This window comes from Strongylocentrotus purpuratus, unplaced genomic scaffold (genome assembly GCF_000002235.5).
Source record: "Strongylocentrotus purpuratus isolate Spur 01 unplaced genomic scaffold, Spur_5.0 spur5_scaffold_1, whole genome shotgun sequence".
Lineage (NCBI taxonomy): Eukaryota > Metazoa > Echinodermata > Echinoidea > Camarodonta > Strongylocentrotidae > Strongylocentrotus > Strongylocentrotus purpuratus.
Genome location: NW_022145594.1, coordinates 31067146 through 31128284, shown reverse-complemented (window position 1 = coordinate 31128284; position 61139 = coordinate 31067146). Strand labels below are relative to the sequence as shown.

Below are 61139 nucleotides of genomic sequence, written 5' to 3'. Positions count from 1 at the left end.
GGCTGTAAGAAGTCATCTAATCGTTTATGGGGGGGGGGGGGTGTTGTGTTGATGCGCATGCATTAATACAATTCAGTATAAACACATTTTTGTAAGGGCACTAGCGCATCGCCATGGTTTCGAACCCGGGTCACCGGATTACGAGACCACTGCTTTACCAAGGCTTTTTTTATTTTTGTTGTTGAAATAAATCTTTATTCAGATAAAATCACGGATAACATCGTAGTACATAAATATTCATAACAAAGCACCTAATCACATGTTTAAATGAGATCAAATCAAATAATATATCTCTATTTATAAATCAGTAATTGTCTTCTTCCACTTAGTAATATTTAAATCTGTTGTCTTAGTTTTATTTTCCTCTACTTCTATTTTGTATTTCAACATAAAAAACAAATATTTGCTTATTATTCTAGTTACTACATTTTTATTAAATTGATTTCCAACACTCGCTTTATAGATTGTAAATAAAGCATAATGAAGTATTAAATCAGTCAACATTTTCTTTTGCGTCATGAAAACCACCATTATACAACACAAATGGATGAGAATTTAAAAATTTTACAGAAGGAGTTACATAATAATATTTCAATAACGTTCCAAAATCGGTAAATATCTTGATGTTCGCATTCAAAAAATACATGTATTATAGGACCAGGTTTTCTACAGCAATAACACAAATTGTTTTCTTTGATTTTCCATTTGAATAAATTAACAGGTGTTGGTAAAATATTATACATAAATTTAAAGTTGAATTGTATCAAATAATTATCACTAGCATATTTCAATTTAAATAACCATAAAGAATCCCACTTAATAGAAAAATTTGTCTGTAAGATTTTGTTCCAGAAGTCTACCGCCCTAGATGGTTTTTGGATTAATTTTATGAGTTCCGTTTATATTATTTTCACAGTAATAGAGTGTATTGATAATTCAAAACTATTCAAGTTCAAATCAGAGTATATCACTGATTTACGTTTGTAATCGTTAAAATCATAATACTTGTTCACCATATTTTATGATTCGCCTCCATCTTTGTTGTATTGCGGTTCTTATTTTGGCATATTCACTCAACCATCTACCATCATAATAGATAAGTTTATCTTTCAATTCTTTGACTGTCAAAAATCTATTTCCTATCACTATATCCCCTAAAAATAATATACCCGATTTTATCCAATCATTGTATACAACAATGCTTTTCCTTTAAATTTGATATCACAATTTAACCAAATAATTTATTTTGTAACACTTCCATAGGTGTGGTGTATATCTTTTACATAATTAACTCGCTTTACATTAAACCATGTACAAAGTAATGTATTTTCCCTCTTTAAGAAGTCACATATTTTGGTAAACATTTACAATTCATAATGATATCAATCCCTCCCAATTTTTCAATCCAATACTAAAAAAAAATTATCCATCCCCTTTCTTTTCTTGGCATTCTTTAAAACTTAAGAAGCTAAACAACCATTTTATTCGTAACGACATAAATTGTGTACACATGTCAACCATATTCATGCCTCCATTTTGAAGAGTATTTATCATGTTTTCCTTTTTCACTTTTGCTCTATTACCCCATAAAAAATTATAAAACAACTTTGCATACGCTTTTATCCATTCCATATGGCACGATAAAACTTGAGCTGTATAAATCAATTTTGAAATAACAAGGCTTTTTAAGATAATTACTTTCCCTTAAAATATTGTTGTATTTTAATGAATCTTTCTTGAGACCAATTCATATTCATACTCAAAGATTTATTCTTACTGAAGTATATACCCAGAGATTTAACAAAAGTATCACACCAACTTATATTCTTTATTGTCTCTGAAGGAGAAGTTTTGCCCAACCATATAGCTTTAGTTTTATTCGTATTTAAATGTATTCCCGATACCCTTTCAAAATTTTCATTCACTTTTATTACCTTCCTTCCAGATTTAACGTCTTGTACAAAAATTGTCATATCATCAGCCAGTTGAGCTACCTTAATTTCTGTTTTGTGTCTTCCGATAGTAATACCTTTAATATTTACATTCTGTCTTATTCTGTTGCTTAAAACTTCGACACTCAGGATAAAAAGTAGGGCAGACAGGGGACAATCTTCATTAATAATATCTGCTAACACATTTCGTAATCTTTTGGTCAAAACCATCGCTAATATCTTGTAGTCTATATTTAAAAGAGTTATTGGTCTCCAATTTTCAAGTTCCTGTTTATCTCCATCACCTTTAAACAATAAAATAATAACGCCTTTCCTTTTGAATAACTTAAATGTCCTTTCTCAAAAGCCTCGTTCAAACTATAAAGAACCACATCATTTACTTCTGACCAAAATTCTTAATAAAATTCTACACTTAAACCGTCGAACCCTGGTACTTTATTAGGTTTCATACTTGTTATCGCTTCAGTAATCTCTTTCATTGTAACGAGCCCTTCGCATGCATCTGCTTCGTGTCTATTCAGACGTGGTATTTCTACTTCTGTCATGTACAGTATGAATCTTTTAATTCTTCATTACACTCATTTGACCTATAGAGTCTTGAGTAAAACTTCTCAATAAATTTTAAGATTTTGTCCTTGTCGTACTCCAACTTTCCACCAATCCTTAAACAAGAGTTGGATCGTTTTGCACCGTTTCTTGTTTCTAAACCTAAAAAATATTTGGAATTACTTTCCCCTTCTTCAAACAGAGTTACCCTTGCTCTAACTCTAGCACCATCACATAAATATTTGTAATATGCATTTAACTCCATTTTTACACTGGTCAACTCTTCTTCTTGTTCTTTTCTTCCGTTGCATACTTGATCGTGCAATCTTTCAACTAACTCAAATAAAACTTTCCTTTCATTTAATTTCGTTTTTTTTTTGCAAACATAATAGTATAATCACGAATCTTTGATTTACACATGTCCCACACAAACTGCGAATTGGTGTCAGACTCTGTCCTATGTTCAAATGTCACATTCCGGATAACATTTCTAACACCCATTTTATATTCCTCATTCTTTAACAAGGAGTTGTTTTCGAGGGGGGGGGGGGGGGGGGGGGGGGGGGGGGGGTGGGGGGGGGGGTTAAATTTGAAGATCACGCCGAAAATTTCGCAACCACTCAGCCAGCCGCTGAATAAGCGGCGGGGGGGGGGGGGGGGGGGGGGGGGTTAAGAGGACATTTTGTTTGTGTGTGTCTCAAAAATTGAAAATTTGGCCGATCGATATTTCGTTTCGTTTGGGGGGGGGGGGGGGGTAATGTCAATTTTTTGGGTCACTCATTACCACAATTTTTGTTATTTTTTGTTATTTGTTATTTTAAAAAAATTCCAAAGGGGGGGGGGGGGGGAATAAGTCCAAAATACACCCATTAAAAAAGTTAAAGGGGACACTTTTTTTTTTTTGGTCTCGAAATTTGAAAATTTGACATTTTGCTCCGTTGGGGGGGGGGGTGTAAGGTCATCTTTCTTAGGTCAGCCATGGGGGTAATTTTTTTTTTTTAATTTTTTTTTTAATAATAAAAAAAAAAAAAAAAAAATCCAAAGGGGGGGGGGGGGTTAGGGATTTTTTAGGGGGTTTACACACATAAAAATACCAAAGGGGGGTTTAACCCCCAAACCCCCCCCCCCCCCCTGCGTACGCGCCTGACCCCTGCTATGCTTCGTCCCAAACGAGTGAAAAGTTTTACCTCCCCATTCTTTATAAAAAAAAAAATTGTATTCTGTCAAAAATGTTTCCTGTAATAAAATTACATTTGACTTTTGTCTAACAAGAAATTGAAACAACATATTTCTTTTTTTGCTTATTTCTTAGCCCTCTCACATTCAGAGAAAAGAGATTTAAACAATTAACACCTTGAGTTTGATCATTGATATAATATCCCAAAGTTTTTATATATTGATTTGTAACCTTCGTTTCTTCGATTTTCTATCGTGTCTTTCTGTGTCTTTTCTTGTTGTAACTCTTGACTTTCGCTTTTCTTCTCATGAGTATTATAGTTACCTGAACTATTTTTTGTTTGAACCCTTTCTTCTCCTTTTTCTTTCTTGTCGATATTTTTGTTCCTTATCTTTGTCGCTCTCCGCATTTTCTAATCGGTGGTCCCCCTGGGAAAAAAACGTGTAAAAACACATTCATTTTACCTATTTTGGAGACCCCCCCCCCCCCTGGCGCTCAAGGGGGGGGGGTGCGATTTTTTAAATTTCGAGGACCAACAAAATAGTGCTAACTATGTGCTCACGAGTTTACAATTCGATTAGACTACCTTCTTGAGAAAGTACTTTTTGTGTAATGCGGATGATGTTCAACATCTTTTGGGTTAATAAAATAGTACTCCTTATGTTACTGTTGTTGATGTCGACGGTTGTTTGATATATTATGCTGTGTTTTTCTTTCTTCCTTTACTCCTTCTACTACAAGGATCCCGACGTGGAGGATTTGGGCATGCGCTATACTCTCTCTATATTATATACCTTACGCTCTACTGTATATCACAGAAATGGGAACATCCTAATTGTTTTTATTTTTCCTGTCTCAATCGAGAATATTCTAGTATATCGGAAGTGACGTGTTTACAATGAAAACAGCACACGGTTGGAAATCCGCTCAAACGAACAATGATATATCGGATGAATTCAATCATAGACCACTATACAACACACAGTCTCCTTTTACACATCAATTACTACATGTAGTCTAGCCAAGGGACAATGATATATGCCTATTCAGCTCGCTATATCAAATAAAATTATAAACGCTGTGAATTTTGTCAGTAATTTTCAGACGCAGAACACATTGGTCACACATGAGGTCTATACTTTTCTATATACGATTGACAGTACGTCGATGTGTTAGTTCATAACGTCATACACACGAAGGCCTGCAGACAAATAGATGACACACGTTTTGCAAATTTGAAAAATCGTCGCTTCCGACGCTTCGTCAAAGTTTACTTCAAGCTTCGACTATCAAACTGTTCAGAACAAACGATTCTGCAAATTATCATGAAGTAGAAATATATCGGGGTATTTAGCCCATACATCACTTCCAAATTGATTGCGGTAGGTAGCGCTTATTTTGGACATCCTCAAAGTTGATATTTTAGGAACCAGATAGCTCGAGATAAAATAAAATACAATGGCTTCAGGAAAATCACCAGTGATCGGGATTGATTTGGGGACAACATGTTCCTGTGTAGGAGTCTTCCAGAATGGGACGGTGGAGATCATTCCCAATGACTATGGAAACCGGACCACACCCAGTTGCGTTGCTTTCAATACAGACAGGGAGATACTGATTGGAGAGGAGGCCAAGAATCAGATGTCAAAGTAAGTGGTTTGAGATTTAGTGCACGTTTGATCCTTGATCCACCCATGAGGAGGGGGAGGGGGTAATATCCTCACTAACGAACTTACAGAAAATTCCATGAACATTTCGCTCATGCTTTGAAGTTAGGAATTCAGTTGATATAGGAAAAGGACCGAAGAGCAATTGTGACAGGAGCACGAGTCGTAAATCCGTGAGTCACTATCTATTTTGAGCACTTTCCATATTGATATTTCGCCCCTTCCCCTCAATCATCCTGGATCTGCCCCTGTAATACAGTAGTAAACCTAACCTCAAACAAACTGCTATCCAAGCCCTGCCTATAAATCTTGGGCAAAGCAGAGCCCAGATAATTGTTGCCAGAGCAAATGCCGTAGCACCCCTAAATTGCAAAAGAAGCACATTGTTTTCCAAACTACAAAAATTGTGATATGCCCAAAGTAATACCAGAACATGGTATGGTGGCCTAGCTGCCTATGTGATAGGTAATTCTATTTTCCTGTTTCTGTATCTGTTCAGGAATCCCAAGAATACAATCTTCGATGCCAAGCGTCTGATTGGGCGACAATTCAATGACGAGGTTGTACAGTCAGGCATGAAACACTGGCCCTTCACCGTCATCAACACTGACGGCAAGCCGATGCTGCAGGTAGAGCACATTGGTGTAACCAAGACACTGTCTCCAGAAGAGGTCAGCTCCATGGTTCTGACGAAGCTGAAGGAGACAGCAGAAGCCTACATTGGCGAGAAGGTCACCGATACCGTCATCACTGTTCCTACTTACTTCAACGATGCCCAGCGACAGGCGACCAAGGAGGCAGGGGTGATCGCTGGCCTTAACGTCCTCAGGATCATCAACGAGCCCACCGCTGCCGCCCTCGCCTACGGTCTCGATGAGAAGTCTGACGGCCGTGAACTGCATGTTCTTGTTTTCGATCTCGATAGAAGTGAATTCGACGTCTCACTCCTTGTCATTGAAGATGGGATATTCGAGGTACTGACGACGGCTGGAGACGCACATTTCGGCGGAGAGGACTTCGATAGCAGACTCGTCAACCATCTCGTTGAGGAATTCAAGAGCAGGAACAAGATAGACTTGATGACTAACTGCAAAGCACTACACCGCCTTCGTAAAGCAGTGGAACGTGCATCAAGCAGCACTCATTGCTGTATCGAAGTTGACTCTCTTTTCGAAGGCCTTGACTTCTACACTAGCATTAGCAGAACAAAATTCGATGAACTGTGTTCAGATCTCTTTGAAAAGTGTTTGCAGCCGGTCCAAAGAGTAATGCTGAATGCCAAGATCGATAAGAAGAGGATAGATACAGTAATCCTTGTTGGCGGATCGACACGGATCCCGAAGATCCAGAAGCTTCTTCAAGAATTCCTGGACGGAAAGGAATTCAACATGTCCATAAACCCTGAAGAAGTTGTAGCCCACGGAGCCGCATTGCACGCAGTTACTGTGTCCGAGATACAAGTTTTTGCCTGTTTCCATGTTGCTCCTCTGTCTCTTGGTATCGAGACAGCGGCTGGCTCGATGACAAGTATCATTGATAGGAACACCATGGTGCCAACCAGAGTATCCCAGAGATTCACTACCTACTCGGACAACCAACTAGGCGTCTCTATACAGGTGTTTGAAGGAGAGCGGGCTATGGTCAAGGACAACAATCGCCTCGGCCAGTTTGAGTTGTCCGGGATACCACCTGCTCCTCATGGCGTCCCCAAGATCGAAGTCACTTTCGACATTAACGCCAATGACATATTGACCGTCACTGCTAAGGATTTGATCACGGGCTGCAGCAATGGAATCACCATCTCCAATGATAAGAGACTGTCCAAAGACGACATCGAACGCATGATGAAGGATGCTGAACGATTCCAAGCCGAGGATGATGCCCAGCGCGAAGGCATCGCCGCCAAGAATTTTCTAGAGGTTGACACCCTCAACCTCAATACCGCCGTCAGTGACTCCTCTACAGAGAAATGGCTGGGCTCTGATACATTGTGTGAAAGCCCCTCTTAATACAGATTAGGATAAAGGAAAATCACGATTTATACTAAGTATTTAACTTGTAAATAGAAACTGACTCTTATCGTTTATTGTTCGTAAATATCCCTGTTACAGTGACTATAATTATCTTTGCTATAATTATTCATATTTAGTAACAAGGTAAAAAGAAATCGGTATCAATAATTGGTATAATAGGCATAAAGATGACAAGAACATCTTCATCGTGTATGTTACACTGATATTTAACAAAAACGACAAGAAACAAAGCAATTTACCTCCCAAAACTACCTACTAGCGTGTATGTTTCCTTGATCCTCTATTTATAATCTTTTTTACTATTGTATAATGGAAATGAATATTCTCACTTAAGTCGTAAAAGACCACTCCAGTGGCGCCCCCCCCCCCTATTGGCGGCGCAAAAAAAGGGAGGAAAAGAGGAAGAAAAGAAGAGAAAAAAGGAAAGGAGAAGAGAAGAAAAAAAGGAGAAGAGAAAAGAAAGGAGAAGAGAAGAGAAAGGAGAAGAGAAAAGAAAAGAGAAGAGAAAAGAAAGAAGAGAAAAGAAACAGAGAGAAAGAGAAAAAGGAGAAAAGAAAATGAAGAAAGCCTTTTTTAAACTTAAAAAACAGCCCCTGTGTTACAAAGGTCATCACTCTATAGTCTTTAGTGAGAAATTTGAAAAGGGCACAATATTTTGGATAATACTCAAAGGTCAAATTTTAAATTAACGATAGGGCCGCTTCACAACTCTTATTTTGCCCTTCATTTGGATTCAGCTCATACCAACTCGCTTGGGCTTGTATTTGAACTCATGTTGGTAGTAATCATGGACTGGGGCAGCAATCCTTGGCCCGATAGGGAGACATGTCCCCATGGGTGTCGATCCTTACGTAATACCTATTGTTCAGGGGGGATGAATGAATAGATCACCCCCCCCCCCTGAACAATAGGTATCAATGACAGATCGACACCCATGCATGTCCCCCAGGAAATTAAGAAATATAAATAAAGCGGAAAGAACGTACATATTGTCCTTATAGGGATTTTCTAGAATGCATAATTTCAACATTGCAAAATCTCGCTTGGTCGCTACGCCCCGGCCCTCGCCCGATAACACAAAACTATGATATGACGCTATCACAATGATTGTTTAATTTCCCCTTAAAGCAGGCGCGTAGACAGGGGCGGTAGGGGCAGTAAGAGGACAGGACGAAAAAGGAGCAGACAAAGAAACATTTTTGAAAATTCTGACAAGTCGAGAACGGTACAACGAATCGTCTTCTTTCTCTAATAATTTAATGAAATGTCAAGCGCGGGAGGTGGAGGATTGAATTCACACAAGGATTAAGAGTCGTGAATGGTACCGTACAACGAATCGTCTTCTCTCTCGAATAATTTAATGAAACGTTAAGCTTCCACGCAAAGCGCTGGAGGGGGCAACTGAATTCAGACAAGGATTTAGAGTCGAGAATGGAACAACGAATCATCTTCTTTCTATAATAATTTTTATTAAACTATGAACTATTAAGAGTCGAGAATGAAACAACGAATCATCTTCTTTCTCTAAGAATTTCATTAAACTATGAATGGGTCAAAGCTTCCGCGCTTCGCGCGGGAGGGGGAAACTGAATTCAGACAAGAAATAAGAGTCGAGAATGGTACAACGAATCGTCTTCTCTCTCGAATAATTTAATGAAACGTTAAGCTTCCACGCAAAGCCCGGGAGGGGGGCAACTGAATTCAGACAAGGATTTCGAGTCGAGAATGGAACAACGAATCATCTTCTTTCTATAATAATTGTATTAAACTATGAACGGTCAAAGCTTCCGTGCTTCGCGTGAGGGGGGGGGGGGGGGGCTGAATTCATTCAAGTAATAAGAGTCGAAAATGGTACAACCAATCGTCTTCTTTCTCTAATAATTAATGAAAGGTCAAAGCTTCCTCGCTTTGCGCGGGGGGAGGAAATTGAATTCAGACAAGGATTAAGAGTCGAGAAAAGGTACGACGAATCCTTTTCTTTCTCTAATAATTTAATAAAACATCGAAGCTTCCAATCTCCGCGCGGGAGGGGGGAAAATGCATTCAAACAAGGATTAAGAGTCGAGAAAGGTACAACGAATCCTTTTCTTTCTCTAATAATTTAATTAAACTATGAAAGGTCAAAGCTTCCGCGCTTAACGCGGGAGGGGGAACTGAATTCAGAGAAGGATTAAGACTCGAGAATGAAACAACGAATCATCTTCTTTCTCTAGGAATTTCATTAAACTATGAATGGGTCAAAGCTTCCGCGCTTCACGCGGGAGGGGGGAAACTGAATTCAGACAAGAAATAAGAGTCGAGAATGGTACAACAAATCGTCTTCTTTCTCTAATAATTCGTCCCTATTTTCACAAAGTGACGGTAGTGAGGAAAATCGTAACGCAAAGTGAATGCAATTTTTTTTTTACTACCGTCACTTCGTGAAAACAGCGACGAATTAATGAAAGGTCAAAGCTTCCGCGTTTCGCGCGGGAGGGGGACGAACTGAATTCAGACAAGGATTAAGAGTCGAAAATGGTACATCGAATCCTCTTCTTTCTCTTATAATTTCATGAAACATCAAGGCTTCTGCGCTTCGCGCGTAATGGGGGGGGGGGGGGCAGCAAGCTGTCCGAATATGAATTTTTGATATCTTTTCTCGTTTATTTTGGTGATAAATAACACTTTCACAAAATACATATTATGCTCAAATTTTTGCTCGCTCGCTTCGCTCACTAGCCGAATTGTGAAACCAGAAAATTACTTTTTCGGGCAAGAGGCTATAGGCCCCCCCCCCCCCCCCCCCCCCGACGAAAATGTCAAAAATTGTACCGGTATAATAATAATAATAGTGGCTACTTGTATAGCGCTTCTAATATGTCCTTGTCAGTATTGGTATGTTGAGTTGAAAAAAATTGTCTGCGCAGTTTTCAAATTTCCGCCACCCCCCCCCCCCCCCCCCCCCTTATTGGAAAATCCTGGATCCGCGCCTGCCACTCCGTGACAAATTTCGGTTCTTTAGTTGAGGGAATTCTACTTTTTCCCCAATTAAGTGTCAAGCTCTTTACTTATAGCCAGTTATAGGCTCTGAAAATTGATGGTTAGAGCAATAATTATAGTGATGATAATGATAATAATAGTACTAGTAATATTAACTTTCCGGATTGATGAAGTAACAGCCATAAGTCAAGTCAAGTTTGGATCTTGCAAATACAAGAGGCCTATAATTATGTGGGTATTAAGCAAACAGTTCTGCCGATATGGCTTTTTTTTTTACTGTAAATATAATATAGTTGGGAAAGTAGGGTTGCGCTGCCTACCAGTGTATTCTTTTTTCATCCTCACTATTTATGAAAGGCATAAAAGATGCTACAAGTAAGTATCACCAGAATGCATGTTAAAACATTGTTAAACATGCCTTTAAGGAAATATTTTGCTCGTCACATCAACCAGCAGAAAAGAAGACGTACTGAATTGTATTCCTGCTAAAAGTATAGACTTAGGAACAATTTTATTAACCATTTTAAGATTCATTTTCATCTCTTCCATTTTCAAGATAACATAACAAGATATAATAACAAGATATAATAACATGACAAAGTAGCACAACATTACATAACAATCACAATCATAAATAGGAGTTGATAGATTTTTAAGAAATAAAAAGAAAGGGGAAAAACATCTTCCCTGCTACCCACGTCCCCCCCCCCCCCCCTGCCCTCTTGCCGCTATAAATGAACATGTACTGTGAGAACCAGTGACGTAGCGCGGGCTCAGTCTTGGGGGGGGGGGGGTAACAGTCTACTAGATCAGTGTTTTTTAAACAATTTGTTTGTCACGGCACCCTTTTAAAAATTAAAAATAGCCATTCGCCACCCCAATCCCAAACCCATCACAAAACGCTCCTTTTACATTTCTCTGGCACTCGTCATTTGCCATATGCACACAAACGGGCATATATGATTCTAAATTTTGGGAGCGAGCGAGCAAAAAGAAAAGATAATTTTAAAAATGGCAAATATTTAATTTGTAATCAACAAATTAGATAATAGACATATGATAATGTATGCGTGCACCTCGCCGATGAATGTACACAAACTCATATATTCGGTCCCCTCGATACATGAATATTAGGATATTCGGCCATCTCATTGCCCATAATTATGCTGGTATAATGTCGGCAAGCGAGTAAAGCGAATGAGCGTGGGAAACATATTAAAAATATAAGATATATTTGGGTACCTTGCTGTCAAATAGAAGGACGTTCGAGCCCCTCGGTGCCCACATGTCGTCCTGTTTCTAAACTTTGCGAGCGAGCGAAGGGAGTCAGGAAGAAAGACTCTTTATAATCTTCAAAATGCTACTTCCAAGTGAATTACAAACTGTAGATGTTTCTAATATTCGGGTTTCATGAAATCGACGTTATTCCATCAACATTTATCAAAAAATATATAACAACATTTATCTAGGGCACCCCTAGATGTCTTGCGGCACCCTGGTTAAAACATGCTGTACTTGATTGTTAACATTTGAGGGGGCAGATTGACCAGTCCGGGAGGGAATATATTCCTTGCCCCTTTAGAGCGGAAAAATGTTGCATTTTGAGGTGAAACGGAAGTTCATACTTTCTTTGTCTCTTTTCCTGTGTGTCTTCTATCTTTCACACCAATCTCCATCAATGACACAGATCTGAATATTCAAAAGCATTTTCGATAATTTGACCAAAAATTGGTAATACCAGCGAGATGTAAATTTTTACAGATAAAACCTACCTTTAAAAAAAAAAATCATTATATATATATATATATATATATATATATCATTCACCAATGCCAGCACTATAACACAAAAGAAATGAACTCATGCAAAGAGTTCAATGAGAACCCCTATAGGGGTAGCCTACTCTAAATGAATAATAGAGATATCCTCCAAAAAAGGAGGGAAACATTTTGTCATTGACTGAAGAAGCAGGGAACGGGGACATTTCCACCACATAATTCCTATGCAATTAACAACGTAATTATACCATTCCAATTTACAACATGATGAAAAATATAATAACAAGTAAAGATTGCACATAAAAACTGGCAGACCAGATGAGAAAAAAATGATTAAGATTGTGACCAATGACCATAACTTGCAGCAACAACAAATATGTCTTTGATCTCATTCAGCTATTCAACCCCTTTTAATAGCTATAACCGCATATTGGCATGGCGAATTCAGCCATATGTCACAAAAACAGAAAATATCCAAGGTTTTAATAGAAAGGAGAAAGTAATAATACATCAGTTGAAACTAGGGAAGTGCAAATTAAATTATTATCAGCACATTATTAATCAACATGAAGATGGATTGTGTATCCATTGTAAGGTTTCAGAAACTATAGAGCGTTTTTTTTTTACTACAATGCAAGAAATATAAACTTTAACTTAAGTGTATTTTACTTTCTTTCTTGAATTACTTGATGGTCGTATATACAATTTCCACACCACTGCGCCAGGAGTGTCATCTTTTTGACAGACATGGCGCATTATAAATGTTCACTAATATTATTTGTTATTATAAAAGAGAAAGAAGGATAATGCAAAGACGATTGAAATGTAATACGATAGATTTAGTAAAATTATTAGGGAATTTATCGGATTTTAGAGTCATCTTAGATTATATTAAAGCTAAAAACAGATTTGGAATTTTTGTATAGATCTAGATCTAGTGCGTTTTCATCTGTGAGTATATTGTGATTATGATTGAAATGTTTGAATATCATCGAGGATGACATCCTTATGATTAAAATCACGACTAATGGTGAAGGGGTGAAGGGAAATTAAATATAATTAAAAGTTGCACAGTAGCAATTCGCTGAGAGAGGTGAGCCAACTACTAACTCGAAAACAGAAGTCTGGAAAGAGAGACCCCCCATCAGAAAAAATGAGCCATGAGATCAAGTTCGACAAGATGAACATGCACCAAATTCAAAGAAGGAACGCCGTGGCGCAGATAATCTGTCAAGATTGAAGAGCGCCATCTAAACGCCAATAACAACAACAACCATACATTTTTAGGGGATTCCCAATGAGGTAATTATAAGAGCGCGCGCGCCCGCCCGCACGATATAAGGCGCGGTCGTGGACATCATAGACAAATACAGTAGTGGCATGCATAACGTGCGCGACGATCCCGATGTCACAGTCTTATTTTCAGCTAATTTCTCGCTATTGACGTAGAATCTTGATTTCCATCATCCATGCAAGCTGCCCAGGCTGTAGACAGAAATGACACTTGCGTGAATAGGAAACCACCATTCGCTCGGATCCGATCCGCACAGTAAAATTTCTTTCTTGAATTCTTCCCATCGGCCACCAGGCCATGCCACTCCACAGGTCAGAGGTTAGCCTGTAGGCCTAATCAGTAGTAGCGCTTAACTGTAAACAAGCTTGTGCATGCGGATATCGGATGAACGAGTGGTTTCCAAAACCACGATATAGTCATAGAAAATAACCATCTGGTGAGTATGGGGTTATTTTTCTTATAACTAACATTTGTCAACCTTCTATAGTATAAGGCAATTTGCTCTTTATTGTTGACCCATTCTCGCACAGTGTCACTCGTAATTTGCTGTTTGTGTAGGGTCTATTTTATTTTACGTTTACCGAGAGTCTGCAAGAATGCTGTTGATCTCCCACAATGACACATATCTGCATTACTATCCTGGCTGTGTATTAAAAGCTGTTTTATTGATTCTCAACATTTCAAACACCACTGTACAAAACTCAACTGAGTGATTTCACTCAAAATCGGTACTTTAGTGACAATTGATATGACACCTAAATATGAGTAAAATACCATTTTTTCATCTTACCATCTTACAAAGAATGCACCATCTCCTCCCATCCGAAGAGCCCTTATAGTGAGAGCCCAATTACTCACATCCACCTACTTGACACAATGCCGTCTCTTCACGCTTAAGAAATCACCTATCTCTACATGCCCCCTTTGTAAAACCAATGATGAGACAGTGGAGCACTTTGTTGGAGTCTGCTCATACCTGGCCCATCTTCGTCAGGATTTCATCAGCAAAGTCAAGGAATGCCTCATGGATTATCCCATCTGTTTAAACCTATATAAGGATAATGACCCACAGCAATTTACCCCTACTACTCTGTTACCCCTGCATCCATGCCTGCCTTCCGAAAATCATAATAACCTACTTCTACTATCGCTCTTTTTCCTACACAAAATTGAAGCTTCTCGTTCTAAGACTCTCCAAAGCTTCTAACTGGTCGGATTTTAAACATTTACTTTATTTGGACTCCAGGAATCTCCAAAACAGTGGAGGGATCAACTAAGAAGAAGAAGAAGATGTTAAAAAAAATACCCGGTAGTTTAAAAATTCAAGTTGAAAGTCTAGGGTCAAATTTGCCGATCAGCCACACCGGTTTTACATTGGTATCCAATAGAGTGTGGTGTGTGTATTGTGTGTTATACCTGCCTCTCAGCAAGTATGCAGTGCTAGAGGTCAATACGCATTACATGTAGCATTGACTCTGTGCTTTGCTGTAGTGGTTGAGCTGAGTGTATAGTCGAGCTTGGAGTTCAGACTTTTGTATTTATCCTTCTATCTTTTTACAGGCATTGTTGTCGTTTTTGGTTTCATCAGAGTTTTACAACATAATGAAGAATAAAATAACTAGGAAAAAAAACCTGGGGCTAGGGTACATTACGAAGGGTGCGAAAGCTTTTGTCTGTGAAGCCTTACATATGTTTAAACCTAACTTGTTTACGGTAAACCACTACGAAAGAGTCTCAGCTACCGGTATACTGTAGAATCTCGCTTTAGAAACCACCAGATGAAATAATTGAAATATCAAATTGAAGAATAAGAGTTGTTCTAATTAGCTCGTAAATATTGCCGTTGTTAAATTCTTGTTACCCTGTTTTAAAGCCCCACTGCACTACTTTTAGCTACTTGCGCCCTCTTTACAGCCAGCAATGTCTAAGCAGTACCCTTTGATCCCCCATAATGCCCTTTTGCTCATGTTAATTGAGAGCTGATTTGATTAGATAACCACCTACAAGTGACCTTGCAGGGAGGTCTAATCCCTCCATGCCAAACTAGTGCAGAGGGGCTTTAATATGTGAAAACTGAGCGAAATGAAGTGCCATGTTTTAGAACTGAAAATATATCGCAGTAGGCAGGCCTCTCGCCAAGAAATTAAAAACGCGTGGTACGACCCCCCCCCCCCCCCCATTTTTTTTTTTTTTTTAAAGAACTTCTCCTTCTTCCTTTTGAGTACAGACCTTTTACAGAGTATTATCGTACTATACTGGGGGTGTGCAGGTGGACAAGTATTACAAGTCATTTGATGAATTTTTATCATGGTATTATATTCCGGGTCATTGTCATATTCACCCTGGCACTAAATAATCTAAATTATCAATGTTATTCTATCTGTCTAATACCCCATTCACAGTGGTTTTGAAATTTGTAGCGGCGTTGTAGCGGAGCGGCGACACCGCCATAATACCGCCATAACACCGCTACAAATGCATTCACAGTAGAAAAGTTATCCCGCTGCAGCAGCGGGATAAATATCATGTACCCATTCACGCTGCAGCGGGTGATTTTTATTACCTCCGTAACAAACACGTGTATGCATGGCTCATGACCCGCGAGTGACCCCGATATGACCGGAAATACTTCAGCGCGGGGTTTTCGATTGCTTGAAATTGCGCGCGCTAGCTGTACTTTTTGTATCCTCGATCATATTACTTTTTAAAAAACTAGCATTTTTATTGCTTCCAGTCAGAATATTTTAATTTTTTGAAGTGTGAAATATTTTTATTTGGATAATTATAATATCTGCATAATAATAAAATCAATTTGAATCCACTGGTTACTTTATTTCTATTTCACTTTATGTTCCCCATTGCTGGAGAAAAGAGGTCAGTGATAGGTAAGTAAACAAATCACACGTGTTTGTCGCGGTGTTATAGCGGAGAGCCTTCACACTGAGTAAACACCGCGACAGCAGCGGGACTGTCCCTAGCGATAGTTTGTCGCGGCGTTATCGCGAGGCGGTGTTATCCCGCGATAGTTTATAACGGGTCCGAGCCTTCACACTGAAGACAACACCGCGACAGCAGCGGGACAGTCCCGCTGCTGTCGCGATGTTTGAGGCCACTGTGAATGGGGTATATGTTGGACATTGTGAAATTTGTTATCCAATGTTACGAAGAAAACAAAATGAGAATGATCCTAGTTGTTTGGATTTTTTAAAGCTGTAATTTTCTTATTTTCACAAAATTTGCAGTACGGTACTCAAATTTCTGCAAGTCTTTTACTTTATATTTGAGTAAAATAAATTCTCTGTCTCAAAATGAAATTATACACCTGTCAATGAAAGTTTGATTCGAGGTCAACACACACACGGACTAGGCCGCTGCGCTAAGCTATGTGCACACAATACCATACCTGCCAACCCTTACGAATAATTCAGAATATTCTGTTTTTGGAGATTTCTAGGACCTGAAAATCCAGAATACCGTATTTGCCGGCATAAAGGCCGCAGTATTTTTGGAAGAGAAAATATCAAAAGTCGGGGTGCGGCCTTTACAGCGAAAGAGTAAAAAAAAAATTTAAAAAATCGAGTCAAAACCAGCACGAATTTTGCACATATGGGACTACGAACGGTACAATAACTATACCACTATGGTACAGGACATTTCAACACATCTTACCGACAACTTTATCTTGCATTGTTGACATGAATAGGAAAATAAATTGCTAAACCAACATTTGCCGATAGATCTTGATCTAAGTTTGTGCCAATGCATTGCAAAATAAATTGGTATGGGCCGGTACTGTGAAAATATCTTGAAGTTGCCTGCAACTTGCAACTGTAAGTCAATCAAGTTTACTGGACCGCAGCAGCCACAGCGTAAAACAGACCATCGATGGCTCATTTTGCATTTATGGTATGCACGCCTTTTCCTTCAACAGATTCCCTATTTCCATTCTCACCAGTGCCTTTTTTCATCTCTGTTAAGGCCTTTTCAGGTGCAAGAAGTGCCCCATTTCTGATAAGTGCCTACTTTTCCTTTCTCCATAACATGCACCCCTAATTTAAAGTGACTTTGTCTTTAATATTTATTATAGCTTGCTCGCTACGCATGCTCATGTTACCTATAAAAGAACTATTCAGTCTTTCTTTTATATTAGACTGTGCTTTAAAATTCTATCAGAGTTGTTTTTTGTCTTCATTTATATGATTTAATTTTTCGCACTGGGACCTCACAAATCTTAAATTTTTTGCTTTCTCGCTCAAAAACATTACTATAAATATAAATATTAATATTTATATTAATATTGATATTCAGACCGTCACACCCAAATGCAAACTTTGTTGCTTAAGCAGTATCTTGGACCACATAAAGAGAGAAAAAATGTTGATGTCATTCCTGGTAGTGTAATCACAATCATGACGATGTAGGGGTATAGTTCAATGTCTAAAAAATGGTGTGTTCACTTTGGGGGTTTCCCTTTGTTGGTGCCCCCCCCCTCACTTTGGAAGACGCTCAGCCGCCCCTGCTATATATCATATATGGCTAAATCTGTAATGTCACTTTGACCTAGTGACCTAAAACTTTACAATTTGTTTCAAAAATCAAAATGACAAAAATTTCAACTTTTCAAAAAACGACCTATGATGGTGTGCTATCCATAATATATTATGAGACGTGCCCCAATGGAGAATAAGAAGGAGAAGAAAAAAATTTGTACGTAAAAACAGAAGAGTTGACACAATCCACAGACCAAATTACAAATTTGAGATTCACATAGATTGAGTATTCTCATATTTCAAACATTCATAATCTCTTATTATTGAGTTGACTCAATTTCATTTCAACTTTCACCAGTTTCGTTATTCAAAATTTCTGCTTTCTGTAAGAGCAGTATTAGCTATTAGGATTGGATTTTCATTTAAAATTTGACTTTAATGTACTGGGGGTCAGTTAAACACACCGACTCACAGCCTTGGCTGTCAAAGAAAAAAAAAAAATATTAAAGAGAGAAAGAATTTTGGGGGGAGCATCCCCCCCCCCTCCCGAGATCTAGTGCAAGTGTGTTTTGTCACTGTTGTTCAAATCTATAAATTATCCCATTTACAGTTGTATCTGACATCACCATGCTCTTGTGTCAATTCCCATAATATTATTTCTTTATATATATACACATCCTACATAATCAGAATATTCCCAATAAGATATTTAATTATTTTTACTAGTAATCATAAACCCTTTAAATATATATATATTTTGTCAGACATGGGTACATCGCCCCCCCCCCGAATATAATACATTTCTCTGTGGTGCCAAGTGTTACACATGTGATTCTGTCACAAAATAAATGTTTTGTCACCAAATCAATCTCACCATTTGATTTTGTCACAAAAGCAATCTCACAAATTGATTTTTATCACAAAATCACTTGATGAGATTGCTTTTTGTGATAAAACATTGATTTTGTGACAGAATCACATGTGTTACACTTGGGGCCCCATATATTTCAGCCCCTTTTATCTTTAAATATAGTTCAGTATTAAATCACACAAGTCAAGTCAAGAGGCAAATGTTTGGATAAGGAAAAAAAGTTTTAAAAAGTAATCCATTTTATGTACACTGTAAATACATGTCACTTTAGTATGCATAGTAACTAGAATCCCTCTTTTTTATGGTCAATTACAGGATGTCTTGCTGGGGTTATCATTCATGTACCTTTCCAGCGGACTGAGTTTCTGTCGAATGAGAAGAACATCTTGCACCATGGATGGATTCTGCCTTCTCTATCTGCTCATGATCCTCCTGATGAGATCTGGTGATGTTGAAACCAACCCTGGACCAGACAGGTCAGTCTATATGTATTTGAAGCTTATTTCCAGTTCTTTATTGCAACAGTAATGAGCAGTAGGGATATTAAGTATTTGTCTTACTATTAAGCCATAACACCACTGCATGCATGCCAATTTTTCTTCCATATTCAAATGCACTGCTCAATGAGGTATATTCTTGTGTCTGTATGCTTCAATATACCTTTGAATAAATATCATCAGTACATGTAGCTCAATAAAATCAGATAGGTATGCTCGTGAAGCTGCAGTTACTGACATTGCTCAACTGTAGGAAATATTTGTAGGTTGGTTTTTATTCTACCATGTAGTTAATTAGTTGTACAGTCTGTTTTGCCCAAAAGCTCATCAAGAACTGAACTAAACTTACAAAGTATGAAGAAAGGTGCTTTTAATGAATTATATAGTAGGGGTTACAACACAATAAGAGACACTTAAGGCCCCTCTAAAGTGTTGGGAGCCCCAAGAATTTGATGGCAAAATTTCACTTAAATTGTATCACAATGTCAAAAGGGATGTCATTTTAAACACATTTTTGCAGGATTTTAAAAACAAATGTGTTGATGTCAAATATTGATTAAAGAATACAAAATCTAGGTTCTTTGCGTACAACAGAAAACCTAAATTATGTATTTTTTTAAAATCAATATTTGTCTTCAAACACATTTTTTGGGGGGAAAATCTTTACAATTTAAGTGAAATTTTGCCTCCAAATAGTGGTGAATTTGGGGCTCCCAACACTTAAGAAGGGCTTTAAGAGATACTTAAGAGATGCTTGATAAACTCTTGTTTTTAATTACAGGATTGTCAGTGAAAAGGAATTCTTAAAGCTGTCCAAGCAAATTGAACCTAGCCACTACCAAGAAGTGGGCATTAACCTGGACATCTCCATTGCAGAGCTTGGGCAAATCAAGGAACGCAGCCTAAATACCAGTGATGCATTGATGACAGTCTTCACAAGATGGAGAGACAAACAGCCTCCAGACACAGACATCAGGGCTCTTCTTGCAGAGGAATTAGAAAGAAGTGACTTAGGGTCCCTCTCTGGCGAACTACTTGCTGGCAGTCTAGTCCCAAACAGGACAGGTGAGAATAAAAAAAGAATCATGTCGGCTGCTTGCAAGAAGGCCTTTACTGCCATTGATAATGTATTGCTCTTGCAGGCAGCCAACAAACACTAATTTGACACTTCCTCGTTTGGTACAAATAGGGATTATTTTATAGCAGGACATCCAAGTAGACGAACAGCCCATGAGACTGATACTGCCGGTCTGTTAAACCCTTAAAAAAATAGTTGTCAGAACACCCACGAGACCAACATGTCAGTCTTGTGGGTTGTCAGTCCATGGGTCGTTGGTCTCATGGACCTTCTAACAACTTTTCAGATGGTTCGCTAGACAGATATTGTCGGTCTTGTGAGCTGTCGGTCTCATGGGCTGTGGCCATTAATACATGGCTACAGACCCATTCACTTGGTACTTGTGTATTAAAGGGAGATGATGAAATTAGTTTTACATGAGGCTGTACAAGGATTATCATTCAAATTTCTTGGCATTTCAAGCCCAGCTACTTTCTGACCATTTTTTTTCAAGTCATGCTCATCTTTTGACACCAAGCTTATGAAAATTGTACCATTTCAGAGTCGTTTTATCTTTTGTGACCTTATAATGTTAGCCCCAAAATGGATAATTTCTGATTTTTGTGTACAAAACAAAAGGAAATCTACATTTCTCTCATTTCTTTCTATTTCGAGTGTAATTGTTCTTTGAGCTATAAAATATAAGCTTTATATGGTTCATCATTATTGTCCATACTGTTAAGCGATGGAAATTAATGATATTGACATGTTACTTGATGGATACATATATAGACATATGTATATACCTTCATACCTAAAGACAAATTCTATTGAGATAAATAAGAAAGAAAACAAACAGAAATGTCATGCATCAACAATAGTATATATATGTATGATGTGCAGACAATAAGTTATTATCTGTTCTCATTTGATCTTGAAAAGTTGACAACAATAAATACATCAGAAATTTGTTTTTATGTTCATGTGTATAATGTTATGAATATCCTAAACAAAAACATTTTGATATTCAGAAGAAATTATCACACTTTTAAAGGTGCACCTGTTACAAGGCCAGGATCACAGACCCAATCACTTTCTCCTGACCTGATCAAGAGATGTGCAGATGATTTCAAATTCAAGTACCGGACAGCTTTCTGTAAGATCAGACATGATCCTCTCGACCCTGATTCCATTGTACCATTCACAGACATGTACACAAACCTTGTCCTGGAAGAGGAATATCGGAAAAAACGCAAGCGACCACTTGAGTACAGTGATCTCTTTAAACTCGAAGTCAATGGAGAGTTCCCCAAACGGATCATGGTTCAGGGAGAGGCTGGGGCTGGAAAGACAACATTCTGTGCTAAGATTGCCTGGGACTGGATAAATGACAGTCCTGCTGTCCCAAAGTTTGTGTGGGTACTTGTTGTCCCTTTTCGTGAAGCCAAACAATACACGATCGGTGAGATTGCCAAGTCGTATCTCTCCAAGGACAACCCAGCAACAGCCTGCCAGATCACTGAGTACATCCGATCAAATCCAACTCATGTTTTCATTGCGTTTGATGGATTAGATGAGTTTAAGGGCAAGGTTGTACAGGAAGGGGAAGCTGGTTCAAAGTCTGAATGTCACCAGCCAAAGTCTGCTGATCAAACCAAGGCAAGATCAGAATCAAAGATGAACAAGAATAAGCAGCAAAAGTCAATGCAGCCAAAGTCATCAAGTGCCACTTTGCAGCCAAGAGTCAACAGTGCAGAGGCAAGTGGAAGTTCTTCAGAGAGAGGTGACATTGCACTTACAGACATTCTTCATTCAGATGAACTTGCCACTTGCCCGGTGTTGGTGACAAGTCGCCCATGGAAGGTCACAGAGATAAGAGATAATGATAGTCTGAGGAAGCTGTACACTTTCATTCATGTGGAAGGTTTTAGCAAGGAGAATGTGGAGGTTTACATTCACAAGTACTTTCCTGAAGATACGGTCAAAGCAGATCAGCTTATCCAATTAACCAAGGACAATGTCATCATATCTAAGAATATGGCCCCGTTTCCTATCTACATAGCTATGCTCTGTCTTATGTGGAGAGAACTTGGTGACAAAAAACAAGAAAAGTTGAAGTCATTACAAACTTTTTCTCAAATATTTGATGAAATGTTTGAATTCTTGAAGGTGCATTATGCTCAGAAAAATATCACAGATTTAGACAGCCCATCTTTCCAAGCCTATCGCTCTCAAATTGAGAAGCTCATGGAACCAGTTGCCAAAGTTGCTTTCATCGGGCTACAAGAAAACACCCTTAGTTTCAAAGAAGGTGATTTTGCACAGTGCTCAGACTCCATTGAAACAGCTTGCAGAGTAGGGGTGTTGTCTCAGGAGAAAAATTTGTCATCTAACCTGTATGATAAGAGCAGTATGTTCCTGCAGTCTACTATCTTCTTTCCACACAAACTATTTCAGGAGTACATAGCTGCGGTCCATCTTGCTTCCCTGTATGAATTGGATCACAATGAATTCAACAGGCTGATTGAGCAAGTAGTGCTGCCTAGAAAGGAAGAGTTTAGGTATCTCCTGTACTTCACTGTATCACGGGACAAAACCATTGCCAAGCATGTCATGAAATGCATGTTACAGGGTGGCACCTCAGACAAAAAAAATATGAATTTCTTGGTTGATGTATCCTTTGAGAGTCAGGACCTAGACACTGCAGCCTTGTTGAGGGGTAGAATATCATATCTGACAATACAGCCATTAATGACAGCACACACAATAGCAGGTTGTATATTCACTGGACTAGGTGTACATAGAGATGTGGTAAGTTTGATATCTTACAAACATTAATAAGTATTATAATTTAAAGGGGATGTCCACCCTGATATTAACTTGGTTTGAATAGAAGCAGAAAATGAGAAAAACAGGTCAGTGACAGTTATGAGTTTTGAAGATGGGCGGGGGAGGACTCGGTTTCTGATGTTTGAGAGGATGGTCAGTATGTGATGACAGCAGAAGGTGCTGAAGATGCTCAAACTTCCAATAATTTGTTTCTCTCCCTTTCCTGCTTTTATTAAAACCAACTTACCAATATCTGGGTGGACTTCCCCTTCAATTGCAAACCCATCAGGTATTTACAGACATGCATTTTTTTAGGAATGGGTATTTAATATTAATTCATTTATTTGTTGTATAATTAAAAAAAATATGATTAGCAGCCAATGGCTGAATTGTTCACATTTTACAAGCATGTTTTAGAAATACATAAAATACAATACTAACTAGATGGAACTTTGACTGCGCGCAGTCAAAAATGATGCCTCCGCCATAGAGCAATTTTACAAACCAAAACAGAAACAATTTTTAAATTCAAGTTTGATTGTAATCCATCTGTGGGTTTTAATGATAATGCATGCACAAGCTATTTTTGGCATACATAATGAGGCATGTGACCTTTGACCTTCGACCTGGTGACCCCAAAATCTAATCAGTTCATTGGCTCTGCAAGATACATACATGACTTGAGTTTGATAGTAATCTGTCTATTTGATCTCATGATAATGCGATCACAAGCTATTGTTGGATACATAAAGACCCCTGTGACCTTTGACCTGGTGACCCCAAAATCGAATCATTTCATTGGCTCTGCAAGATACATACATGACCTGAGTTTGGCAGGAATCCATCAATCGGTTCTTGAGATAATGCGATCACAAGCTATTTTGCATACATAATGAGCCCTATGACCTTTGACCTTCGACCTTGTGACCCCAAAATCTAATCAGTTCATTGGCTCTGCAAGATACATCCATGACTTAAGTTTGGCAGGAATCCATCAATCAGTTCTTGAGATAACGCGATCACGAGCCATTTTCGCATACATAATGAGCCCTGTGACCTTTGACCTTGGATCTCGTGACCCCAAAATCTAATCAGTTCATTGGCTCTGTGAGATACATACATGACTCAAGTTTGGCAGGAATCCATAAATCGGTTCTTGAGATAACGCGATCACGAGCCATTTTCGCATAAATAATGAGCCCTGTGACCTTTGACCTTGGATCTCGTGACCCCAAAATCTAATCAGTTCATTGGCTCTGTGAGATACATACATGACCCAAGTTTGGCGGGAATCAACCAATCATTTCTTGAGATAACGCGATCACGAGAACGGGACGTACGGACGTACGGACGTACGGACGGACGTACGTACGGACGGACGTACGGACGGACGGACAACCCAAAAACATAATGCCTCCGGCTACTTTGTAGCGGAGGCATAAAAATGGTAAGAATATCCAAAAGCCAGATGATGCTCGCAGTACATAATTCATGGAGAGAAGTAAATTGCACTTTTGATCAAATTAAATTATGTCCATCGGTCCCACCATTTTATCTGTCCTCTTCCTCCCCCTCTCTTTCCCCTTCTTTGTCTCTCTCCCTCTCTTGCCTCTGGGTTGTTGGCAGATATAGCAATAATTTGGTTTAATTCAAAGTCAAAAGTATTTAGGATGAGTTCAAAAGAGAATATAATTAATCAACGGTATGAGTATTAAAAAGAGTAAAAAATATTGCATAATTACAAACCTTCAAATTGGTCAATAAATTGTATCAAATTGTTAAGCAGGGCTTGAATGGGGTGTAAAATCGTACATATAATAAACTAATTAACAAAAAATAATTGACAAAAATGACAAGATAAACGCATTAAACCGAGGATAAAGGGATTTTGCGGGTACTTTTACCTAAGTATGATGCACAACAGATTTATTTATGGATCCCCCTCCCCCTTTACTTTAAATTTAAATTCAAGAGCATGATGAGGTAGAGGAGGAGCACTTCTTTTGAAGCACTCCGTTTTAAGACTTCGGACTAGGTTTGGCCATTTCGCAATGATCAACAATGTAAAGTTGATTGCAATGGAGGAAGCCCGTGGTGAAAGTTTGATGATGGGCTGGTCAATCTTTTGAACAGACTCAATGCTAGTTTCTCTCGTCATTCATTGAGAGTGGGCAGTTCCAATTCTTTTAGAGCATGTTAGTAAGAACAGTAGTGCAGTCCAAGCACAAGGCAGCATGCTCATTTTTTGGATTCTTTCAATCTGATTACTTTGGTTTTCAGTTAGCCCAGAGGGCCAAGCAGGGGCACAGTATTCTACCATGGGCCGAACGTAAGAACAGTAGACAAATTTGATCATTTGCTGGAAGTTTGAATCTGTTTAATATTCTGAGCATGTATAGTTTTGTGCTTGCTCGCTTGACAATATTATTCACATGATATGAACATTTCAGATCATGTTTAACCAGTACTCCAAGGGGGTGTTTCATAAAGCTGTTCGTAAAGTTACGCATGACTTTACAAATGACTTATATATGAAAAGCCAAATGGGATGCTCAATCATTTTTAACTGCATCAACTTAAGTTGAACTGTGCAGATGTAGATTAATTATAGTAACGCTGCCTTGCGTCCTTCTGTGCGTCCGTCCGTGCGTCCGTCCGTAACAAATTTGGTTTCTGATTGATAACTTCAGTAATGTTTGACGGATTTTAATGAAATTTGATATGAAGGTACATGATATCAAAATACAGGCTAATTTCGTTTTCGGAGTATGTAGGTCAAAGGTCAAAGGTCATAGATCATTAAATATGCGAAAAACTACACATCTGGTTTCCGATCGATAACTTTAGTAATGTTTGACGGATTTTAATGAAATTTGATATAAAGGTACATGATATCGAAATACAGGCTAATTTCGTTTTCGGAGTATGTAGGTCAAAGGTCAAAGGTCATAGATCATTAAATATGCAAAAAACTACACGTCTGGTTTCCGATCGATAACTTTAGTAATGTTTGACGGATTTTAATGAAATTTGATATAAAGGTACATGATATCGAAATACAGGCTAAGTTTGATTTTGGAGTATGTAGGCCAAAGGTCAAAAGTCATAGCTCATTAAATATGCGAAAAAATACAATCTGGTTTCCGATCGATAACTTTAGTAATGTTTGACAGATTTTAATGAAATTTGATAAGAACATTCATGGTATTAAAACACAGCCTAAGTTCGATTTCAGAGTATGTAGGTCAAAGGTCATAGCTCATTAAATATGCGAATCTGGTTTCCGATCCATAACTTTAGTATTGGTTGACGGATTTTAATGAAATTTGATAAGAACGTTCATGGTATTAAAACACAGCCTAAGTTCAATTTCAGAGTATGTAGGTCAAAGGTCATAGCTCATTAAATATGCAAATCTGGTTTCCGATCCATAACTCTAGTATTGTTTTGACAGATTTTAATGAAATTTGATATGAAGGTTCATGGTATCAAAACACAGCCTAAGTTCAATTTCAGAATATGTAGGTCAAAGGTCATAGCTCATTAAATATGCAAATCTGGTTTCCATTCGATAACTTGAGTAATGTTAGACAAATTTAATGAAATTTAATATGAAGGTACATGGTATCAAAATACATGTACATGTACAGCCTAAGTTCGATTTCTGAGTATTTAGGTCAAAGGTGAAATGTAATAGCTCATTAAATAGGCAAAGCACCCAGCACTATACAAAATCAAATTAATAAAGTTTCAAATAATTTATACACTAAACAACATTTAAGAGAGAAAGAAAGAGATGAGAAGGAAGCATTACAAATTTGCACAAGTCTTCAAGGAGATGTCTTTAATACAATATTTACACTAATGATATTTTTAAGTGGGTTTACTACCAGCAATGATGATTATTGACTGTCCATTTTTGTTGTAGTGGAGGGGAGGGGGGGGGGGGGTTGATGTGAAACATACATTATGATAATACTTGAGCAGTATCATTTCATATACCCATCACTATAGGCATATGATAAATATCAACAGTCAACTATTTGAATTAGTTTTATTGGACTACCAACCCTTTTCTGGTTGGAAAATAAACTGCTTGAAATGGCATCCTACACCTCAGTTTTGCTGCAACCAGTCCTCTTGATCATTTGATGCTCAGACTTCAGAGTAACCCTTAATTTTGATGGATGGAATAATTTAGGGCCCTTTAAAAATGGCCTTTACCATGCTGCATTGCAGATAAAATGTTATAGCAGGCCTTCCTTTGCAAATAAATTTGGGATCATATAGGTTTCGTAGCACTACTCGATGATATCGACCACTGTATTAAGTAACCATTCTGTGATCATTCAATGAGACTTTCTTAATGCAGGCCGAGTGACAGAAGCATCAACAAAATCTGAGGTGGTCTTAAACTTTATCAATGGACTCGGACTTTCTCATATTTTAATTTTTCGTTTGTTTTGTTTTTGCTTTTGATTTAGATCGATCTTGGAGTAAATGGAGAATTTGGACCAATTATATCACATGATATGGGGGAGATTATATGCTCTGTGCCCTCTCTAGAGGAAGTTACACTACTTCAAGCTGCCTTGCACAGTGACTTCTATGCAGTTCTTGCTAAAGAAGGAAACAAGTCCAAGGTGAGTGAAAAAACACATTGTAATGCCGTAGTCTAGCCTAAGGGGACGCTTTGTCAAGACGCAGAACATCAATCGCTTGAAAATTTGAAAAATCACTGTGATTACAGTTGTAGAAAAAAAATTAAGTTGGGTCAGGAATTTAAAAGTTAAAAACTAAAATGTGTATTGTTTTTGTCATTCTGTCACTTTGCATCCTCCCAGTAAGATTTACACGAGGTTGTTGCAAAATTTTCTCACAACAAAATACAAAATTGTAGTGGGAAAGGGGGGGGGGGTAAACCTTCCCCCTTCAGTTGCCAAACTTCCTTAAATATCCCACCCACCTCCTCCCCCCCCCCCATTCCTGCTATGACAAGATATTGCTACCCCTGAATGTTAGATTTAGGGATAAACCATAATAAACTTGAGTATTGAATGGGAAATGCACATTGGGAGTCAATACATGCAAAGTGTTCAAATAATTTAAAGCCTATCAGAAAAGGTTTTTATTGCCAAGTCTTGAATTATATTTAGTGTTCACTTAACTTCTTTCTGATTTTACATTCATGACATGTTGCATTAACCTCAATTTAAAATTTCTGCATCATGTCAGGGTTTCTTTTTACAATTTAGTTTTGACTATACAACCGTCTGTAGTGTATATTGGATTCCGGACCAAAGTTTGTGAAGTCAAAGAATCAATTTGGAGAATGTTCTAAAGTAATATGAATCAAATATGACATTTAATTTTAAAATTGCCACGCACAGGCCAACAGCTTTTTTGGCTAAAATCACAGTGCACATACCTGCTTAAATGTAAATAAAAATATGGCTGATGATGATGATATCTAATTGAAAAGGGAATTGAGATGAAAATAAGAGATGATCTTGCATTTTAAGAATGTTATTCAATTTGTCGACAAACTCGATTTCCTGGTACATCATAGTTATTTACATTTAAAGCGACTACCTATATTCTTTATTTCTGATATTACTGTTTTTCTTTCCTAATCACTGTCTGAGTCGCTGCTTCTGTCACTGATTTTCGCTGCTCTGATGTCGTATTCGATGTCCTGCATCCTGCTAAATTTGCTTGATAGTCCTTGGTAGTGGCACCCTATGTAGCACGGTATTTCCTTCTTAGCACATGAGCAGTTCTTCTTGCACCCTTCAGTACATCCGCATGATATAGCCTTCTTCATTGAAACGGGCCAGGCTTGATGGGTACTTCGAACAGGAAGCACGTGCTGATCATCCAGATTCCACCCAAATTCTGTCCAGGGTGGGGTTTAAGGCTTGGCAATGTGTGCTCTCTTATTCATCATCGTTGCAAGGGCATGCAGCTCTCTTTACATGTTTGGGGGGGGGGGAGGAGCCTTTAATAGGAGAGTATAGATCTGTTGTTCAAAAACTTGTATGCTCTGAGATTGCCCAGATCAGACTCCTTGAAGTCCTCACTTGCTGAGGTGTTAATATATGTTGTGATGGCCCTAATACCTCCTTGATTAGTTCTCTGGATACAACGTCAGTGATGGCCCTTGCCTTGGGGTTCTCACCAAGTCAACAATCTCTAGTTCTCCATCACTAGCAATGATCTGTGTCATACGCAGGAGAGCAGTTACTTCATCACTCTTCCCTGATTTAGCTCTTGTGGGCCCAGACTTCTTTTGTTTCTCGTTTTGTGTGTGGAACGTGTTCAGCTTCATAATACTTGTCTTCTTCTGAAGACTGGACAGTGATTGAGACAGTGCCTCCATGCCTATTTGTTTAACACTGCTCAAGTTGTCCTAAACTGTGCAATCAGCACATTGCCCAGTTGACACATTTATCAGGGATGTTGTAGTTGCACTGGATGGATTCGTCTCGACTGCTACCATTACCTTGATGACCATCTCTGTGTCCCTTGTTACTCGACATACACCAGATTCATTGTTACGGCTGGGTGAAAGAAGATGCAGCATCGATATTTACTGTGCAGAGACAGATGTGATGGGTTTTAATTGTTTAAACCCATTTTATCCATGCGGCGGGGTTAGGTGTAATTCCGTCATGACCGCTTTCTTCTTTACTTGGCATCTGCATTTGTCTGTTCAAGAAGCATGTCAGGAGAAACACAATTGTGCTTGCCATCTGCTCTCCTTGCAACAAATGCACCCGCCATAAGTGCTTCATGTACATCAGGGGCTGTTTTAGGAAGATTTTTCATCTCATCAAGATAAAGAGGCAGAGACTGCTGCCCATATTTGTAATGCCCTGCTGCTTTGAGCTAAGGTATCATTCAATATGATTCACAGACATGTCCTACCCAGTCAGCTTCTCGCTGGTAGTAGTTAAATCTATGCAGAACATCAGGAAGGTGGACCAGAAGATTGCTGTTGGTTGATCGACCATTGATTCTGGGAAAAGTTCCTGAAGGGCTTATAACTGTTCATGGGAATTCTGAAGCATTTGCAACTTTTCAGTGGCAGTGATGTCTTTTTCATAGAGCATTTTTAAGACAGATTCCACCTCAGGCTGCCAGTGATCTGTTTCTCTGTCTGCTGCCCATCATGTCTAGAATGCTTCCTAGTAGAGGCGCCACATAGTTTCGCTCAGGATTCTGAGGGCATGTATGGCCTGGTAGTAGCCCCTCCCTGGCACAGACCAGCTGCAACATATCTTTTGCACCTGCCGCCCTAAAGATCTGCAAACTGCTTTCATGTAGTTGTGAGCTTGATGAAAGCCACCCAGCAGTAAGACCACATTGCTGAACTCACTACGATGCTTGTCTCTGATGGCTACAGCGAGCTCATATGTAGCCTGATCTCCAGTTATAATTGTGTATTTGTTACCACGTGCATGTGATGTCCTGACAAGTCAAATCATCATTTCCTTTAGTACAGTAGGGTCAGTTGGAGAAGATGGGATCAGAGGAAGATAGCCAATGATTCTAGCCTGTCTATGTGGATGGAGGTCAGCACGGAATGAGGAAAAGCCCGGAAGTCCTGCTTCTAAAACTCTAGGAGCATCCACCAGTTGCGAAGTTGTGATCATTCTACCGAGGCGCCACATAAGCAGAACGTCCTCAGTCTGCATGGCCATCTGAAGAGTGAGTGAGTCTGGAACCATATTGTATGCAGATGTGAATGAAATCTCAGTTGAATTTTTCTCACACATCTCTTTCTTACACTTCACAATCTGCTCTAAGAATCTTTGATGCTTGCAGGAGTGTATGGTGTTATCCCTCGATATCATCTCCTTCTAGGCGCCTCAGTTTTTTCAGTGCGTCACCAAGTGGTAATGTGGAAGCACATATAAATCCTGAACCTTTGGTTTGATTGAGAACCAAAATATGTGACCTATAGTATTCATGTAATGTATGTTTCAAGATGGTCGCCCGGTATTTATCTCCTTTATCGACACCAAGCTCCTCAAGAATGTCTTGGTACCTTACGCGGATGATTCTATGAGGAATGTGGACAGACCAGGAGCTGGAAAAGAGGAGCTTCCAGCTCATCTACAACATCATAAGGGTTTAACTTTGGCCGACCAGAATGCGAAGAGCCTTAAATTTGTTCATATATGTTGTTACACACGTAACTGGATGAAGAATAGGCTTATCACAGATTCTTGTTGGCATATGATGCATTTTGTGTAGTCAGTGCTCATATCTTTGGAAGACTTCTTAGCAGGCACGTGCTTCATGGACATGTCACTATCTGCCACACGTTTTTCTTGGCTGGTTACTCATCTTGCTGTAGGAACCTATAATATAGAGGGGTGTATCATTTGAATAATAGTTGCACTGTATTTATATTTGATATAAACGTAACTTTGAAATGTTACTTTACATTAGCAGGCAAACTTTCACTCTTTCTTGTAATTCTTGTAAGATCTTAAAAGACAGACCCAGGAATTCTGAAATTCATCTAGTATGAGGTTGCTTTGGTCAATGTCACCCTCTTATACCTATATCAATTATAAAACAACATTGAGATGGGGGTAATAGGTATATTAGTATTGGATTAACAGGAGCATTGGATGTAACAAACATGTAAAGTCATCACAAAAGGTTGCAAATCCGATTTAAGTGTTGTGATCCAAAACACAAGATGGAACAAAATTTATGCTACATTATATTAAGGTTTATTCTAATCTACAAGTGTTAAAGTGGAACTAGTATAAGAAACTATATATTTATTGGTTCACTTTCTCATATATTTACATCAGGTAATGTTTTAATACAGAGTCCTTGAGAAGAATCTTCAGGATTGCTCCATAGTGATGCCAGATGATTACATATGGAAATTCTGTAATAAGCTGCTAGATAATATTTTATCAATAATCCAAAAGTTTGCTAAGAGTAAAAATATTCTGATTTGAGTTAGCAAAACTTACTACATCCTCAAACCTGCAACTGAAATTCCTACCTCATACCAAAATGTTCAAGCTGGTTAGGAAGTTTCTGATAGTTTCTTCATCATTCTATTAGTTGAAATGTACTTGTAATGTTTGATTTCCTGTCTCTCTGATGTTGCTAACAACTCTGTTTAGTCATTTATAGAAAAAGGGAAGAATGCAATTAATCATTCACATTTCAGTTGCAAACTTGACACATACGGTATGCGGCAATGATGACTCATATTAAATGTATTATCAGGGAACTAAACTGCATATTGTCCAAAATGAACTTTGTTATGCTATAACTTTTTTTACATGAAAAGCAAAACATCTGTAATTTTCAGATCATATTCAACTAATATTACATACCTGCCAACCCTTACAAATAATCCAGAATATTCTGTTTTTCTGGATTAGTCATTTATAGAACTTCATTAAAGTATTTGTAGATCCAGACAGGATTCTATGTTTTATTTGACCATGTCATATAAAAACCAAGATTCTACAATTACCTTACACAATTTGTATTAATTACAAATCAGAATTACTAATTTTGGGGGGAATTTATGAATTGCCCCTGCCACTTGTGTCTCCCCCCATCGCCCAGCCCAACCGTTCACTGTCCCTTCAATCATTAAGAAAAAGGAGTCTTGCGCATCTTTTGAAAGAAATTTTTTGAAAATCAAACCTCCCGTTATGAAGTCACGTGTCAGTTTGTCTTTGCATGTCAGCCCGAAAATCGCTCATTTTTGTGATTTGTGTACAAAACATATGGAAATCTCATTTTTCAAATAAAGAGATAAAACATTGGTTATTTGGTCTTGTTTATAGTTTAGGTGTTTATTTTTGGGTCCAAATAGTTTAATTATAGTTGGAAATAAAATAAAACAATAAAAACAATAAAATGCATAAGTTAAAAAAAACAAAGAAATACATAAAAAATTATCAAAACAATAGATAACATAAGGAATAACCCTGGTTTTTCAATTTGTTGTGTTGTATTATTATTCCAAATTGTCTAAAAAATATATGTAGTGAGAAAGAATGCTTAAAATATGAATAATGTCTGATTTATGGGCAAAAATGTGAATTTGATGACCTTATTTGCATAAATTACCATAAATATGCTAATGAGTGAATTTTTCAAAAAATTGAAATTACCATAGTATTCTATACACTTCACTTGACATGTATGCAAATTTTCGCGACGATCGGGCGTTTCACGGCCGAGATCATAGGGGGGGGGGGCCTTAGAAGCCCCCCCCCCCCCCAAGCTATGCAGTTTCAAAATAGCCCGGGCTAAATAGGGTTAAACCTATTTCAGTCATTCAATTTCTGTACAGATCAAGACTCTCTGCCTTCATGATGTTGAGTGCCTCACACCAGCCTCATCACATGATGACAGCAGCCATGAATTTAATTCAAGATTTGAGAGTGAAAATAATTCCTTTAGCTTATTACATACAAATGCACGAAGTCTTGTTAAAAATTATGAATATCTGAACATTCTGCTGTCGGCCCTCACCAAACCGTTTTCAGCCATAGGAGTCACAGAAACGTGGCTTAATGATACATCTCCATCTACTTTATGTAATATTGTCAATTATTCGATTGTACGTTCTGATAGAAAAACCGGAAGGGGTGGTGGAGCTGCTATGTTTATCTCAAACTTGTTAACATACAAAATTAGATCTGACCTTAGTTTGAAGAGTGATGGTACTGACTCGATATGCATTGAAATCAATATGGCTCAAAGGAAAAACATCTTGATATGTACAATATATAGGCCTCCGCATACAAATGTTGAATTATTTTTGGATGAGTTTGATAGGATGCTGCATAAGGTCAATCTAGAAAATAAGGATGTTTACTTGATGGGTGATTTTAATATTGATCTTTTGCAGGAAGATAATACTTTTCATAATATGTTATGATCAAATTCATTCAATGCCATGATTGATAAACCAACCAGATTGGCAAATAACTCTTCTACATTGATAGATAACATTTTTACAAATGTCACCAATAACTATATAGGCTCTGGCCTCTTGTATAGTGAAATCTCTGACCACCTTCCAATTTTCCTGATTTGTAATCATGTTCGCAATTATCCTGAGGACGAAAAGAATCAAGCTATGATACGTAAAATCACAGCTGAAAAAATAGCCATGTTTAATGACGAACTACTCTAAGTAACATGGAATGACGTGGTCGCATGTACTGACACCAATAAGGCATATGCACTTTTTTGGAACTTGTTCTCCTCTCTTTTAAATAAACATATCCCAATGACTAAAAAAAGATCGGCAAGAAATAGAATCAAGCAGCCATGGATAACTAAAGGTATCTTTTGCTCTATTAAAAAACGGAATAGATTATATAAATATAGTCTTCGACACCCAGGAGAGGAAAGCTTGAATAATTACAAATCACATAGGAACAAACTAACCACCATTATTAGACAGTCTCGACAAATGTATTTTGCCAAGCAGTTTGAAAATGCAAATGGAAATGCATCATCAACGTGGAATGTGATCAATCAAGCCCTCAAAAAACAAAAGAGTAAATCAAAGTGTCATATTACCAAAGATAATAATACAATGGTTGATTCAAAAGAAATAGCAAATTGCTTCAATGCTTACTTTGTTGGGGTTGGCCCCAATCAGGCCAATACAATAGCTTCGAACGGAGTCGACTTCTCACAATTTCTTCAAACTCCCTGCAACAAGTCATTATTTCTCAAACCAACAAACTTGATTGAAATCTTGAATATTGCACGTTCTCTTAAAATAAGCTATGCTAACGGTCATGATGGGATAAGCACATATCTTTTTAAACAAGTTATAGGAAATATAATAACCCCACTAGTGCATATTTTTAATCTCTCTCTGACGACAGGTACATTTCCAGAAGCATTTAAGATTGCTAAGGTTGTTCCGATATACAAAAAGGATGACTCTTCCCAAGTCTCAAACTATCGCCCTGTTTCTATTCTCTCGAGTTTGTCCAAAGTATTGGAAAGACTTATATACAATAGGCTATATTGTTTTCTAACAGAAAATGACTTACTGAATCAGGATCAATATGGTTTCAGGAAATACCACTCAACCGATTTAGCCCTTGCACAATTATATGATAAGGTTTTGAATGCTTTGGCGTCTCGAAAGCATGTTATTGGTGTATTCATGGACTTAAGCAAAGCATTTGACACTCTTGATCACAAGGTACTATCAAGCAAACTTCATTATTACGGAGTAAGAGGAGTTGCTCTTGACTGGTTTAATGATTATTTGTCAGGTAGAAAGCAATATGTAAGCTACGAATCTGTAGATTCATCATTATTGCCTATGAAATGTGGTGTCCCACAAGGATCGATACTCGGTCCTTTATTGTTTCTACTGTATGTTAATGATATCTCGAACTCAACTACATCATTACAATATATTATATTTGCTGATGATACTAATGCGTTTTGCTCCAATTTCGATTTTCGATCACTTCAGAGAATTCTGAACACCGAGCTACCTAAGCTGTCTTTGTGGTTTAGGAGCAACAAATTGTCTCTGAATCTGAAAAAAACTAATTATATTCATTTTCAAAGCAGGAAAAATGCAACTGATAAACCTATACCTGAAATAGTCTTGGATGGTGAATATTTGGAGAAAAAACAAAATACTAAATTTCTTGGAACTATCATCAATGAAAATCTGAAATGGAGTGATCATGTACATTACGTTTCAAAGAGAGTGTCACGCACTGTTGGTTTACTGTATAAGTTAAAACATTATGTGCCTTTGAATATTCTATATATGCTATACAATTCCTTGATTCTTCCTTACATGTCTTATTGCAATATACTGTGGGCAGACTCAAAAGTATATACTGATAAAATGCTACTTTTACAAAAGAAAGCGATTCGTGTGTGTACCAATGCTGGATATCGCGATCACACTGATCCCCTATTCGCGAGGTTAAAAACTCTGAAAGTAACTGATATTAACTTTTTACAAAAAGCACTGTTCATGTTCCGTCTACATAATGATTCCCTACCTTCCCACTTCCCACCAATGTTTTGTTTGAATAGAAATATTCATACATACCCAACCAGACAATCAAATAAATACCATTTATGTAATCCTAAAACAACAATGGCTATGAAATCTATAAGACATTCTGGTCCGGATATTTGGAACTCACTGTCCGTTGACATCCGTAACTTGAAGTCAGTATATACTTTCAAGAAAAGTGTGAAATCAATTTTATTGAGTAAATATTGACAAATCTCTTAAATTAACACATGATATCATATATGTTTGTCAGCATTTCCTTGATATAGCAGGAAAATCCCCCTCCCATGCACCCTCTATCCCATTTTTTTTTTTGGTTGCAAGTCACTGTTTATTTTTTGTTATTTTCCCCCAATTATGTTCTGTAATTTACTTTACTTTACAATCGTTATGATTTTAAATGTTTCTGGGCTGCAAGCGTATCAAGCTGTCACGCTTAGGCTGTAGCCCTTCTGTATCATCACCTCTTCGAGCGTATGTATCTATGATTTACTGAATGTGGAAATGTAATTTAACTTATGTTTTATACTCATGTAAAGACATTGTCACATTATTGTTATAACCTATGATGATTCAGTAACCAATAAATATTTCAACTATTTCAACAGCTAGTAAACAAAAGTCATATAAAGAGAAAATTACATGTTGATCTAGAAGTATATGTAAATTAATGAAATTGAAAATCTATTTGGCAAATTAACGTAACCTTCATATTGTAGTTATGTTCAAGATGAGCTGGGTATTACTCAGCGTCCTGTGTTTGTTTTTGTTCATAAATATTTTGGATGGATGCAATTACTCAGATGAATACGCAGTAGTTACATGTACTACGGCTATAATAGTAAAAGTTAGTCCTATAAATCTTTTTTGATGCATTTTCTGCGCCCACTACCCTGAACTAACCGATTTCTGAACTTAACCCAGCACTAAAATCTATAATATACCGTAAGACTAAACCTAAGCTCAAAGCCTATTTGCAGCTCTCATGCGGATCCTATATATATTTGTGACTTAATAAAGCCCAGAACATTTGTCAACTGAGCTTAGCCATACACATACACGATATTGGAGCACCCAGTTATATTTGCAGTCATTCAATAAATACATGTATTCTGGTAATGTACTTTAATGAATCTAGTGCTGTAAGTCAGACGCTATGTTCGTGTTCGGTTCGGTTCGGCAGAGTTCGGCAATATTTCACCCGAACTTGGTTCGGTTCGGGGTTCGGTAATATAATAGCAAGCAGCGTTATAGCCACGGCGGTCGGCACTGGGCGGGCCGCCCGGTCTGCCGGGCGAGACCAGCACGGAGGACTTCTGCATACTGCCACTGACCAGCACGAATTTCACATTAAAAAACTGCTCTAAACGTAATTATTTGTGAAGAAAAATACTACTTACATTCGTATTTCCGTCTTGAATCGTGTTTTATTTTCAATTTTAAAAGAATCATGTTTTCAATTTGTCAATAAATGATATTTTTTAAAGATTTTCCGAGACGGTTGTTGTCTAATGTTAGAGTCATGAAAGCTGCCATCTTGAATAGAGAATTCAGGCTCGTCAATAACCGTTTTTTATAAGATTTTATTTTCAATAGGAAAAATATAAAATCCCTATTTTTCCTGAATAAATAAATACCATACTGAATTGAATATTTATTTCATTATTTATATTGTAAAATTTGTCCGATATTGTTACAATTAAAATATTAATTTGAATGGGTTTGAGCTGAACTTGTTTTGATCATGCACATGCCACATGTATTCTTGTTTATGGCTTGCGATCGCGACGTAGCGTGGTCAGGATTTGGGATTTAAATGGCGCCAGTGAAGTCGCGCCCACCACTGGATAGGCATAAATCACAAAGACAGAAAATGGGGAAAAAGTAAATATAAAATGAGCAATCATGACATGAAAATTAGGTACAAAAATGACAAGTTTATTAGCTTGCAAAAACGTTAACATTTTTCTGCCGAACGTCCGAACCAGGCCTTTGTGTTCGGTTCGGTTCGGTTCGGTTCGGAAGTGCCATGTTCGGCGAACTTCCGTTCGGTTCGGCGGTTCGGCTACAGCACTAAATGAATCACTGTTTGTATCACTATGTAGTGAGAAAATGCACTATGGCTGTGTTTGTCGATCCTCCTGTTGTTTTAACGCATGCCCATCAACAATTTTTCTGTGCTTTCCATCCTGTACTAACCAAATTCTTAACTTGATCCCTGCACCAAAAAGTATTCCTATCACTAAACCTGAGCTCAAACCTATTTGTAGCCCTTATCCAAATCCTATATTTGACTATATAAAGCCCATTGCATTTGTCACCCAAGCATAGCCATACACATACATGTATATCAGAGCACCCAGTTATATTTGCAGTAATTCAATGAAAACGTGTACTCTGGTAATGTACTTGTATGAATCACTGTTTGTATACATGTAGGTCCACACTGTCGTGCTCTATGACATTAGCTGTCCAACATCAGCCTCTTCACATTACCTAGCGGATGCTTTGTGTTCCATGCCAAACCTGACTCACCTGACACTACAGGGAAAGGATTTCCAGGAGGAGTTCTATTCTACACTGAATGCAAAGGCGTCAACCTTACAGGTATGTATGTGTGTTTGTACTCTATATCCATGCCATGATGAATTCAGGTACACATGCAGCAGTGGAGATGAATTTAAGGAGTTATGATATTTTAACAACATGCTGTCAATATTTTGTCAACGTGTTAATTTTTTTATATGAAAATGTATAATAGTCTTAGCAGACAAAGGAACAGTATTATAAAAAGAAGGGTTTTCATGTGCAGTGTAAGATACAGAATTCAGATGGCTCGAGTTAAAAATATGAAGTTCTGCAAAAAACATCACTTTTAAAGGATTGCCTCAGAAAAGATATTTTGGTTTCATGCAGACTAACTTAAAGTTTTTAAGTAAGCTTTTTTTGGGGGGGGACTTGATCCCTGCACCAAAAAGTATTCCTATCACTAAACCTGAGCTCAAACCTATTTGTAGCCCTTATCCAAATCCTATATTTGACTATATAAAGCCCATTGCATTTGTCACCCAAGCATAGCCATACACATACATGTATATCAGAGCACCCAGTTATATTTGCAGTAATTCAATGAAAACGTGTACTCTGGTAATGTACTTGTATGAATCACTGTTTGTATACATGTAGGTCCACACTGTCGTGCTCTATGACATTAGCTGTCCAACATCAGCCTCTTCACATTACCTAGCGGATGCTTTGTGTTCCATGCCAAACCTGACTCACCTGACACTACAGGGAAAGGATTTCCAGGAGGAGTTCTATTCTACACTGAATGCAAAGGCGTCAACCTTACAGGTGTGTATGTGTGTTTGTACTCTATATCCATGTCATGATGAATTCATGTACACATGTAGCATTCGAGATGAATTTAAGGAGTTATGATATTTTAACAACATGCAGTCAATAATTTTTCAAGGTGTTTAATGTTTTATTTGAAAATGTATAATAGTCTTAGCAGACAAAGGAACAGTATTATAAAAAGAGGGGTTTTCATGTGCAGTGTAAGATACAGAATTCAGATGGCTCGAGTTAAAAATATGATGTTCTGCAAAAAACATCACTTTTAAAGGATTGCCTCAGAAAAGATATTTTGGTTTAATGAAGACTAACTTAAAGTTTTTAAGTAAGCTTTTTGGGGGGATGGAGAGTGTCATGTCGCTACTTATGCAGTAAAACAATTTCAGTATAAACAGATTACGGAAGTACTCTAAAGACTAGTGGATACAAATAATTTTGTTTGTAATTTTCATATTTTTAAGTTCAGAGCAATTCATATAGTGGGAATTATATCCTCATGGGTCTGAAAGTAGTATCTTAGTATACTTCAGATTCAATACATGAACCATGAGGTATGGGGTTCGAATCCCTGCCATACGTAGCACTCATGTTGTTTGGCAAGACATTAATCTACATTTGCAAAACTTGTCCTAGGTGAAGTAATATAAGTGGGTACCTGTTAGGATATATTCCTTGAATGCATCACTATGTAGTATGAAGTAAGAAAATGCACTACGTCTGTATAATTTTTCTATCCTCGTGTTGTTTAATGCGTATGCCCCATCAACAATTTTTCTGTGCTTTCCATCCTGTACTATCCAAATTCTTAACTTGATCCCTGCACCAAAAAGTATTCCTATCACTAAACCTGAGCTCAAACCTATTTGCAGCCCTTATCCAAATCCTGTATTTGACTATATAAAGCCCATTGCATTTGTCATCCAAGCATAGCCATACACATACATGTATATCAGAGCACCCAGTTATATTTGCAGTAATTCAATGAAAAGGTGTACTCTGGTAATGTACTTGTATCAATCACTGTTTGTATACATGTAGGTCCAATCTGTCGAGCTTGATGATGTTAGATGTCCAACATCAGCCTCTTCACATTACCTAGTAGATGCTTTGTGTTCCATGCCAAACCTGACTGACCTGATACTACATGGAAGGGATGTCCAGGAGGAGTTCTTTTCTACACTGAATGCAAAGGCGTCAACCTTACAGGTATGTATGTGTGTTTGTACTCTTTATCCATGCCATGATGAATTCAGGTACACATGCAGCATTGGAGATGAGTTTTAGGAGTTTTTATGCCTCAGTTACGAAGTAGCCGGAGGCATTATGTTTTCGGGTTGTCCGTCCGTCTGTCCGTCCGTATGTCTGTACACACGTCTGTACGTACGTATGTCCCGTTCTCGTGATCACGTTATCTGAAGAACCAATTGATGGATTCCTGCCAAACTTTGGTCATGTATGTATCTTACAGAGTGGATGAACTGATTAGATTTTGGGGTCACGAGGTCAAAGGTCACAGGGCTCATCATGTATGCAAAAACAGCTCGTGATCGCGTAATCTCAAGAACCGACCGATGGATTCCTGCCAAACTTAGGTCATGTATATTACTGGCAGAGCTGATGAACTGATTAGATTTTGGGGTCACGAGGTCAAAGGTCAAAGGTCACAGGGCTTATTATGTATGCAAAAACAGCTCGTGATCGCGTTATCTGAAGAACCGATTGATGGATTCCTGCCAAACTTTGGTCATGTATGTATCTTGCAGAGCCAATGAACTGATTAGATTTTGGGGTCACGAGGTCAAAGGTCAAAGGTCACAGGGCTCATTATGTATGCAAAAACAGCTCGTGATCGCGTTATCTCAAGAACCGATTGATGGATTGCTGCCAAAATTAGGTCATGTATGTTACTTGCAGAGCCAATGAACTAGAGTAGATTCTTGGTTCATAAGGTCAAATGTCATGGGCTCATTATGTATGCAAAAATAGCTTGTGAACGCATTCTCATTAGAACTGACAGATGGATTACTATTTAACTCAGGACATCTTGCAGAGCCAATGAACTGAGTAGATTTTAGGGTCATGAGGTCAAAGATCAAAGGGTCATATATGTATATAAGAAATTGCTTGTAATCACAATATTCTGAGAACCTGTTAATGAATTACAATTGAACTTGAATTCAAAAAATTTCTTGTGTTTTGGTTTGTAAAATTGCTCTATGACGGAGGCATCATTTTCGACTGCGCGCAGTCAAATTCCATCTATTTTTTTTGGGGGGGGGGGGGGAGTGTTGTGTTACTAGTTACGCAATAATACAATTTCATTATAAACAGATCACTGAAGTACTCTAAAGACTAATAGATACAAATAGTTCAAATCAATTCATAAGGTTTGAATAATGTCATCATGGGTCTGAGAGTATACGTCAGATTGAATAGTCACTAAACAAGAATGGAGATCTTGATCACAGTGTACTTATTTTAAGCACAGTTTTTGTTTTTGTCCTTGATGTTTTGGACAGGTGCATGATCAGGGAGGAGGGGTGTCAGCATAAAGTTCTGTTGAAATATTGACCAGTTCAATCAACATAGCTTTTTTTGTATGTGTGTGTATTTGGTGGGGAGGGGCGGTGTATATGAGGTGTCAGCGTAACAAGGACACTAAGTCTATATGCCAGAGAGGGTACTGACCTGGTATGTACATGTATGGTATAGTATGTCAGCCAGACTTGAATGGAGGAAAACTAGAAGAATCACTATCACCAATCATACTCATATATTTCTTTTCAGGGTTCTTTTCCTCAAATCAGTAATGGAAATTTCAAGTTCAACGGAAAGTACCAAGTAGATATCGATTCATTCCTGCAGGAGCTCACTGACAGGCGATTGTAAGTGAACTAAACATAATGAATTAAAAATAATTTTATTGCTATGCAACTCACTCCTTGATCCTCATCAAATGATAGGTCAAGCACGGTCACGTGTAATTCCTTTACTGAGAATATCACATGTTTTTCCATGAAAAACCATGCTTTATATACCTCACTTAAGAAATCCAGCCATCTGATTGGTCGAAATTGCATTCATAAACTTTAACAATTCCTGTAAAATTCTGGGTAAAATTCCAAACCCATGTAATAGTTCTAAAAAATAGTTCTAAAATCCCAATAACCATGGTTACTTTGTGTAAATGTGTACGCAATAAGCAAAATAAATAATATTTTATTTAGAGGCCATTTTGTACCAGTAACCGTTTTTTTTTTTTAAAGGGGCATATTTTGTCAGTGGACAATTTTTGTGTAATTATTATGTAAAATAGGGGATTATTTTTTACTCCTTGTTACTTGTTGCAGTAATCCCAAAAAGCAGCTCCTTAAAAGCTATACCGGGATGTCAATCATGTCACGTGCCAATAACTATAACAATCATGGATTAATAGTAATACTATATATAATATATATAATAATAACTGATTATATTGATAATAACAACTTATTATAATTATTAATAACAATAATAATGATAATAATAATAATAATAATAAGGATGATAACAGTAATGATAACAGTGGATTTAAGTTTAGCACTTGCGTCTGTCAAACTTGACACTTGTGGCACTCCACACTTACACCCATAACTTCACGGTCACGGTGGTACCATCAAGTTGCAAAGATTGTAATAATCATTCTTTCATTCCTCAGGACGTTACCACCATCAGACTACCCTCAACAGTATGTTGGTAATACATCAGATACATCAGATACTGTATGTCAATTGTCTCAGACATATGCAGAAGGTAGCAGCGGTCTGAGCAGGCCTTGTAAGAGGCAAGCTCCTTCTACTCAGTCAAGAGTTCCGCAGGATGATCCTGAAATTCCAGTGAAGCAATCAAAGTATGAAGTCTAGTTGCTCTGGTATCGGTAGAGTAAGACAATAGGGACTTTTAGATTCGCACAAAGACAATGGGGATTGCTACGATCGACGTCCTTTTAATGCACTGCCATGAATAGACGTCACACGTTTCAGTCCACGCAAATCTAAAAGTCCCTAATGTCCCACTGGTAACACTACATCTTGACTTTGTGTATGCCTGATACAGGGCTCCACACTGACTTTTTTTTTATGGTCCAGATTTAACTTTTTACAGTCAGTATGCATGAGCCCTGAGTTACAACTTCCAAATTTAACGGTCCAGACTTAGATTGTGGGTGTCTATGTGTTCTGGCTAGCCTGTTGGCTTCAAGCCCTGTACTGATTTTGGTGTAAAAGGGGGTATTTTTTGGCAATGTTTGCAAATGTTTAGATATTTGTAAAAAGGCTGTTTTCTTCTTTTTCACCTTGATGAGTACAGTCCACTATCTGGTGTTAGTTTAGAAATTGCATGAGAAAGGGATCATAATATTGTCACAATGTTCGAAACATGTGAAAGGCCTATGTAGAAAGTGTTATAGGATCAGTTTGTGAGTGTGTATTCAATAAGCCCAAAACAGAGTAGTGTTAAGAGCACATTGTGTACCTGTTTTATGCAGAGAGGGATCACACAATTTGTTATGAACAAGGAAAATTTAATTTTTTCTCTCTTTTTAAAAGTTTATTATTATGTTATTTATAGGGAGGGATTTCTCTTGTAATGGCACAGTTATTTAAGTTATCAACATTTTCAAAGGTGATCCCCAAATTTCTAATGAGAGTTAGAAAAAGGGGTAATAAGGGTATGTTTTTTTGCGAAAGAGCAAGAAAGTTTACAAACAATGTGCCCCCCCCCCCATAATGTTAGCAAACACGTGAATGAGTGTGTACATGTGTTCATACGTAGGCTAATTTGTGTGAGTTCTAGGAAAACCACCCCCCCCCCACCCTTCCTGAGGACGATTACCCTCGAAAATTACCCCCTTGGATTATCACCTCTGAAAATATATTCTGTTTTTATTAAAACCAACTTATTATCATCAGGGTACACTTCCCCTTTAATGAACAGGGGGTGGGGTGTAATTGGCCTCTCATGGTTGTCCTTGGTTGTCCTAGGGGTATTTTCAGGGTTGGGGGTGGTTGTCCTTGGGGGGGGGGGGGGTAGTTTTCCGGGGGTAATTGTCGAAGGGGTAATTGTCCTAATCCCCCCCCCCCCCATGATGTTAGCAAACATGTGAATTAGAATTAGTGCTGTAAGTCAGACGCTATGTTCGTGTTCGGTTCGGTTCGGCAGAGTTCGGCAATTTTTCACCCGAACTTGGTTCGGTTCGGGGTTCGGTAATATAATAGCAAGCAGCGTTATAGCCACGGCGGTCGGCACTGGGCGGGCCAGCCGGCCTGCCGGGCCCGACCAGCACGGAGGACTTCTGCACACTGCTTCCGACCAGCACGAATTTCACATTGAAAAACTGCTCTAAACGTAATTATTTGTGAAGAAAAATACTACTTACATTCGTATTTCCGTCTTGAATCGTGTTTTATTTTCAATTTTAAAAGAATCATGTTTTCAATTTGTCAATAAATGATATTTTTAAAAGATTTTCCGAGACGGTTGTTGTCTAATGTTAGAGTCATGAAAGCTGCCATCTTGAATAGAGACTCAGCCAGGCTCGTCAATAACTGTTTTTTAGAAGTTTTTATTTTCAATAGGAAAAATATAAAATCCCTATTTTTCCTAAATAAATAAATACCATACTATAATATATATTTATTTCATTATTTATATTGTAAAATTTGTCCAATATTAATTGTTACAATTAAAATATTAATTTTTTGTTGAATGGGTTTGAGCTGAACTTGTTTTGATCACGCACATGTATTCTTGTTTATGGCTTGCGATCGCGACGTAGCGTGGTCAGGATTTGGGATTTAAATGGCGCCAGTGAAGTCGCGCCCACCACTGGATAGGCATAAATCACAAAGGCGGAAAATGGAAAAAAAGTAAATATAAAATGAGCAATCATGACATGAAAATTAGGTACAAAATGACAAGTTTATTAGCTTGCAAAAACGTTTTTTTATTTTTCTGCCGAACATCCGAACCAGGCCTTTGCGTTCGGTTCGGTTCGGTTCGGTTCGGAAGTGCCATGTTCGGCGAACTTCCGTTCGGTTCGGCGGTTCGGCTACAGCACTAATTAGAATGTACCTGTGTTCGTGAAAGTAGGCTACATTGTGTGACTGTGTGCTCGATAAGCAAAAAATTGAGGCCTTGTTGTACCCATTTCTTTTTTTTTAAAGGGGGCATAATTTGTAGAATTTTTTTTGTGTAACTTTATGGTAATATGTGTTATTGTTTACTCCACTATAACAATCATGGATTAATAATAATAATAATGATAATGATAATAATAATAGTAATAATATTATTGATAATAACTGATGATAATGATAATAGTAATAGTGATATCTGATGATATTGATGATAAATTATGATCATGATATTAATAATAATAATAATGCTAAAGAAAATAATGATAACAGTTGATTTTAAAGTAGCACTCATGTCTGTCAAATTTGACACTCAAGGCACTCCACACTTACACCCATAAATATAAAGGGACATCATCAGGTTACAAAGATTGTATTAATCCTTCTTTCATTTCTCAGGATGGCTCTGGAATCAGATGAAATACTTGACACACTCTCGAAAAATGTGCCCCATACGACTTACACAACGCTATGCAGACATCTTGGCATCGGATTCGCCCAAGCTAACAGCATCCTAGCCAAGTACATCATGGACTACCAGAGAGCTACGAGGGAATGCTTGGCACAGTGGAAGACAAGGACTGGTGGTAATATGGCCCAGCTTAAGACCATCCTTGTGGATGCAGAAGTTGGAGATTTAGTGAAGTATATAGAGTAATCATGCGAAGCTTCCGACTGGGGCAATATGAACTCTTAAACGTGACACTGTGTTTAGGCTTTTATTCAAAATCGCAGGTTTAACAAAGGAACCGTGAAATGACACCTGGCTGAAATTCTCCCCAGAGAGTGGAGAAGGTGAAAACATTGTGTGCAGGCAAGCCTGAAATTGATGACCAGAGTAATGACATTTCTGTAAAGCACTTACAGACATCATAGATGTTTCAATCAGTTTATAAATCTAGAACATTATTAGTAGTATTATTGAACAAAGTCTGAGGTCTAAATAGTAAAGTAAACGTTTGTTCGATTGGACTGAAAAACAATTCTTTTCTTTTCAATTCAATATTTTTTTTACCACTGTGACGAGCAGCTGGTCAACCAGTTGTGTTACTCAATATCCCAAGCTGTAACCCCGATAATTAGCAGTTCAGGAAAAAAAAACTATGAAGGATGACTTACTGAAGTATTTTATTTTTGTCTCACTCATAATAATAAGTTGCAAAAATGAACAGAAAGCCAGAATCAGAAATTTGAGATCTTGGCTCTGATCTGGGTCATGAAGCTTGTTATCAATTACAAGTTGCAATAACTGTTATAAGCTCCTGAAATGGTTGCATTTGATTGGCTGAGAGCCAATTTGTCATAGAAATGTGACACTTGTTATTGGTAGGAAGTTTTATGAAACAGGACCGAGAGTTTCTTTGAGCCAGTTTATCTGGAAATGAAATTCCATTACAAGGGCCCTCTTGCTTCAACAGTTGCAATGTCAAACCCGACATTACTCAAAAAGTAAACACAATTAATAAATACGCGATCCCAATTGGTTGAAAATATAATTTTAATTTCAATTTTTTTTTTTATGAAAGAGTCTCCAGAATGCAATATTGACAATGAGGTTGTTTTGTGAGATTGTAATTTTATTAAGTATTAACAGTATTATGTTGTACTTAACTTATGCATTTTGGTCAGGTTCACACAAGTTGCGTATACACAGTTGGCCCCGAAAGTTTACATGCACCTGGAAGAAACTCATTTTACTCATATTTTCTCTAGTGCACCCATTCCTATCGGGAGTCACTCGTCTCAGAGTGATTAGTGATGTATATACTAAACGGAGACCATATTTGTTGTATCTTCCTGAAGTGAAATTTGGCAGGAATGACTGAAACTGTGATAATGTATATCTGGCCCAACTGTACATGTTTGTATATGTACAATTCAGGGATTATTCCAGTACTTGATTTTTTTTGTCTTTGTCTTCTTCTATTTTTAACTACCAAGTTTTGTGTGCCTTATGATTTTGTATACCGGTATACTATAAATAGAGACAAAATTGTCGTATCTTCCTGAAGTAAAAAGTTGGCAGGAATGAGCGAAACTGTGATAATGCATATCTGGTCCAACTACATGTATGTATATCTACAATTCAGGGATTATTCCAGTACTATTTCATGTTTTTGTTTTTTCTTTGTCTTCTTCCATTTTTAACTATCGGTAGATGTGTACCAAGTTTGCGTGCCTTATGCTATGTATAAACTATAAACAGAGAAAGAATTTGTCTATCTTTCTGAAGTGAAAAGTTGGCAGGAATGAGTGAAGTTGTGATAATGTATAGCTGGACCAACTACATGTATGTACATACCACAATTCAAGGATTATTCCAATACTTAATAGCATTGTTGTATTTTATCAGGACTCTGAGTAGATATGTACCAAGTTTTGTATGCCTTATGCTGAAGGCCTGCCTGTATGAACAAAGTGGTCATGTGATTTGATATTAGCCTTGATGCCAAGAGCTACTTGTATAGGAGGGAAATATGCATTGAAATCCTGAACTCTGTGACATGTTGAATTTGCAAAAATCACAATTTTTCAATACAAACTGGCATACCAGTGTGTGTTTACTGTACGCCATACCTCTCATCAGTGTATAAATCAATATTCTTTGAAGATACATGATTTTAATGAGAACAATGTAGCAATAAAAGAATGTTTCCAATTTCAAGAAGAAAATCTGATCACTGTAGTCCAAATCATATGACCATCATATGACCTTATGGTTTGTAAGTGTACAGCCTTGTATTTATGATATGCAAAGGATTCCAAATTAACTAAAATTGAAATGTTATTACATCTGAAATATGTTCATAACAAACATTTTGTGCATACCATGTTTATGTGTACAGAGTATATGTCAAAGATTAAATTGTTTGTTGTATTTCTTATTCCAAGTCTGAATTTATGAATTATTCGTAAGGTTTTAATCCAGAGAGGGAGGCAGGGAGGGAAGGGAGAGAGATAAGGGTGCATGTGAGTGGCGATGGAGGGAGGAAATGGAGAAGAAACAGAGGGAGAGAGAGATGAGGGTGCATGGGAGTGGGGGAAAGACAGTGAGCAAGAGAATATAAAGGAGAGATTTAGATCATAATTAGGGATGTATAGATGGCCAATATGTATCAGTAAGAGGGAGGAAGGAGAGAAAGGAGATCAAAATCTTGGAGTGTATGAGAGGGTGGGGGGGGGGGGGTGTTAGGGGAAGAGAAGTGAGAAATAGAGCAAGCAAACGAGAGAAAGGAGAGATTTAGAATGTATGATAGAGATTTGGGGGAGGGGTACATGCAGTGGTATAGTGAAGTGGAAGATATGGCACGGAAAAGAGCGGGTATTTTTTTAAGAAAAGTGAAAAACAAATTCCAACTAGACTTTAATTCGTCACTTAGACGAATTAGGTGATACGTATGATATTGGTTTACATAACGAAGAATGCATTTAATACACGATATCATATTATTTTATAAAATACTTTTCCCATTATGATCTATCCATATGTCAAGTTTAAATTGTGACGATCCCTTGATCATTATGGATCTAGGGAAGATAGATTGTAACAACATATGACCATTGACTCTATGCAGTAACCCGTTACACCTTTGACTCTAATTTACATCATGAAGAACACCTTTTGACGATTTTATCTTATTCAAAGAAACGAAAATGTAATTGATAAATGATTATCATCATTATGATAATGATGACCATGATGATGATGAAGATGATCATGACCATGAGCGTGATCCTGATATCTTTTTGAAAAAATGAGGGTTGATTTAGATAGCATATAGTCTCAGCTACAACATACTTAAAAATCACCAAAATCCAAGCAGAATTAATGGCGATATTGCTAGCAAAAGACAGGAATGTAGACTCCAGATTTGAGAAAAAGTCATCTCCCATAGGGATTACACGCAAACAGTAATGGATTAAGTGAAAATAGGGTAATAAAAAGGTAAAAAGGGTTATTTATGACATTATTTGCGATTCTACGTGTTTAAATAATCAAAGGAGATGGTACAGTGAAGGTCAAAAGGAAAAAAAAGTGAAGCAAAAAATAGTTGGAGACACCCGGACTCGAACCAGGGATCTCGAGGTTGGAAGTCAAGTGCGTTACCGATATACCAAAACATCTCCCATAGCGATTACACGTAAACGGGAAATGGAATTCTGAAGTCCTACTTTGCAAGTGAAATATGAGCATGATCCCGGCATAGGATCGAAAAATGAAGTACACATTTCGGATAGCTCATTGTCTCAGCTACAACATACCCGAAGCTCACTGAACACAAAGTTAACAAAACGGAGATGTTGCTCGCGAAAGACGGAAATGTAGAATGCAGTTTTGAGAAATAGTCATGTCCCATAGACAATACACGCAAAATGTGAAAAATTGACATTCCTCCTTAAATCGCAAAAATATGCCACGATACCTTTGTCAAACTGGAAAATTGTTGATACTGCATTTGTAGGAAATCATCTCAGCTAGAACATATCAAAATTTGGAAGAAAAACAATCAATATTTACAGAGATATAATCAATTTTCCAAAAATATGCAAACGTCATAATATGCAAAATTAAAATTTTGAGTTTGAAGGCCATTATGATAACATTATGACTTAATTGAGGGTCAAATGAGACATTAAATCATATCTTCATTCCAAAATCTATCCAAATTTGAGAAAATATTAGGATTTTCTATCTATTCTTAAAAGTTACAATGAATTTTATATAGGCATGTTTTTGCCCATGTATTGTGGATAAAGATAACGCAAATCCGCGCGTGCTGTCAACTTTGACGGACGCTCATTGCGTTAATAAAAGGTGAACGAATTATCAAAATGCTTGGAAATCTGTGCCAAATATGATGACAGAGAAAATTCGGCGATTCTATGTTGCAAAATGCCAGTACGCGCGGAAACGCGCACGCATGCGCGTGTGTGCGATTTTTTTGCGAAATGCTTTAAATGGCCTGAAACGTATGCAAAAAAAATTTAAGATGATTTAGAGCATTTTAATTTTTTGCGCGCGCATTAACACGCGCACGAACGGGTACGCGCGCGTTTACGCACGTTTTTTGACCTAAAATTGACCGGACGGATATTGATCTTAATCATGATAAATATGAATGAAAAATTACTATCCGTTATGAAGATATGATCATTAGTTGATTTTCACAAAATGGCGCCTGGATGACGTCACGATGACTTTGAGTCTTTGAAAAGTCACGCAGTTCTAAGTTAGACTAAGATCTATCATCATTGAAAGATTCATAACAATGCCTTCCTTCAGTCTTGAGATATCCTGCGAACAAATTCGAGGAAGAATAATAAATAAAAAAAATAAATAAAAATCTTGACGAAATCAATAGGTGATACGTAGACTTCGTTACGTATCACCTAATAAATAAATAAAGAAAGAAAATTCTGACGAAAACAATAGGTGATCTGTCGTTGACAGACCACCTAATAATAATAAAGAAAAATCTTGACGAAATCAAAAGGTGATACGTAGACTTCGTTACGTATCACCTAAAAAAAAGAAAATCTTGACGAAATCAAAAGGTGATACGTTGACTTCGTTACGTATCACCTAATGATTCCTTCAAAATTTGCAATTTCAACTTTCGATCGAAAATTTTAACATGATCCCAACATCTGATTAAAAAACAAAGTACACCGTTTTTATAGCCCATGGTCTCAGCTATAACATACCCCAATTTGGGAGAAAACAGAGCACACATAAGATAGATAGTGCTCATAGATGAATGCCATGTAGATTCATGATGTGAACGAAATTCACCTTCCATAGACATAACACGCAAATGACGAAAATTCTGACATGTGGCCTTTAATTGAATTTTGTACTATGATGACCTCATTAAAATGAAACTTAGTGAAAAGTGATCGTGTAGAGAATTGCCTTATCTACAACATATCGACATTTCAAAGAGAATCGATGAATATTGAGAGAAATACACTACATTTTCCATAAATACAATGACGTCATAATATGCAATTTTGTATTTTTGACTTCCAAGGCCATTATGATGACGTTAAGATGTACTTAATGGCCAAATGAGATATGAAATCATACCTCCGACTCATACTCTATCTAAATATGAAAAAAAAATTGGCAATCCCTATTCATCCCAAAGGACTTTTTATAGGCATGTTTTTGCCCATATATGCAATGTATTACAAAAATCGCGCGTACGGACGGTTATCTTGAACGGACGCTCATTCCGTTTTTAATAGTGATAAAGAGCTAAACATGGTATCAAATTTTCCGGAAAAATATGAGGAATATTCGGTCAAAAGCTTTTGCGGAGAAATTATTTTTCGTTCGGCCGTGACGAACGAAAACGTCCAAAAAATGCGTGTTTTGCGTGATTTTTTATAAAATGCTTATAATGGCCTGAAACGTATGCCAAAAAAATTTAAGACGATTTTGAGCAATTTAAAATTTTACGCGCGCATTAACGCGCGCGCCTACGCGTACGCGCATTTTTGCGCGCATTTATTGACCTCAAATTGACCCGACGGATATTGATCTTATTCATGATAAATATGAATGAAAAATAACTTTCCGTTATGAAGATATGATCACTAGTTGATTTTCACAAAATGGCGCCTGGATGACGTCACGATAACTTTGAGTCTTTGAAAAGTCACGCAGTTCTAAGTTAGACTAACATCTATCATCATTGAAAGATTCATGACAATGGCTTTATTCAGTCTTGAGATATCCTGCGAACAAATTCGAGGAAGAATAATAATAAAAAAAAAAAAAAAGAAAATCTTGACGAAATCAAAAGGTGATACGTTGACTTCGTTACGTATCACCTAATGATTCCTTCAAAATTTGCAATTTCAACTTTCGATCGAAAATTTTAACATGATCCCAACATCTGATTAAAAAACAAAGTACACCGTTTTTATAGCCCATGGTCTCAGCTATAACATACCCCAATTTGGGAGAAAACAGAGCACACATAAGATAGATAGTGCTCATAGATGAATGCCATGTAGATTCATGATGTGAACGAAATTCACCTTCCATAGACATAACACGCAAATGACGAAAATTCTGACATGTGGCCTTTAATTGAATTTTGTACTATGATGACCTCATTAAAATGAAACTTAGTGAAAAGTGATCGTGTAGAGAATTGCCTTATCTACAACATATCGACATTTCAAAGAGAATCGATGAATATTGAGAGAAATACACTACATTTTCCATAAATACAATGACGTCATAATATGCAATTTTGTATTTTTGACTTCCAAGGCCATTATGATGACGTTAAGATGTACTTAATGGCCAAATGAGATATGAAATCATACCTCCGACTCATACTCTATCTAAATATGAAAAAAAAATTGGCAATCCCTATTCATCCCAAAGGACTTTTTATAGGCATGTTTTTGCCCATATATGCAATGTATTACAAAAATCGCGCGTACGGACGGTTATCTTGAACGGACGCTCATTCCGTTTTTAATAGTGATAAAGAGCTAAACATGGTATCAAATTTTCCGGAAAAATATGAGGAATATTCGGTCAAAAGCTTTTGCGGAGAAATTATTTTTCGTTCGGCCGTGACGAACGAAAACGTCCAAAAAATGCGTGTTTTGCGTGATTTTTTATAAAATGCTTATAATGGCCTGAAACGTATGCCAAAAAAATTTAAGACGATTTTGAGCAATTTAAAATTTTACGCGCGCATTAACGCGCGCGCCTACGCGTACGCGCATTTTTGCGCGCATTTATTGACCTCAAATTGACCCGACGGATATTGATCTTATTCATGATAAATATGAATGAAAAATAACTTTCCGTTATGAAGATATGATCACTAGTTGATTTTCACAAAATGGCGCCTGGATGACGTCACGATAACTTTGAGTCTTTGAAAAGTCACGCAGTTCTAAGTTAGACTAACATCTATCATCATTGAAAGATTCATGACAATGGCTTTATTCAGTCTTGAGATATCCTGCGAACAAATTCGAGGAAGAATAATAATAAAAAAAAAAAAAAAGAAAATCTTGACGAAATCAAAAGGTGATACGTTGACTTCGTTACGTATCACCTAATGATTCCTTCAAAATTTGCAATTTCAACTTTCGATCGAAAATTTTAACATGATCCCAACATCTGATTAAAAAACAAAGTACACCGTTTTTATAGCCCATGGTCTCAGCTATAACATACCCCAATTTGGGAGAAAACAGAGCACACATAAGATAGATAGTGCTCATAGATGAATGCCATGTAGATTCATGATGTGAACGAAATTCACCTTCCATAGACATAACACGCAAATGACGAAAATTCTGACATGTGGCCTTTAATTGAATTTTGTACTATGATGACCTCATTAAAATGAAACTTAGTGAAAAGTGATCGTGTAGAGAATTGCCTTATCTACAACATATCGACATTTCAAAGAGAATCGATGAATATTGAGAGAAATACACTACATTTTCCATAAATACAATGACGTCATAATATGCAATTTTGTATTTTTGACTTCCAAGGCCATTATGATGACGTTAAGATGTACTTAATGGCCAAATGAGATATGAAATCATACCTCCGACTCATACTCTATCTAAATATGAAAAAAAAATTGGCAATCCCTATTCATCCCAAAGGACTTTTTATAGGCATGTTTTTGCCCATATATGCAATGTATTACAAAAATCGCGCGTACGGACGGTTATCTTGAACGGACGCTCATTCCGTTTTTAATAGTGATAAAGAGCTAAACATGGTATCAAATTTTCCGGAAAAATATGAGGAATATTCGGTCAAAAGCTTTTGCGGAGAAATTATTTTTCGTTCGGCCGTGACGAACGAAAACGTCCAAAAAATGCGTGTTTTGCGTGATTTTTTATAAAATGCTTATAATGGCCTGAAACGTATGCCAAAAAAATTTAAGACGATTTTGAGCAATTTAAAATTTTACGCGCGCATTAACGCGCGCGCCTACGCGTACGCGCATTTTTGCGCGCATTTATTGACCTCAAATTGACCCGACGGATATTGATCTTATTCATGATAAATATGAATGAAAAATAACTTTCCGTTATGAAGATATGATCACTAGTTGATTTTCACAAAATGGCGCCTGGATGACGTCACGATAACTTTGAGTCTTTGAAAAGTCACGCAGTTCTAAGTTAGACTAACATCTATCATCATTGAAAGATTCATGACAATGGCTTTATTCAGTCTTGAGATATCCTGCGAACAAATTCGAGGAAGAATAATAATAATAAAAAAAAAAAAAGAAAATCTTGACGAAATCAAAAGGTGATACGTTGACTTCGTTACGTATCACCTAATGATTCCTTCAAAATTTGCAATTTCAACTTTCGATCGAAAATTTTAACATGATCCCAACATCTGATTAAAAAACAAAGTACACCGTTTTTATAGCCCATGGTCTCAGCTATAACATACCCCAATTTGGGAGAAAACAGAGCACACATAAGATAGATAGTGCTCATAGATGAATGCCATGTAGATTCATGATGTGAACGAAATTCACCTTCCATAGACATAACACGCAAATGACGAAAATTCTGACATGTGGCCTTTAATTGAATTTTGTACTATGATGACCTCATTAAAATGAAACTTAGTGAAAAGTGATCTTGTAGAGAATTGCCTTATCTACAACATATCGACATTTCAAAGAGAATCGATGAATATTGAGAGAAATACACTACATTTTCCATAAATACAATGACGTCATAATATGCAATTTTGTATTTTTGACTTCCAAGGCCATTATGATGACGTTAAGATGTACTTAATGGCCAAATGAGATATGAAATCATACCTCCGACTCATACTCTATCTAAATATGAAAAAAAAATTGGCAATCCCTATTCATCCCAAAGGACTTTTTATAGGCATGTTTTTGCCCATATATGCAATGTATTACAAAAATCGCGCGTACGGACGGTTATCTTGAACGGACGCTCATTCCGTTTTTAATAGTGATAAAGAGCTAAACATTGTATCAAATTTTCCGGAAAAATATGAGGAATATTCGGTCAAAAGCTTTTGCGGAGAAATTATTTTTCGTTCGGCCGTGACGAACGAAAACGTGCAAAAATGCGTGTTTTGCGTGATTTTTTATGAAATGCTTATAATGGCCTGAAACGTATGCAAAAAAAATTTAAGACGATTTTGAGCAATTTAAAATTTTACGCGCGCATTAACGCGCGCGCCTACGCGTACGCGCATTTTTGCGCGCATTTATTGAACTCAAATTAACCCGACGGATATTGATCTTATTCATGATAAATATGAATGAAAAATAACTTTCCGTTATGAAGATATGATCACTAGTTGATTTTCACAAAATGGCGCCTGGATGACGTCACGATAACTTTGAGTCTTTGAAAAGTCACGCAGTTCTAAGTTAGACTAAGATCTATCATCATTGAAAGATTCATGACAATGGCTTTATTCAGTCTTGAGATATCCTGCGAACAAATTCGAGGAAGAATAAAAAGAAATAATAATAAAGAAAATCTTGACGAAATCAAAAGGTGATACGTAGACTTCGTTACGTATCACCTAATGATTCCGTCAAAATTTGCAATTTCAACTTTCGATTGAAAATTCCGACATGATCCCAACATCCGATGAAAAAACAAAGTACACCGTTTTGATAGCCCATGGTCTCAGCTATAACATACCCCAATTTGGGAGAAAACAGAGCACACATAAGATAGATAGTGCTCATAGATGAATGCCATGTAGATTCACGATGTGAACGAAATTCACCTTCCATAGACATAACACGCAAATGACGAAAATTCTGACATGTGGCCTTTAATTGAATTTTGTACTATGATGACCTCATTAAAATGAAACTTAGTGAAAAGTGATCTTGTAGAGAATTGCCTTATCTACAACATATCGACATTTCAAAGAGAATCGATGAATATTGAGAGAAATACACTACATTTTCCACGAATACAATGACGTCATAATATGCAATTTTGTATTTTTGACTCCCAAGGCCATTATGATGCCGTTAAGATGTACTTAATGGCCAAATGAGATATGAAATCATACCTCCGACTCATACTCTATCTAAATATGAAAAAAAAATTGGCAATCCCTATTCATCCCAATGGACTTTTTATAGGCATGTTTTTGCCCATATATGCAATGTATTACAAAAATCGCGCGTACGGACGGTTATCTTGAACGGACGCTCATTCCGTTTTTAATAGTGATAGAGAGCTAAACATGGTATCAAATTTTCCGGAAAAATATGAGGAATATTCGGTCAAAAGCTTTTGCGGAGAAATTATTTTTCGTTCGGCCGTGACGAACGAAAACGTGCAAAAATGCGTGTTTTGCGTGATTTTTTATGAAATGCTTATAATGGCCTGAAACGTATGCAAAAAAAATTTAAGACGATTTTGAGCAATATAAAATTTTACGCGCGCATTAACGCGCGCGCCTACGCGTACGCGCATTTTTGCGCGCATTTATTGACCTCAAATTGACCCGACAAATATTGATCTTAATCTTGATAAATATGAATGTAAAATTACTTTCCGTTATGAAGATATGATCATAAGTTGATTTTTACAAAATGGCGCCTGGATGACGTCACGATGACTTTGAGTCTTTGAAAAGTCACGCAGTTCTAAGTTAGACTAAGATCTATTATCATTGAAAGATTCATAACAATGGCTTCATTCAGTCTTGAGATATCCTGCGAACAAATTCGAGGAAGAATAATAATAAATAATAACTAGACTTTAATTCGTCACTTAGACGAATTAGGTGATACGTATGATATTGGTTTACATAACAAAGAATGCATTACACGATATCATATTATTTTATAAAATGCTCCTCCCATAATGATCTATCCATATGTCAAGTTTAAATTATGTCGATCCCTTGATCATTATGGATCTAGGGAAGATAGATTGAGACAATATATGACCATTGACTCTGTGCAGTAACCAGTTACACCTTTGACTCTAATTTACATCATGAAGAACACCTTTTGACGATTTTATCTTATTCAAAGTAATGAAAATGTAATTGATAAATGATTATCATCATTATGATAATGATGATCATGATGATAATGATCATGATCATGAGCACGATCCTGACATCTTTTTGAAAAAATAAGGGTTGATTCAGATAGCATATAGTCTCAGCTACAATATACTCAAAAATCAACAAAATCCAAGCAGAAATAACGGCGATATTGCTCGCAAAAGACAGGAATGTAGAATCCAGATTTGAGAAAAAGTCATCTCCCATAGGGATTACACCCAAAAAGTAATAAATGTAAATAGGGTAATAATAAAGTAAATAGGTTTTTTTATTACATTATTTGCAAATCTACGTGTTTTAATAATCAAAGGAGATGGTACAGTGAAAGGTCAAAAGGAAAACAAAGTGAAGAAAAAAATTGTTGGAGACACCCGGACTCGAACCAGGGATCTCGAGGTTGGAAGTCATGTGCGTATACCGATATACCAAAACATCTCCCATAGCGATTACACGTAAACGGGAAATGGAATTCTGAAATCTTACTTTGCAAGTGAATATGAGCATGATCCCGGCATCTGATCGAAAAGTAAATTATACATTTGTGATAGCTTATTGTCTCAGCTACAACATACTCGAATCTCAGCGTAAACAAAGCTAAAACAACGGAGATATTGCTCGCGAAAGACAAGAATGTAGAATCCACTTTTGAGAAAAAGTCATGTCCCATAGAGAATGCACGCAAAATGTAAAAAATTGACATGCCTCAATTAATTGCAAGATTACGCCATGATGCCTTTGTCAAAATGAAAAATTGTGGACACTGCATTTGTAGAAAATTGTCTCAGCTATAACATATCAAAATTTGAAACAAAATCAATCAATATTTACAGAGATACAATCAGTTTTCCAAAAATATGCTTACGTCATAATGTGCAAATTAAAATTTTGAGTTCGGAGGCCATTATGATGACGTCATGATTTAATTGAGGGTCAAATGAGACATGAAATCATATCTCCGACTCATAATCTATCTAAATATGAAAAAAATATTGGGAGTTCCTATCTATTCTAAAGAGTTAAAATGAATTTTGTATATGCATGATTTTGCCCTTATATTGTGGATAAAGATAGCGCAGATCCGCGCGCGCTGTCAACTTTGGCGGACGCTCATTGCGTTATTAAAAGATGAACAAGTTATCAAAATGCTTGGAAAAATGTGCCAAATATGATGATAAAGAAAATTCGGCGATTCTATGTTGCAAAATGCTAGTACGCGCAAAACACGCGCGCGCATGCGCGTGAGCGCGATTTTTTATCAAATGCTCTATATGGCCTGAAACGTATGCAAAAAAAATTTGGGATGATTTAGAGCATTTTAAATTTTTGCGCGCGCGTAAACGCGCGGACGAGCGCGCACGCGCGCCTTTGCGCACGTTTTTTGACCTGAAATTGACCGGACGGATATTGATCTTAATCGTGATAATTATGAATGAGAAATACTTTTCCGTTATGAAGATATGATCATTAGTTGATTTTCACAAAATGGCGCCTGGATGACGTCACGATAATTTTGAGTCTTTGAAAAGTCACGCAGTTCTAAGTTAGACTAAGATCTATCATTATTGAAAGATTCATAACAATGGCTTCATTCAGTCTTGAGATATCCTGCGAACAAATTCGAGGAAGAATAATAATAAATAACTAGACTTTAATTCGTCACTTAGACGAATTAGGTGATACGTATGATATTGGTTTACATAACAAAGAATGCATTACACGATATCATATTATTTTATAAAATGCTCCTCCCATAATGATCTATCCATATGTCAAGTTTAAATTATGTCGATCCCTTGATCATTATGGATCTAGGGAAGATAGATTGAGACAATATATGACCATTGACTCTGTGCAGTAACCAGTTACACCTTTGACTCTAATTTACATCATGAAGAACGCATTTTGACGATTTTTATCTTATTCATAGAAATGAAAATGTAATTGATAAATAAGAGCTTATGCCTGAATAATTAAAAATGAATAGTGTATGACGTCACGATGTCCCGGCGTAAATGAAAAGTCAAAATAAATGTGAGAATACATTAACGATCATTTTGAGTTGTCGACGTGAGATTCACTAGTTGCTTGAAAATAAAATCTTTAAATATCGGATGGATATATACTGTCACTGTATAAGGAATGTGGATTAGAGGGATATTGATCCGTCAGTCTTTGAAGGCTTGTCAATCAAAGAAATACAAAGATTTGAATGTATTTCGCTCAAGAAATTACATACAGCATTGCCAGTAAATTTCACAGGATCAATGTTAAAATCTCCCATTATATAAACCTGTTTATGTTCAGTATGTGTTTTTTGTAAAACATTTTCAAAGACAGGGATGAAATCATTGATATTTGATTGGGGTTTCCTATATATGACACCTACAATAATATTATTATGTCTCGGCAAATTGCTTTCAATAAACAGTGATTCATAGTTGTATGATGGGTATAATATAAATATATCATTGTCAGCGACCAATAGACCAACACCTCCACTCTTTTGTACTTGGCGATTAAATTGTATAAATGAATGACCGGATACATTGAATAATAGTGGCGTACTATCATTAACCCAAGTTTCTATACATAAGTACAGATGAAATTGGATAAAGCATTACAATGTATGTTTAAACTACGCGAATTAAAATGTAAAATACTAAAAATGATAGTTAATGTTACTGAATTCAGTCGTAAAATCCTCATCAATATAATATTTACAGTTCAGAAACCTACTGAAATGAAACTCATATTCTTTTTCGGATAAATAGTTTAAATCATTGATATCAGTATAAGTATCTGTAGTATTACTACCAAATATTGAATGAAGTTCGTCATTATTCAAGTCTTGAATAGGAAATGAACAATGAGAACAGAGTGGGTTATTAATGTAGCCGAATGCTCATGTTCTCTATAACGCTCATTTTATGTATTTTATTACCAGAGAAAAAAAAGATGTCAGTCAGTCACTCAATAGTGTCTGAGAGTACAGTCTAGAAAGTAAAAGGGTTTCCTTACATAATTTCAATACGAGGACACTGCTAACGTTTAAGTTTGACAAATAGGACATACGTGACATATTCATCATTTCAACATTCAACTGAAAATTGTGATATGATCTCATCATCTGATGAAAAAACTAAAAGCACCGTTTTTATAGCCCATGGTCTCAGCTATAACATACCCCAATTTGGGAGAAAACAGAGCACACATAAGATAGATAGTGCTCATAGATGAATGCCATGTAGATTCATGATGTGA

At 37.0% G+C, this 61139-nt stretch overlaps 2 protein-coding genes across 5 annotated transcripts; both read left to right on the top strand.

Moving 5' to 3' along the window:
- Positions 1-4343: 4343 nt before the first annotated feature.
- On the top strand, positions 4344-7505 carry LOC589653 (heat shock 70 kDa protein IV-like). The gene is made up of 2 exons (XM_030978046.1): positions 4344-5324; positions 5842-7505. The coding sequence occupies exons 1-2, from the start codon at positions 5134-5136 to the stop codon at positions 7349-7351; spliced, it is 1701 nt and encodes a 566-aa protein (XP_030833906.1). The 5' UTR covers positions 4344-5133; the 3' UTR covers positions 7352-7505.
- Positions 7506-13489: 5984 nt separating this feature from the next.
- Positions 13490-48654, top strand: LOC105443124. Of its 4 annotated transcripts, XM_030978041.1 has the most exons (10): positions 13490-13862; positions 19103-19263; positions 20066-20349; positions 21396-23152; positions 27655-27813; positions 38679-38846; positions 40635-40802; positions 42384-42481; positions 43294-43485; positions 46169-48654. In XM_030978041.1, the coding sequence occupies exons 2-10, from the start codon at positions 19127-19129 to the stop codon at positions 46425-46427; spliced, it is 3222 nt and encodes a 1073-aa protein (XP_030833901.1). In that variant the 5' UTR covers positions 13490-13862; positions 19103-19126; the 3' UTR covers positions 46428-48654. The 4 variants fall into 4 exon arrangements, with proteins under 4 accessions (XP_030833901.1, XP_030833904.1, XP_030833902.1 ...); XM_030978044.1 differs by lacking the exon at positions 38679-38846; XM_030978042.1 differs by lacking the exon at positions 40635-40802.
- The last annotated feature ends 12485 nt before the right edge of the window (positions 48655-61139 follow it).

What these genes read in the sequence shown, in the direction of transcription:
- LOC589653 (XM_030978046.1), top strand. Translation starts at nt 5,134, where the DNA reads ATGGCTTCAGGAAAATCACCAGTGATCGGGATTGATTTGGGGACAACA. An exon ending in GCCAAGAATCAGATGTCAAA is followed by an intron (nt 5,325 to 5,841) that starts GTAAGTGGTTTG and finishes GTATCTGTTCAG; the next exon opens with GAATCCCAAGAATACAATCT.
- LOC105443124 (XM_030978041.1), top strand. Translation starts at nt 19,127, where the DNA reads ATGTACCTTTCCAGCGGACTGAGTTTCTGTCGAATGAGAAGAACATCT. An exon ending in ACCAACCCTGGACCAGACAG is followed by an intron (nt 19,264 to 20,065) that starts GTCAGTCTATAT and finishes TTTTAATTACAG; the next exon opens with GATTGTCAGTGAAAAGGAAT. An exon ending in AAGAAGGAAACAAGTCCAAG is followed by an intron (nt 27,814 to 38,678) that starts GTGAGTGAAAAA and finishes GTATACATGTAG; the next exon opens with GTCCACACTGTCGTGCTCTA.